This window comes from Hypanus sabinus, chromosome 10, assembly GCF_030144855.1.
Source record: "Hypanus sabinus isolate sHypSab1 chromosome 10, sHypSab1.hap1, whole genome shotgun sequence".
NCBI classification, from domain to species: Eukaryota; Metazoa; Chordata; class Chondrichthyes; order Myliobatiformes; family Dasyatidae; genus Hypanus; species Hypanus sabinus.
Window position 1 is genome coordinate 118,485,217 of NC_082715.1, and position 72,089 is coordinate 118,557,305.

Sequence of the window (72,089 nt, forward strand, 5' to 3'; positions counted from 1 at the left end):
CAACACCAAGCACATCTTTCCCTTCTCCCCACCCTTTCTGCTTTCCACAGGGATCGCTCCCTATGTGACTCCCTTATCCATTCGATCCCCCTTCCCCCCCCCCCCCCCGCCCCATCACTTCCCAGCGATCTCCTTCCCGGCACTTATCCTTCTAAGCAGAACAAGTGCTACACCTGCCTTTACAGTTCCTCCCTCACCACCATTCAGGGCCCCAGACAGTCCTTCCAAGTGAGGCGACACTTCCCCTGTGAGTCGGCTGGTGTGGTATTTTGCGTTCGGTGCTTCCGGTGCAGTCTTCTATATTTTGGTGAGACCCGACGCAGACTGGGAGACCGTTCTGATGAACACCTACGTTCTGTCCACCAGAGAAAGCAGGATCTCCCAGTGGCCACACGTTTTAATTCCACGTCCCATTCCCATTCCCTCCTCTACTGTCAATATGAAGCCACAGTCAGGTTCGAGGAACAATACATTATATTCTGTCGGGGTAGCCTCCAACCTGATGGCATGAACATTGACTTCTCTAACTTCTGTTAATGCCCCCCTCCCCTTCTTACCCCATCATTTATTTATCATTCCCCTCTCCTTTTTCTCTTTTCTCTCTGTCCCTCTCATAATTACTCCTTGCCTGCTCTCCATCTCCCTCTGGTGCTCCCCTTCCCCTTTCTTTCTCCCAAGGCCTCCTGTCCCATGATCCTTTCCATTCTCCAGCTTTGTATCACTTTTGCCAATCAACTTTCCAGCTCTTAGCTTCACCCCTCCCCCTCCTGTCTTCTCCTAACATTTCGGATCTTCCCCTCCCCCTCACAAATCTCTTACCATCTTTTCCTTCAGTTAGACCTGACAAAGGGGCTCGGCCCGAAATGTCGACTGTACTTCTTCCTACAGATGCTGCTTGTCCTGCTGTGTTCTGCCATTAATCACATAGTTTGCTGTTGCCATCTTGAAAGATGGTTAATGGCTTGAAAAATATTGTGTTCATGAGTTCAATATTCCTGTTCAATGTCCTGTCCTCTACAAGATGGAGACTGTGATAATCTGGATGCTGAAGGACAAACAATTAATTGACTATCCCTGTTCATGGGTGGCTTTTCTTGGGGATTTGGTAAACATTTGTCTTCTGGGGCTTTGTTTGTCTTTTGCTGGTAATGGATTCTCACTGTGAAATTAAAGAGGGTGATGCATCACTACACTTGGTCTCTGGGTTGATTCTTACTCAGAAATGGAACTGGTCTCTGTTCACAACAGTGGTCTCACAGTTGGCTCAGTGGACACTTGGGAAAGTACATGAGCTATTGGCCTTTCTTGCTAGATGCTTGGAATACAAAGTAGTCTGTCCATGACAACCTGTTCCATAGTCCATTCTTGCTCCATTCTAACATGCAACTGCTGAAGCAAGCAATGGGTTTCACATGGTTGCCACTTGCAGATACTTGAAATCTAAATCAAAAACATACTGACAGAAATATTCTCCATGTCAGTCCACATCTGTGAGCTAATGTGTGAAGCCAAAAACCCTTCGTCAGAACTGAAAAGGAGATTGAAGAAATCTTCCTCTTATATTTGAACTCCCATTGTGAAATACCTCAAACTTACCTGGATTAAACTTGATCTGCCCACACTGCCAGCTGGTCTATATTCCACTGAATGCCTTGACAACTTTCCTCACTAGCTAGAGCTCTGCCAATTTTTGTGTCATCTGCAAGCTACCTAAATTTTGATCCAAATTGTTTATTTCTAATGGTAACTGAGGTACCAGCATTGATTCTTTTAGAACATCATTGGTCACAGACCTCCGGCACTACCTATGGCCATTCCAATTTACCATCCAATTATACCATCTCTCTTTTAATCTTCTAGATCAGTCAAATCACAAAAAAACTCAAAGGTTTTACTGAAGTTCATGAAAGCAACAACTATTGACCCACCCACTTCAATTGTCTTTGCCATTTTCTTAGAAACTCATTTTGTAAGACATATCCTCCTCCAGACAAAATTATTCTATTTCTAAAAGTCTATGATTTTCCAAATGTGAATAGATCCGGAGTTTAAGTATCTTCTCCAATAATTTCCTTACTACTGAAATAGCTTCATTGCCCTACAATATCTTGTAGGACCATACCTCTATTGCTCTTCTTAAATAGAAGTAAAAAAATTGGCTCTCTCCAGTCCTTTGGAAATTGCCTGTCACTTAATAAGATAAAGATATCTGTCAAAACCCAAACAATTCTCCACTTTGCCTCCTTCAGTAACCTGCAATAGATGCCAATGGCTCTGAGAACACCTACCTCAATGCTCTTTTAGAGCCTCAACATCTGCTCCTTGATATCAACATACCATGAAGCATCAGCGTATCCCACTCCTCGCCGCATCATTCCTGAACATGGATGTGAATTACTCATTCAATACTTTGCCAACTTTCTTTGGCTCTAGGCATAAACTTACACTTGTGGTCCTTGAATGGTGTTTTTTTTTCCTCTCCCTCTCCCTCTCCCTCTCCCCCGTTGCTCAGTGTTTTTAATGAAGTGGTTCTTTTTCCCCTGATACTGTGCCCTCGTGATCAAGAGAAAATACAGTACTTTGCAAAAGTCTTAAAACACCCAGCTGTTTAATGTATGGTTTGATGTAGATGCTTTTGTCTTTTGCATTAGTGTGTCAGTAGAAAAGTGCAAATTTTAGATTTCCAAACATTCATTTATCAAAAATTAAATGTTAGAGAAATTTTTGTTCTCCACTAAAGAAAATAATATTAAGTGATAGACTACTTTTGAATTAGAAACGTAATTGCTTTGCAGGTATACAGCCCAGTGTATGATTAAACAAAGATAACAAATAGGTGCTAATGATCAATGAGATAATGAGGAGAATTAATTAAAATGATTAACTTAAACAAAAATGGATGTAGAAGAACTCCCAGGTTATGCTATCTGTGCTCCACTACCAGTCTGCAAGTGCTTCTCTCTTAGGACTGAAGGCAACAGGGTTAATTTCACATTGAGTTAAATGGAAAGTCAATACTTTTGTTTGCAAAATAGTGTAGAGGTTAGCACAATGCTTTTACAGTTTAGGATGTCAGAGTTCAATCCCAGCACCCATTGTAAGGAGTCAGTGTGGAATGCATGGGTTTTCTCCCACAGTCCGAAGTTGATCGGGTAGGTCATTGTAAATTTTTCTGTAGTTAGGATCGGTGTTGTCAGGGTTTGCTGGGTAGTGAGGCTCCAAGGGTGGGAAGAGGCTATTCTGTGCTGTATCTCTAAAAAAAAATCTGGATTAAAGAAAGATCTTGAAAGAGATGTCGACTGTTGGTTTCCTGCCAAAGATGCTGCCTGACCCACCAAGGTTTCTCCAGCAGCTTGTTATTCAATTTTAAGTTCCAAATTCTGCAGTCTCTTGTGTCTCCCCATAAAAAGAGTACCAGAAAAACTGAACTCGCCTCAAAGGGCTGGATCTTTTTCTTTCAAACAAATTCAAGACTGGAATTTTGTTGGACGAGGAACATTGAAGGATGACAGAACAATGGAGTTCTGGAAAATACCAATCATGCACCAGCTTCCAGAGTAGGGAGAGAATGGTGAACTTCTGTCTTGTTGTTCCTGATTCAACAACACAGCAATTCAAAACAACCATGGACATGGTTCACATTGTCACCTTGTTCTATACTAATCTTCACTGAAAGTGCATGCTGGTTAATCTCAACTGAGAAAAGTGACTGTGCACATCTCTGATGCTCGCTGTGATCAGTTCCTCACACTAATCTCAGTGTGGAGAGGCACTAGTGTGGAAAATGTCACCAACACAGGGCATTGGAGTGAGACTCTGTAAAACTAAAGCTAGCACACTTTTGCTACAATCATAAGAAAATCTGCATATGCTGGAAATCCAAAGCAAAATGCTAGAGAAACTCAATAGGTCAGGCAGCATTTATGGAAGAGTAAACAGTAGATGTTTCGGGCTGAGACCCTTCCTCAGGACTGGAAAGGAAGGTGGGGGGGGGGGGGGGTGGGGAGATGCTTGAATAATAAATTTTAGCACTTGCTATCTTCAACTGTGCTTAACAATGAGGGTGCATGGTTGTGCACGCACAGTAATTGGATTAAATTGAATTGGACTGGATGTCAATGAATGGAATCTGACAAGTGTGGCTTCTCCAGTTACACCCTCTCATAGTGCATAGGCACAAAGAATTGAACTGAGACACGCAGATCTAGAATCCAGAACAAAGCTCAACAGGTAGAGCAGCATTTGTAGTGGAGATGGGAGTGGGAGTTATTCTTCTAGGTTGAAGCCAATAATCCACTGGCCTGTGTCAACTAGTAATATTGTCTATCTTTCCTCTCTACCGTTGGACCTTGTATAGAGTTTTGACCCAAAATGCTGACAATTCCTTTCCCTGCATAGGTGCTGCTCAACTTGCTGAGTTCCTCCAGCAAATTGTTACAATGAATTGAATTTCCAGCTTCGGTATCATTAAATGGTTCCTTATAGTAGAAACAAATTAATAGATGCTGCCAGAGGAAGTGTTTGAGGCAGATACAGCAAAAACTTAAGACAGATAGACATTTTCCTGGATAGGAAAGGTTCAGAAGGTTACGGGCCAAATGCTGGCTAATGGAACGAACTTGGATGAGACAGCTGTCTGAGCATGGGCCAGTTGGAATTAAGGGCTAGCTACCATGCTGTGTAATGCCAGAACTGCTGGGTGGCTCCAACAGTTACTGTCTTACCACAGATTTCCAACATCTGTGGTTATTTTGAATTCCATAATAATCAACTGTTGTACCTGACCACAAGGAGCTTGTACCTCTTGTTCAGACATGGCTCCTCAAGGCTCTACTGTCCCCCCAAACTTTTACTCCGACCTTGTCAGAGGTACAGCATGGAAAACAGCCATACAGCCCACAACGCCCACACTGACTGCGTATCCCTCATTAATTTCCATTTTCCTTCTCCTCACAATCCTATCAAAACCCTCCAATTTCTACCAGCTACCTACACACTCATGGTAATTTAAGGTGCCTGATTAACCATAGCACCTGCAGATAGCCCACATTGTCACAGGAAGTACTTACAAACTCCACAGAGACAGCACCTGCCGTCAGGATTGAACTCACATCTCTGGTTGTGTAAGACAGCGTACAATGTGCAGCCCTAGTTTCTGCCTTCATAGGCCTATCCAGGCACCTCCTGAAGAGTGCCAGTATCAAGTGATAGACATGGATAAACTTTTCAGTATAGCACAGCAATTTAATGGACTCCTTCATGAAGCTTCCTCCATTATATTCTGTGTGGTTACCAGTTCGCTTCAGATTAGAACAAGGATCTGCTCCTGTTACCATGACTGCAGGGAGGTGAAGGAGTACAAGCTGATGGGTGATAATTGAAACCAGGTAAGAAGTAAGATGGGTGGATGGGGGAGGTGTATGATGTAAGGAGCTAAGCTGGGAGCTGAAAAATGGAATGGGTAAAGAAATAAAGAAGGAATCTCTGATAGGTGAAGACATTGGACTATGAGAAGGAGGGAAGGCGGAGGGGATGGGCAGCTGAGAAGCGGCTAAGAGGGGAGTCAGAATGGGAAATATAGAAATGCAGAAAGAGAGAAGGGGGAAAATACCAGAGCTGTTGATGTTCATGCCATTGGTTTGCTGGGTACCCATAAATATGAAGTGTTACTCCTCCAATCTGAGTGTGGCCTCGTCATGACTATACTGGAGGCTATGGTCCAACAGGGGTGGCCCATTTTTTCTGGCAGGCGGAACAAAGGTCCACAAATCGACATCAGGTCTGACCAGTGCCGGGAGGCCACAGCTGGAGCACTGGATAGAGTAGACAACCCACACAGACTTTCAGGCGAAGTGTTAAAAAGGACTGTTTACACCCCTGAATGGTGGTGAGGGAGCTGCTGTGCAGGTGTTGCACGATAGGTGCCAGAAGGATAATCAGTGGGGATGAGTCATAGAGAGGGCGATCCCTGCAAAAACCAGAGAATAGGGTGGGGGTGTGGTGGAAGAAAGACGTATTTAGCTGTACGATCCCGTTGAAGATGGCGGAAGTCACAGAGATGGTGCCTTGGAGACAGAGGCCTGTGGGGTGATGGGCAAGGACAAGGGAGAAGTACCCCTATTATGGGGGCAGGAGGATGGAATGAGGGCAGATGTGCCGGAAATGGGATGCAGGTAAGGGCAGTTGGTGGTGGTGGAAGGGAAACCCCATTGTTTGAAGGAGGTTCTAAGTTGTTCTAGAACAGAGAGCCTCATCTTCCCAGAACCATTAAGTCATATCATGGAATAATGACTCAGCTGCAACATAGTATAGAGGTGGATGAATGGAAAGGACAAAGATTGTGTTGGGATTAAGCTGCTCTGTGAATTTAGTTTAATTACACTGGACAACAAAGATTTTGCTTCCTCAATACTTTTGGGTGTACCTTAAGGATTTTGGGCTGCTAATCATGAAAATCATTGTGATATTTCCCTATCATGCACCTTTTTAAAAAAAATAACTACATTTGTCATTTTAATTCATAATTCAAGTCAGAATAACTGATGTCAAGATTAAGGAAGACAATTTTGTTGGTCCACAAATCAAACAAGTCATTAATGACAGGCAATTCAAAGAACTTCTGGTGGGACTAGAGGAAAATCACTTGAAAGACATTGAAGTTGGAAAATTTCTTGGGAACTACAGAGCACCAAACTACATGCAGCTAAAAGCTGACAAAAATCATGAAGTGCAAACATGCCACTAAAGATTCATTTCTGCATTCCCATTTAGACTTCTTCCCTACAAATCCTGTGCTGTCCGTGACAAGCACGGTGAAAGTTTTCACCAGGACATTGCGATCATGGAGAAATGGTATCAGAACAACTGGAATGAATCAATGCTGGCTGATTAATGTTTGATGCTTAAGAAGCCTCAGACACTCAGTACAAATGAAAATCATCAACCAAACTTTTTTAGATTAGTTGAACACTTGTAAAACATCAGCACTGTTATGCAACTGAACGCATTATATTCAATAAAAGTTTTTTTTTCTTTCTCCAAATTCCTACATGATACAAGTAGTCTGAATTTATATGCTCAGCTTCAAGCAGTCCATGACAAACAACAAAAAAAACTGAGGAAGCAACACTTTTTAAAAAAAAATTGTCTAGTGTTATTTAACCTGGTGCTTTAGATAACCGGCGCAATCCAGCACAATAGATACTGCTGGGGAGGGGAGTGCTTAAGCCCATCATTTTGTGGATGCATTGATACATGTCAATGTAAAGAGGAAGTTACATTACAGAGCACTTTATTGCATTGAAGCACATGAAATAATGTACCATAGAATCAATCTGTTCACCCCAATCACTCTTTACCGGTCCAGATGTTCCACTCAAACCTCCACCCCACCCACAGTGATCAGCACAGCCCTCTGGATGAGGGATATTACAAGCAAATTCAACAGCACAATGTGGAGGCCAAAAAGGCCTTGTTCCCCACAGCACTTTTCAGTAGAGGGTAGAGGTGGGTTGTTTAGGAGAGGGGACTTGAGTTAGAAGATAGGTCCACCAGCTCACAGCTCAGTGGGGATGCCAGCGAGATCCAGGTCCTGATTATTGTTAAATTTGAAAGCCCTCTCTTTGTTTTCACAGTTTTATCACTAGTTTCCAGCACATCACAAAGCATTTTTTTATATATATAAAAAGCACAATCAAATGTCATCAACAAATCCAGTCTCTTACAGCCCCACATAAAAGCAATGTGATAACGTATCTTTTAGTTCAGCTGAAGGATGATTATTGGCCAAAACACTATGGGAAATAAATTGCTCTTTAATCAGGAAGTTCCATTAAGCTTCCTCTTACATCGGATGAGAGCAGTGGTTTCCTCAACTGGAAGACAGAACCTCTGACAGTGCAGTATTCACTCAGTGCTGCACCGAGCTATCAGCCCAGATGAAGTGCCTTCCTATATGTCAAGGCGGAATGTTGGTAAGAATTCAAGTGACGTCAACCTGGTATCCAGAAAATCTATCCTGCTTGCTTACTTTGGATCCAAATCCCCAGCCCTTAGGACTACTTCCGAGAAAAGGAAATAATGAAAAAAAAAACTTTTAACATTTGTGTATTCTTCCCAATTTTCTTCTTCCTATCTATTAAAATTACTACAAGGCAAACTCCTAGCGCAAAAGCTGTATGAGCGCTGGCTGTACTGCGCAGGTGAAGCATGCAGATCTCTACCTTCCACTGTGTGCTGTCTGACAACAAAGAAAGTTTTAAGATCTGTTGAGCCATCAGGTTCCTTACTGAAGGGTATCGGTATCATTGACAACGAGTCTGTGCTCATAAACACAGCACAGAAAACAGCACTCATGGTTCCAAGTCCATACCCATCAACAGCCATCCAATACGCTAATCTGGCATTAATCCCCTTTTGTTACAGTCACATAGAGTTGTACAGTACAGGAACAGGCCCTTTACTGCCCATGCCCCTTACACTAATGCCATTCACCCATAGTAGCTGTAATTGTCCCCAACTTCTCATCAGTTCCCTTCAGATTTTGCCGCTCACCTGCACAGTCAGGGTAACTTACAGTGGCCTATCAACCCACCAATCCCCACATCAAAATAAGCTGCAGAAAGTTGTAAAGTTAGTCAGCTCCATCCTGGGTTCTAGCCTCTGTAGTATCCAGGGCACCTTCAAGGAGTGATGCCTCCATCATTAAGGACGCCCATCACCCAGGTATTGCTTTGTTCTCATTGCTACCATGAAGGAGGTTCAGAAACCTGAAGGCACACTCTCAATGATTTAGGAACAGCTTCTTCCCCTCTGCCATCAGATTTCTGAATGGACATTGAACCATGAATATTACACCACTTTTTAATTTCTATTTTTGCACTACTTATTTAATATAAAGTATACATAGTCATGTATACTCACCCCCACGTATTATATTGTACTGCTGCCGTAAAGACAAAAAAAAATTCACAACATATGCCGGTGATATTCAACCCGATTCTGATCTTTGGGAAGGAGGAGGAATTTAGAGAACTTGTGGGAAACCTACGAATTCATGGAGGACATGTAAACTCCACACAGTCTGCACCAGAGGGCAGGATTGAACCCAGACCTCTGCCAAGTGGGCGATCCAGTGGGGCATCTGTGAAGCCAGCCTCTCAGTGCCAAAGATTCAGTGACTGTCATAAGTGGTTTATCACCCCAATGTGCAGGGGAAACAACCTCTTCTCGCTATGGTTAAGGAGGAGAGGGGGTGGAAGGGTGTATGGGATGGGTTGGGAGAGAGAGATTTGTCAGCATTCAGCTTACAGGGCAAGGGCAGCTTTAAACAACAACTGTACCAGCCAACCCCCAACAAAGACCTGGATGCAAGTCAGAGTTGAAGACCAGATTCCTACTTCAGAGAACCCACAACATAAAGTTACTATCAATTACACACACACACACACAAAGTACAGTCGACAGGCAGAGACCCCTCTATAAGTCACGTTTATGATCTTCAGTGATATTACTTGAAAATCAATCTCACCAGTTCATCTCACACAAACAATAGCCAGTTCAAAGAAAGCAGTGCAACACTGTTTCAGAACTGTGACCAGGTTGAACCTTGGTTTGACAAGTTCAGCATTCCGTTTCCCTGCTTTACTTTAATGTAATCATGTGTGACAATGATCTGTATGGATGGCATATAAAACAAGATTTCTCACTGTACCCCAGTGCATATGACAATAATAAACCAGGTACCAATCCAGTCACAGTTGTCCTGCCACCTAGTGGTGAAACACTAGTTAAAAAGGGTCAGCAGGCATCTCAACCAAGCTGAGAAAGATAATAAACCAAGATTGTACACAGACAGAATAGAGATGTAAATCTAATGGCAAAGTGGCAAAGGACTAACTGAACTCTAATCTCAGTAAGATATTTGCTCAGAATGGTCACGGAGAGTAAACCTCAAATAATCTAGCATACTCGAGACTTTGTTGGTGTGGACTAGCAGATTTTGAAGACCATTAGATGTTAATCCTGGTAGCACTTTTTTTTTTGCCCGTGTTATGCAGTTGGTGAGGTTAAAGAGGGTAGGAAGTTTACAAGAACTCAGGACCCTGTCTCCAGCCACAAATCTACCAACATTTTGGAATCCTGCTTGCTCAGCACTTCTGTTAGTTCCTGTCACACACCCAGCCCACAGTTCAGAGTCCAATCCTGGCTGCACCCATCCCCAGTCACAATCACAATCCAGATGAATGAATGAACCAGGAGCCGAACCATCAGGATTTCCAAATAACTGGATTATTCGAGTCTAAATAGTATTTGAGGGGTCGGTGGGGTTAAGAAATCTGTGGAATTGTTTAACAGTCAGTTGCTGAGAAGAAAATTTGATTTAGTCTGACTAGGTTAAGAAGGCCTATTGACAGTCATTCACTGGGTGGTTCTGATCAGACAGGTTGGAATCATTTCTCTCCCTCACCTTGCCGAGGGCTCTTGGAGCACATTCAACATCATACACACCCAACACCAAACTTGTGAACAAAAGGTGGAGTAGCTGTTCTCCACGTCTGACAAACTTATGGGTTCAGATTCTCAGGCACACTCACATTTTCACCTCCCCTATTATTGCCAGGTTAAGGTGATTGGGTGGCGAGTGTGGCCACTGATAAGTAAGCAAAAAGTTTCTGGAGTCCTGATGACAAACTTCATCCTCCTGTCAGCTGTGGGTCCATTACTGGGGCAGTACTAATATCAACACATATAATTACAACTTTTACTAATTACATAATTGTTACATTGGGTCTTCTTGCCATAATCAAGTCAATTAAAGGCACCAAGCTATTTCCTGTTACAGTAATCATCTTTGTAGTTCCCCCAGTACATTTTATTTGCCCATTGTCCCTCCATGCATTTGCCTCTTCTGTTGCTATTTGCTCTGTAACCTTGCTTTTTTTGTGCGTCCCAGCTTTCCCAGATTTGAAGCTCTTTGACTCAGCCGATCTTCTTCACTACGTGGATGAAATAACATGGAACACTGCCTTGGTCAAGTGGGTGAGGCTTAAAGTCACCGTACAGGGTGTGCTGGCATTTTCCATGGAAGGCATCCTTCAGGAGCTTGGTGAAGGCATCCACGCGGTGCGGGTAGTAGGAGAGCCGGAAGGTGCTGAGGAAGAGAAGCAGAACACAGTTCTGTGTGCACATGAAAAAAGCAACACTAAACGGCAGAGTTTGACTCCAAGTTCAAGTGTGAGAGATGAAGAAGGCACCTCAAAAGGAACAACACACACAAACTGCTGGAGGAACTCAGCCGGCCAGGCAGCATCTGTGGAGAAATGTACAGTTGATGCTTCAGGCTGAGACCCTTCAGCAGGACTGGAGAAAAGAAACTGAGAAGTAGATTTAAAAGGTGGGGGAAGGGAGAGAGAGAAAAAAAACAAGGTGATGGGTGAATCTAGGAGAGGGAGGAATGAAGTAAAGAGTTAGGAAGTTGTTTGGTAAAAGAGATACAAGGCTGGAGAAGGGGGATTCTGAGAGGAGAGAACAGAAGGCCATGGAAGAAAAGGTAGAAGGACCACCAGTGGGAGGCAATGGGCAGGCAAGAGATCAGGTGAGAGAGGGAAAAGGAGATGGGGAATAGTGAAGAAGGGTGGGGCATTACAGTAAGTTTGAGAAATCAATGTTCATGCCATCAGGTTGGAGACTACCCAGACTGTTGCTCCTCCAGCTCGAGTTGCAAAAGTCTCTCAAAAGGAGAGTCCAGAATGCAGAGGAACACTGGGAGTCCACATTGGTGGAATTGGAACAGGAGAACTTCTCTGTTATCAGGGAAAGATGCTCTTGACTTAACCTAGAAGACTGAGCCGAGATTAGCTAGTGTGATGGGACCACGAGGACACAGAGCAATGGACAACACTGGTACACCATATTTTAAAAAAGCGATGAATTCGTGGAATTCATTGGCACAAAGAACTGCAGAGGCCAAGTCACTAGGTGTTTTTAAGGTCAAGATTGATAGGTTCTTCATTGGTAAGGGGGTGAGAGATTACAGGGAGAAGGCAGAAGGATGGAGCAGAGAGAAAAAAAAACAACCATGATTGAATGGTGGAGAAAATTCAAAAGGGCCAAATGGGCTACTTCTATACTTCTGGTCTTGTGTTCAGAGTTCATTACTAATACAAAGACGGACGGAGTTTGGAAAACAGTGTGAGTGACATTTAATTACAGGAGGCTTCATGCAGGGCATGACTAGCAAACTAACACTTCAGGTTAGACAGCCTAGGAGCATTATAGATGAATGATAACTAATTGGAGCTGAAATAGCTGAGTGAGCAGTATGCACTGTGGAAAGTGACTGCAATGTGTATGTGATTCAGTAATTCCAGCAATCCCATGCATGATGTCACAGTACTTATCGATTTTAGCTCAGTACACTGTGGCTGAAGTGTGAGCAATGCATAGGCAAAGAATTTGTAACCTTAAAAGAGACAGCAGCGAAAAGAAATCAAACATCCATGGAAAAAACAAAATGCGAGTCAATATTCATTTCCATTTGGAGAACATTACCTAGGAGCTCCAAATAAAAAGCCGGAAGAAATGAACTGATCAGGCAGCATTCATGGAGGGAAATGGGCAGTCACCCTTTCTGATCAAGACGCTTCATCAGGACCAGAAAGAAAGGGGGGAATTTTTTTTTATATATATATATATATATTTACACCTGCTAATTACTTAGCTCACCTGATCCTTATTTAGCTCACTATATATATATATATATATATACACACACACATATATATACACATATATATATACATATATACACACACACACACACACACATATATATATAGTGGAGGGAAGGGGGTGGAGCAGGGTTGGCAGGTGATAGGAGGATCAGGTGAGGAAGTAATTAGCAGGTGAGGAGTGAAAAAGGAATGATGCAAGAAGCTAAGAGGTGATCGGTGGAAGTGACAAAGGGCTAAAGAAGATGGAATCTGATAGGCGAGGACAGTTGACAAAAGAATAAAGGGACGGAGGTGAGAAGTTAAGCCAAGTTAAGGGAGGAGTGCATAGAGGATGAAAAATCAAGAGGGCAGGAAATGAACAGAGACTGAGTGATGGGGGTTCTGGGGATAGAGAAAATAGGAAAGAGGAGAGGTTAGTGGAAGTTAGAGAAATTGATGTTCATGCTGTCGGTCTGGAGACTACCAAGGCATAATATGAAGCACTGTTGCTCTAAATCTGTGTCTAGTGTCACATTGGCAGTAGAATAAGGCATGGGTACACATGTCAGTGTGGAAATTGGAAGAGGAGTTGACCACCAGGAGATTCTGGATCATATGGCAGATGAAGCCAAGATGCTCAATGAAACAATTCTCCCAATGTACGTTGGGCCTCGCTGACATAGAGAAGGCAGCGGTGGAATGACTAGATGCAATAAATAACCCCAACGGATTCAGATGTGCAGTGCTTCCCCACCCGAAATGATTACTTACTGAATGGTGCCAAGGGAGATGGTGCAAGGGCAGGAATAACTATTGTTGCAATGCCTGGAGTGGGGGGGGGGGGGGAGAGCAGAAAGGGAAGGAAAGCTCTTGCTGGTGTGAGATGGTGAAAAAGTTGAAGAGAATGATGTGAGATATGGAGGCTATTAGGGTGGCAAATGAAGACTAGGTGAACTCCAGCCCTGTTGTGTCTGGCAAGGGTAGAATTGAGTGAACAGAAGCTATGTGAGTGAGAGCTACATTGCACAGAAGGGAATGATGGGAAGAGGTGTATCTGAGGTAACTGTGGAGTCAGTGGGTTTGTAGATTACAGTAGATAATGTGTCTCCTGAGATGGAGACAAAAACAACAAAAAAGAAAAGGAAGAGAGATGTCAGAGATACACCAAGTGAATTTGAGGGTAGGGTTGAGCTCTACAGAAGGGCATGTAGGAAATAGCACCAATGCAGTCATCAATGCAGCAGAGAACATGTAGGGGAGTGTTACTAGTGTCGGCTTGGCAGATGCATTGTTCAACATAGCCAATGAAAAGGGCAGGTTTAGCTGGGACCTTCTGAGTGCCCATGTCTGGAGAAAGTGGAAATAACCGAAAGAGAAGCTTTTGAGGACGTGCCAGTTTTGCCAGATGGAGGAGGATGGTGGTGGAGAGGAACTGGTTGAGTCTGTTATCCATAAAGAAGCAAAGAGCCCTGAGGCCTTCCTGATGGGGGATGGAGCTGTACAGAGACTGGACATCCATGATAAAAATGAGGCAGTTAGGGCTAGGGAACAGGAAGTGATGAAGAATATCTGAAGTGTCACGAATGTAGGTAAATAGAGACTAAACCAAGGGAGACAAGATGGAGTCAAGATAAGAAGATATGCATTTGGTATGGGAGGAGCAGACAGAAGCAATGTGCCTACTGGGGCAGTTAGATCTGTGAAACTCAAGTAGAAGGTGCAGTTGGGCAGTGCAGTGTTGGGAAGCAATGGCATTGGATGTGGAAGAGGGAGATCTCTGGGCTCTGTTTAAGAGGCAAGGAAGGAGAGATATCCTGGAGCTATCGTATAGACTCTGCAAGGTAGAGGTCAGTCTGCTCTCGACTGTGCTGAGGCTAGGATTGGTGCAGACAGAGTGAAGAACAGGCATTCAAAAGGGGGTGAGTTTGGAGAAGGTGAGGGGAGCAGTAGAGTCAAGAGAGTTATGTCCCATTGGCAGTTAGAGATGAAGAGATCCAGATGATAGCATGTTGGAAACAATGCATGATCATAAGTATTAAATCCAAGTTTGGGGGGCTTTCAATTAAGAAAGTATATGAACCACAATTATATATAGTCATTTTTGATAACTATAGAGCAAGATATGTGCAGTTACTTATATGAAATTTACTAGGGAGGTAACCTACTAAGATCAGTGTTAGCTGTAGATGGTGGCAGATGTTTAATTTAGTTACGCAAACACGAGGAAATCTGCAGATGCTGTTAATTCAAGCCACACACACAAAAGGCTGGAGGAACACAGCATGCCAGGTAGCATCTTATATAGTCGATATCTCAGCCCGAAACATTGACACTACTTCTTCCTATAGATGCTGCCTGACCTGCTGCATTCCACCAGCATTTTGTGTGTGTTGTTTAATTTAGTTGACAGATTGTTATTGCACAGCATGTGATTTCATACCTGTTGATTTATGAATGGTGAATATCTGAACTTGGACACAATTAGCTATTAGTATAATTTCACATGTGATACTAATAGTAATATGTAATATGAGAATAATTGTTATTGTAGGAAAACAGAATGCAATGTACAATATATACACTTAGTGGCCACTTTGTTAGTACAAGAGTGGAGCCCATTCTGTTCTTCTGCTGCTGAAGCCCATCCACATCAAGGTTTGATGCTCTGTGCACTCAGAGATACTCGTCTGCACACTATTTTTGTAACACGTGGTTACTTCAGTTAGTGTTGTCTTCCGGTCAGCTTAAAGTAGTCTGGCCATTCTTCTCTGACCTCTCTCATTAACAAAGCATTTCACTTATCAGAACTGCCACTGACTAGCTGTTTCTGTTTTCTGCACCATTTTCTGTAAACTCAAGAGACTGTTGTTCATGAAAATGCAGGAGATCAAGTTTCGGAAATACTCAAACCACCCTGTCTGGCACCATCATTACACTGTCAATGTGACTTGGATAAGATTTTTTTCCCCATTTTGATATTTGAGCTGAATAATGACTGAACTTCTTGACCATGTCTGCATGCTTTTATGCATTGAGTTGCTGCCACATGATTAGCTGATTAGGTATTTGCATTAACGAGCAGTTATAGTGTACCTAATAAAATGGCCACTGAGTGTGTATTTAAGAATTACATGTGGTGTCACCTTTGATAGAGTTTTGTTTCAAACATTATTGTCATTTGAATGCTGTTTGCCTTTGGTCACAGATATTTGTTTAATGACTCATTCCTTGTCTTGTTCACCAGCATAAAAAAGCAGCCCATGGACACCACAAAAAGCTTTGAGTTAACCAGTCACAGCAGTGAAGTTAAGGTGGAGGTCTAACTGAATTATAATCAGGTTGAAGGAGGTGCTACCACCAAAGGTATGGGATCCATCATGCATCAACAGAAAGGATGGAGAGGTGATCAGCGACTGGTTGTTCATCCATTCTCATTCAGGCTCCGGACAAGAAGCCAACTGGAGCAGTCCTGAGAACAGAGAGAGGGGTGGAGCACAAACCTTACACTGATATCCTCCGGGGTGAAATGGCGAGGTACAGGGGCGAGGAAAATTGCATCAGTGTCATTTATGGGCCAGCCAAACCACTGAATTTTGGCAGTGGATGCAGGGAGAGATAAAGAGCTCAGATCTTTCACTCAGTCTTCCCTTAGTTTCACGGAAGGATACATTATTGACTTTCTGCTAAGTTTTTGCCAGCCAATAGACATGCTTCACTCAGTGAAAATACTACATGCCAGCTAAGAATTGCCCATTGATCATTGACACAAGAACAGTAAAGAATGCTGAACTGCTGCATTACATTGGATTAATATGATGTGCATTCTCAAAACTGAATTTTAATGTTCATCGTCCGCTCCCGTTCCCCTGCACATTCCTACCTCACGTCTGCCTGCTTTTCCTGGTCCTTATTTGGGACATGAACGGTGTAATCCAACGTTATCATGTGAGGCTTGTTGTTTACATAGAGCACAGAAGTGCTAATGTCTCTGGTCAGGTCACTCTGGAAGACAAAGTTGCAGATTTTCCCACGTTAAAATGGTGATTGCATTTCAGAGGAATGGTGGTTTCCCATAGTAATGATCCTTCCTGCACACGCTAAGAGATTCAGGAATGGAGGAAGATTTGAATGGAGTGTTAAATAGTTGAGTTTATTCAAATCATTTGCCCATGTAGAAGTACAATGAAAAACTTACTTGCAGCAGCACCACAGGCAATAGCTTGAAGGGACGAACATACAAGGTAGTACGGAGCAGGTGGAGGAAGTGGGGCATCATATTGCTCTTGCATTGTTGGCAAGGACTTGGTGTGTTGAGTGGGCTTGTTCTGTATTGAAACCACTCAATAATATACTTTGTGAAGCTGACGTCAAAAGAACAATGGATATGAATTCTATTGGAGCATTGTGCCTTGTGCTTGGATTTACCTTTTCTTAGGTTGACAAGAGTTCACAAAATGGGCTGAAAAGATGCCTGGTGTGGCATTAGGGTGATTTTCTACTGAGCAGCAATATAAACAATGCCTGCACAGTCGCCGACGTGGCTCTGTGATAATGTGGCTACCAGCACCAGTCGTGGAAGATCATTGTTCCAAAGGGGGTTGCAATCAATTGATTGTAGACCAAGGCCTGAGTGAGGATGGACATGACTCAACTCACCCTACACATACTGTGGGATGGACTCCTTGTCTAAGCCCAAGGCAATTGATCACTTGAAGAATGATCCACTATTCACTTCTATCACACCTCATCTCTGCTTTAACTCCATCCATCCATTTTGACTCTTCAGCTTTGAACATTTTTCTCTGAAACATTCAGAGACAAATAAACTCTTCTTGAGTTTCAAGCTGGGTACAGGTATTGATTATAACACCTAGGTGACAAACTCTGCCATCTTCTTCAGGGATGATACCTGTACCAAGCTTGAAGCCCGAGAAGAGTTTATTCGTCATATATGCCAGGAAAGCACTCAATCCTTTTTCACTCATGAGCTTGTTTGCATTGCTCATGAGTAAACTGAAAAACAAGGCTCAACTCTTCCCTCAGAAGACACAAAAGCTTGAAAGCATGGACAGACTCCAGGATGGCTTCAATGTCACTATTACCAGATTCTTGAACAGAGCTCAACTTCTGATAAAATGAAGATGATTTCTTGATCTCCCAATGTATTGCCTAGTGCTCTTTACACTGTATGTCTTCATGCACATTCTCTGTGACTGTAACACTATATTCTAAATTCTTTTTCTAATTTCACAAATCAGAATACACTCCTCTCAGCAGGCACAGTTGCTCCATCCACATACCCTACTCCCTCTTCCACTGCGGCACCATCATTGACATTCACCCTGCAGACAGTGCAGAGCAGATAATCCTGCTGATGGAAGGTTGTGGTCCTTTTAGCAAATCAAAATAAATTTTTAAAAAATAATGAAATAGATATACACATTTTTTTGATCTTCCAAGACGACTACAACCCTGTCATCGGGTTTGGAGACTTGCGTGCCTCAAAGGCCTAGAAAGTATGTTAGCTGGAGTCAGTGCTTTATGCTTTGGCTCTTGGTAGGGTCACCCATGCCAAACAGGTCAAAGGGTAAAGGACAGACTAAGAGTGGTCCACTGGTCCTCCAGATTCAGGGGTTCAGCTCAGGGCTAACAACCCTAACCGGTGAAACAAAATTGTTACATAAACAGCAATAAAGAACCTTTTCACATTTGAGTGTGACGGTACACCTGAGTCTCCACCAGGGACTTGCATGACAGCAGTGAAAGCTGAAAGGAAGCTTGTGACATGAAGGAAGCCCTGATAACTGCCACAGATAGAGGACCTTCATTGCTGCCCTAAGTACCAGTGGCATAACAGGCAATAAGTATACGCACTTTGATAATAAATTTACTTAGAAGCATGTGAAAGAGAATAGCTTGCTGCAAGGAGATCAAGGGATAACGAGACTACTGGGATTGCTCTAAAAGCCAGCATTTAATTGACAGACCCAATGTCTTCTTTCTATGGTATACAAAAAAAAAGGGTTCAAAGTAAAAAGGTTCGAGGTAAATTTATTATCAAAGTACATATATGCCACTATATACAACACTGAGGTTCATTTTCTTGAAGGGCAAAGAAGTATTGTACGTAGTCCACAAAACATCAGTGTTTCACTGGCGCTATCTTCCATCAACACAGCCACCAGCACCACTCAACCCCCACTCCCGTCCCACCCTTCAAGCATTAAATCTCTAAAGTCGGGTAATGGATTGTAACAAATTTAACCTTTATCCACCCACTGAGAGAAAGAAATCTGAGGAGGCTGGCCATTTGCAAGGGACTGGAGCTTGATAAGTACAGCACCTCAGGTGGATGAGACCATCACGCAACGGTGGACAAAGTGGCCACCCACCCCAAAGTCACTCTACCACAACTGTAGTCTGGAATCTTCCAGCTATACCTACTAATACAATTCCTTTGTCATCACTACATGTCAGTTGACTTGATCAACTGCAGTCACCAGTTGAGCCATTCCACCACCATTATGACACCTTAGCCTGCAGCTTTCAAACAAAAGAAACCAAATTTGTCTTTGCAAGGTAGCTAAAGAGATCACCTACTCCCCAGTCCCTTAAGTATTGTTATCTTGAGCAGGAGGTGGTGGTGGTGTGAGAGCAGATTGGAGAGAATAATAACGTTGATGCTGATGATGGTCCTGATAATGGTGTAGATTATTTTGATAATGGCCTTGATAATGATGATGATATTATTTTGATAATGGCCTTGATAATGATGATGATCCTGCTGATGTGGATTATGGACCTAGAGACACCCTGCAGCATCAGAGACTGCTACTGTGAGCAATGAAGTTAAAGGGCTGTGAGAAAGTCTAGTCACCAACAGGCTGAAGTCTGGCACTGGACCAAGGCGAACTGTTGCAGGGCTCAATGGAAGGGAAGTTTGGGCACCTGTAATGCCCCAGAATGATCAGTTGAAAATTATCTTTTGGTGACAATGATACAGTTACAAGGAGAGAGATGTGTTTTCTCCCTTGGAGCATAGGAGGCTGAAAGGAGACCTTAGAGGTATATAAAATCACAAGGGGCTTACACAAGTTGTGTTCACAAGTCTCTTTTACTAGGGGTAGGGAAACTTACAGCTGGAAGGCATCGATTTCAGGAGAGAGAGGAAAAGTACAAAAGTATCTTCGGATCCTCTCACATTTAATGGTACATCCAATAGGCTGACAGAGGTAGGTAATATTGTAAAACACAAACCATTTTTGGAGATACTGATCTCAGAAAGTTTTAGAGAGATACGAACAAAATGCAGGTATATGGGGCTAACTCAGACAGACAGCTTGGTTAGCAAGGACTGTATAAATCTATGACTATGACTCTGTTCTCCCAATATGCAATTTGTAGATGAATAGAAAGCTTTTGGGGTGTTGCTAGATGAGTCACTCTCTACAGAATACCCAGCCTCTCACTTGCTCTTACAGCCGCACGATTGATGCAGTTGGTCCAGGCGAGTTTCGGGTGAATGACCACTGCCAGGATGTTGGTAGAGTTCTTGGTGATAGTAATGCCACTGAATATCAAGGGCAAGTGGTTAGTCTCTCTGCTCTTGAGGAACATCACTGAGTAATTTAAACATTACCTTCTGCCCATCCACCTGGCTGAATGTCATTTCTGTAACAATTTTATCATAAGGCCAGACCAATAAGGCCAAGTCCTCCCAATGTGACATTGTCTGACTCACGGATCTCAAAGTCCACACTGAAATGTGAGGGCTTTGTCATAGGAATCAGAATACTACCTTTCTGCTATCTGTCCTGTAGCTGACTTGGAAGTGTACTATCTTTACCATGGGCACTTCCATTGAGAATGCATTCTTATTTTTGGCTTCAAGACTTCAAATTCCGATGAGAAAGATCCTAACCCACCCCCCTCCCCCCAGTACACTCCTGAATTGAATCTGATAGTCCAGTGATCCAAAGGGATAAAATCCAACAATGCAAAGAAGAGAGAGAGGAATGTCACAGAGACGTGGTGTAACTAGTAGAGCTGCTGCCTCCATGCTGGAGCCCATCTCAGCTGCTGTGTAAAACCTGTGGGTTCTCCTTGTGTCTAGGGGGTTGTTCTGGGTTTTCCTCCCACATCCAAACCATGGAAGGGTTGTTCAAGTTAAATCGATCACTATAGATTGTAGAGTAATAGCAGAATCAGGGGAGAATGCATGAAGAGCTGTGGTTCTGGCTCACCTCATAACATTTGTTACACTGCTCTTCCATTCAATGGGACCCCTTTTCTTTCACTGGGTCCCCACTTTCCACATTCCCTCTAACACCACAGGATCCCACTTACTATGCTTTCAGTTTGTGCAGAACCTAGTCCCCATGCCCCTGCCCATTCTTGACTCATTATGGCTAGGGTTCCCAGCCATTTTTAAAATGCCATGGAACCCTACCATTTACCGAGGAATCAATAAACCCCAGGTTGGGAACCCCTGCACTACAGCTTCCAATCCAGCACTCTCGTTACCTGGTTTACTGGAAAATCTATCATACTTTTTTAAAAAACAGTAGTGAAGTAAAGATATTCATGGAAGTAACATGTAGGGTTTTACTACGTTGCTTGAATTTTAACTCCCCATTTTCCGTGATGGGATTTCTCCAACTATATCTCTGATTATTAACCCAGCACCTTAACCACTACATTGCCAAATCTACTGCGTATTACAGTATGTTCAAGAAGTGCCCACAGAATGAAATTGGATAACTCGAGGTCATGCAGCCTTTGGTCAAGATGATTTGGAATATCTAATTAACAATAGTTAATTAACAGCTGATTAGTTTTAAGGACAAGTGAATGAGTTCATTGAACTCTGAGGAAAATAAAAAAGATCACAGAAGGATTAGAGTAAAAATAGGTGCTTAATGGTCAGTCTGGGCTCAGTGGGCTGAAGGGCCTGTTTCTGTGTTGAACCCTAGTGATTTTAGTTCTAAAATAGTGGTGGCTTCACCTATGCTCACTCTTAGAGGGGGCATGGAGCCACCATTGCATTATACAGATACAATTGCCAAATGTTACCAGAAATGTTAAAAAAAAATCCAAAACAATTTTGGATTGAACACACTCAGAAAAAGTCAATTGTTACATGCTCCAATTCTACTGATGTACCTTGTAGTAAATATTTTTGCCCTTCGGAGCCTGGCCGGTTTCCAGGATGGCATCGTAGTTCCGATGGTCAATGATTAATATTCCACCAGGTTTCACCATGCTGGCAATATTACTTAGAGCCAACTTCTGATCACTCTGGTCACCTGCAGCAGTTCAAGAAAATAACAACGGTTCCAACTCGACATTTGCAGGTTAGCAAGGGAGCAATGGGATGGGATGTGCTGGGAGGCAAGATCCCAGACAGCACCCACACCATCCATTTCCGCTTTTAAATTCAATGGGATTAGTTGACTTTTCAGCCACTTTGGCACAAAGGCTTGTTTCCTCACATAAAAAGAGACACGTGTAAAACCCACACCAAGCATCACCAGTGAAGGACTTGCCACGTTTAGCCCATCATCCTAGCTATGTACTTTTCAAAATGATTTTAAAAGTTGTTAACCTATTCCTAATGCACCTTTCTTCATCTCTTTCCAAATCACTCTCTGATCCATTGGTGATACTTCATCAATCCTCACTAAAAGCTTCCTGACCCATCCCTCTCCAATGCTGTTCAATTTCTCCTCCGACTTCATTTTGACTGCAACTACCTCCTGACTCCTCCAAGTGGCATATCCTGTTCCAAAGTTCTCACATTTCTAGTCTCACATTAGAACCTGCCACCAAATCTTTGGCCACACAAGAATCAAAGAAGTCACATTAAATTTTACCTTTGAAGTCTGGCAAATGTGCAAATGAATTCCCCAAACAAATCACGGCATCAAACCCATCACCTGGTTTTGGGATGTCCGAGGGCAAGGTCAGCCAATTGGCTTCTTCGATTACTGTGAAGCAAAGCATGCTGGTTAATGGGCTGAAGGAGTGGGGACCATCAGAACTAAGTCATACGAGGGCAAGACCCAAAAGTGGTCAATGTGTCGTCTTTTCAAAGAAACATGAAAAGAGAAGAATGATCAATTAACTTGCAAAAATGAAACTGGATTGCTTTTGCAGAGGGGGAAAAAAAAAACTCAAAGTGAAGATAATTCAAATAAAGAAAGGAGAATGCTGGAAGTGCTCAGCAATATCCACAGAACAAGAAGCAGAGTTAATACTTCAAGTCAACACTCTTTCATCGGAATTGAGAAAAGTTAGAAATCAAACTGGTTTCAAATTGCTGAGAACGGGAAGTGGCTGGAGAGAGCAAAGTAAATGGCTGCATTAGGATGCAGAGCTAGGGGAACTGACACAAGAGTCCACTTCTGAACAATGGCCATCAACTTGAAATACTAACTCAGTTTCTCTCATCACTGATGCTACAGAACTTGCTAATTATTTCAGCTTTTCTCTCAGATTTTGTTTTTGTTTTGCTTTTCAAACTGATAATTTGGTTTACTTTGCATTGTTGCTACAGTGATAACTATGACCAGGATACCATATTACAGTCATATTGGAAGAACCTACCACAAAAGTCCAACAAATGTCTTCGAATAGTCATGGTAAATGGGAGGGCAGACTACATTACATTCATGTAAAATTACCAAGAACAAATAAAGTAAAGCACATTTGTAATAGCACACATTTAAGATAACTGGCAAACCCAATAACATAACTTAAGTATTTAGTGCTATTAATATTTGGGATATATGGAGAAAGGAGTTTCAGTCAAACACCAATTGGATAAAATTTTCAAGGGAGAAAACATTTGCAGGGACATAGGGAAGGAGCAGGGCTGTGAGGCTGAATTAATTTCTGAAAAACCAGTGGATAAAGCCAGCTCTACTTTGTGCTATATGCTCCTGTATATACCATAATGGCATAGTTGGTGCTATTCAGAGCAAGCAATTGTTCATTATTCTATTAGAGACTATCCAAACCTTTGATTAGATCCCCATTTACAATCACTCCCAGGAACCTATTATTCTATGTATAAACCATCTGAACTCCTCAAATAGATTCCAGTTTGTAATCACTCCCAGGAGTTCATTACTCCAAGTATGAACCCCTCCCCTGAACTCCGCAATTAGATCTTAATCTGTGTCACTCATGTATCCATTATTCCATACATAAACCATCTGAATCCCTGCACTAGATCCCAGTCTCCAATTACATTCAGACTTGCAGTTTTTGACTAATTTGTGGACATCACTGGATAGGCCAGCATTTATTGCCCCTCCATATGTGCCCCACAGAAGGTGGTAAGGAGTTGCTTCTTTATTATGCACTGCCAGTGCTCCTACAATGCTTTGGGTAGAGTTCACTAACATTACTTTTCCACGTGATAACAGAGTGCAGCGTTAACATGTAGGAGAGCCTAAATATCAGATTAGGCAATGAGTAATGAGTGCTTGGGAAGGACCACCTCCAACACGAGTGAGCATCTAAACACTTAATCTTAATACTCAGTGCTATTACCATTGCGGAGTCCTCAACCTCCAATCATCTGGGAACCAGAAACTCAGCTGGATCAGACACATTAATATCGAAGCTACTAAAGATGGGCCTCTTGTAGTAACTTACCTCCAGGCGTGAGGCTGGAGTGTGATGGAATAATTTAACTTGTTTCAGATGAGTGCAGCTCCAGCAACTTTCAGCACATTCAAAACCATCCAGTCCACTTGACTGACACCCCATCCACCACCCCAAATATTCGTTTCCCTCACCGCTGGTGCATGGTGCTGGCAGGGTGTATGATCTACAAAACTGCACTGCATTCATTCATCCAGGCTACTGTGACAACACCTCCCGAACCTGTGACCTTTGCCACCAAGAAAGATGAGGACAACTGATGCATCGGAACACCGCTAACTGCAGGTTCTTTCCAGGCTGCTGATTTGGGATATACATCATTGGGCTGCGAGCTGGAACTCCTCCTCCCATGCAGACTAAGAAGCCCATCAAGCTGGTCACATTTGACCTATATCCCTCTATACCTTTCCTATTATATATTTGGCCAAATGTCTTTAAAATACTGTTATTGTACTTGCCGCAACCATTTTCTCAGAAGTTTATTCTATATATGCACTACACTCCGCATGACGAAAGAGTTCCCCAAGTCCTTTTTTAAAAACTTTCTTCTCTCAACATAAACCTATGCTTTCTGGTTTTATATTCCCTTTGCCTAGAGCAAAAAAGTATGAAGGTTCATCCCACTTTCGTCCCTTATGATGTTATACACTTTTATAACATCACTCTTCAGACTCCTAAATTCCAGGGAATTAACTGCCCAAACGCTCCCCATCCTTCCTGTGATAGGGCATCTTTGCAAAATATTTACCCCAATTATCAAATGCTGCTTCTTTCCGTCGGTTCCATCGCTCTTTCAAGGCGTATTTCAGCATCTTGTCACTGGCATCTGTACTCACGAGGGTGAAGCCCTCCTCCAGTAGCATGATGGAATCCACTCTGTCAAGGTGAAGAACAAAGAGATTAGAGGGCCCACTCTCTGTGGCAAAAGGCCAAGAACAAGCCTGGCAAGGACGAATAGGCTTCTTAGAAAGACAAACACTAGACTCTGACTTTTTGAGAGCAGGTACACATCCTTAACCCAACGAGGCACACTAGAGGGTTTAAACAGAGTCCTTCATAAACTTCAGGACATCCCATGAGACTGAAAAACTGGAATGAAGTGCTAGTGTTTTCAGAAAAGTAGGCCACAGCAGGATTCCACCCAGTGCAGATTATACATTTCTATAAACTAATACAAAGCTAGGAGGAGCAGCAGCAGGTACTATTGAGGAAGCAGGAAGTCTGTACAAGAACTAGAACAGATTATGGGAATTTGCAAAGAAGTGGCATAAGCTCAGACACTTTAGTAGAAGAAATAAATACATAGATTATTTTCTAAATGAGGAGAGAATTCAGAAATCAGAGGTGCAAAGGGACTTCTGCAGTATTCCCTAAAAGGTGAAGCTGCGGAGTGATTTGGTAGTAAGGAAGGCAAATGCAATGTTAGTGTTCATTTCATGAGGACTAGAGTATAAAAGCAAAGATGAATAATTGATACAAATTTTCTCCAGTTTTATATCAGTGTTTGGGCAATACATACAACTCCTGCTCTTTATATAGACAAAGATATCGTGTTTGGCATCAATGATCCTTAATCTTCAGAATAACGTGCATTAAATGTGGCCTCTCGGGACAGGTCATAAATGGGGAAATACGACATCAGGTAGGTTTGAGAAGTGTGAGGTCATTTACTTTGGTAAGAATAGTCAAAAGGTGGATGAGAGCCAGAGTCAGTGGCAGAGATAGAGACAGATCAATATATAGTGCCAAGGATGGGGGAGTCATTGCTTTTAAATAGATTCATAGATTACACTTCCTCCCCTTTAGATTAATACAACACAAACTGTATATGTACAAAACATTCAATTCCCCTTTCATAAACCCAAATTCCAAATAAATATGCATTCACATTAACAGTCCATAACTAACTTCACAGTTCTAAAGTTTCAGTCTTTGGGTGGTGTCCTGTTTCATTCGGCATCAGGTTTGGTAGGTGCCTTGGCATCGAATACGTTCTCATTGTGCCTCTGGTGGAGTGGCATCAGGCTTGGTAGGTGTCTTTTCTAAGATAATGTTCTTGATTTCCCACATCATGTTGACATGATCACCGCTGCGGGGCGAGTCCGATGACTGTAATGTGTCAGTCTTGTTCAATGCAATTGACTCAGGTGTTTTCTTCAGTATTGCATCCAGTAACTAGTCCACATCACGTCTCCACGTCTGATCTCCAAAGTCCACTGTGTACATCAGTTGTCCAGTTCTTGTAGCTATCCTACCAGGTATCCAGTTGTCTTCTTGTTAATCACACACTAGGACTTCCTGTCCAATCTTGAAGCTCCTCGCTGAGTCACTTGGCAACTGGCTGAACCGTTTATTCTGCACTTCCCTCCATAGATCTGGTTTCAATGTGAGATCTCAGATTGGTGTTCACAAACAACATTGCAGGTGTCTGATTTGTTAACACATGAACAGAGTCCTGATACACAAAAAGGAATCTACCTTATGCTGTAGAGAAACGTACTCCATGTCCACCACTTTAATGGACTTCTTGAAGGTTTGGATAAACCTTGCAGCTAGCCCATTCATTACTGGGCGGTGAGGAGCTGACTGGAAATGCCTGATGCTATTTTTCTTCATGAACAGTTGGAATTTTTCTGATGCGTCTTTATGGTCTGTTGTCACTCACTATTTGTCCTGGTAAACTATCTCTCATGAAGCTAGTCCTTCAAACAGAGACAGTCTTTGCTGATGTGGTTGGCTTCATTGGTATAACCTCTGGCCACTTCAAATGAGCATCCACGGTAATCAGAAACATGGAGTCCATGAATGGTCCAGCAAAGTCAACATGTACTGTTTGCTATTGTGATGACGGCAACTGCTTTGGGTTTTACAGTGCCCTTGGGGGTGCATCTTGAAGTTTTTGGCATCCCAAACAGCTTTTGACCCATTAGCAGCCACTATACTTAGCTCCAACCAAGACTCTTCCTGTTGACTGTACCAGGTGTCCTTCATGCAGATATCTTAACACTCAGGTGTGCAGTTTGGAAGATCCACGTCAGCATTCTTTGACATCCAGACAGTTGGTTTTGTCTCACTGAGAACTCTGGAAACAGGGTTTTCATGAGTTAGCCATCCTTGCATAGCGATTTCATAGACTTTGGCAATTCCTTGCTTCCCTTTATATTTCAGAATTTGTTACTGGTAACTGGTCCACCAAAGCTGTGTGGAACACTTCTGCTGGGTCACAGTATGAGGACCTTCCTACTTCAGTTGCCAGTTGTGGAAGTCGTGACAAGCCATCGGCATTGTTATGTCGTTTAGAAGCCTTGAACTCCATAACAATAGGCTCCTAGGAATAGTGCACAGCGTTGTAGCCGGGTAGCAGTCATCATTGGGATTAAAAATGGACACAAGGGGATGGTGAGTTGTCTCTAGCGTAAACTTTCGTCCACAGAGGTAGTGGCAGAACTTCTTTATTCCCCATACTAGGCTAAGGGCTTCTGTGCATAGTTACATTCTGCACACATTAGTGATCTTGAAGCAAGTGCAATCAGGGGTTCAGGTCTATCCTTCATGATGTGTGACAAAATGACTCCAGTGCCATAAGGGGATGCATCACACACCAGTCTGATGGGCAGAGATAGGTCATAATGGGCGAGCAGTTCATTGGATGTTTTTAGTCAGTTTCCTTGAATGTTTTCTCACACCTTTCTGACCATTCCCTCTTTGCTCCTGTCTGTAACATCGTGTTCAATGGGTGCAGCGCTGTCGCGATATTTGGGAGAAACCGGTGGCCATAGATTACCAAGCCCAAGTATGGCCTGAGTTGTGACACATTTTCCAGTTTGGGTGAAACAATCTTCTCTTGTGACTTATGAAAGCCATACTTGTCAATGACGTGTCCACAATACGAGATTTCATTCTTGAAAAACTCACATTTCTCTCTTTGCACGCAGACCCTACTCACTCAGCCCGGTAAGCACTTAACCAAGGCCCTTCATCATTTTTGCCAATCACAATGATGTCATCAAGGTAACATTGTGTTCCTGGGATATCTTGGAGCATCTGGTCCATTGCTCTTTGCAAAATTTCCAGAACTGATGCGATGCCAAAGACAAGACAATTATACTGGAACAGTCCCTTGTGAGTGTTGATTGTGAGGAACTTCCTGTTTGACACCACAATCTCCATTTGCAAACAGGCTTGTGCCAAGACAATCCTTGAAAACCACTCTCTGCTTGTCAAAAGTGCAAAAATGTCTTCTATTCGTGGCAGGGGATACTGTTCAGTACGCAGCACTGGGTTGATTCTCACCTTGAAATCCCCACATATGCAAACTGCTCCTGCCTTCCCTTTCTTGATCATCAGGATAATGGGTGCGACCATTTAGCCAGTACAGCATCCACTTTAGAATGCAAGTGCATAATGGAGTCTTGGTGCTGCTGCTTCATTCAGTTCAATTCTGGCCTTCGTGCCTTTGAGTTTCCCCAATCACCTTCTCAAACAATTAGCATTAAGCAGTGTGCCAGTCTCTAGTTACTTCTGCCACTTGGGCTGCTGTTGCCTGTTGAAGCCACACACAGCTTTGAATGAATGCCAGTCTAATTGGATTTTTCTCAACCATTCACAATCAAAAAGTCTTTGCCCTCCACATGTCAATACATAAAACTTTAACTGCTGTGTTTGGCCTCCATGCGTTCACTTTGGGTGTGTCTTTGGGTGATCTGCTTCAGCTATACTATGCAGTTCTAGGCATAGCAGTTCACCTTTGTCATACTCCGTGTTGCTTGATTTTGTTTTACATTCAGTAACTTTAAGCTCTTGCTTAATTTTGTGTTTGAGACTTTTCACTGAGTTGTGCTTTTTGTCTGCCTTGCACACTCACTCAGTGACTTTATCTGCAGCCTTCTCTTGGAACCAACAGTCATTTGCATCGTGGAAGGATTTGACACATTGCTAACATCTTTGGCTTTTTGCACCATTCAGGGGCATTTTGTGCATTTCACATTCTAACCTCAATTTCTGTAGTTCCACTGCATCCTTTGGTGTAGTCTCTAATGATACTGCAATGGTCAATACCCATTCTAATGTTAGGTCTCTTTTGGACAGTGGCCAAATTTGATTGTATTGACTACACATGCCACGTACAAGCCTGTCCCTTAATGCATCAGAAAGTGCTTCTCTAAAGTCACAGTACTGGAAAAGTTTGTGCAGTTCTACAATATATTCAGAAATGCTTTCATCTTTTGACTGGTTCTTTTTGTAAAAAAAAATCATCAAAATCTCAGTTATTGCTAGCAGTTTAAGGCTCAAGTGATTTTGTAAAATTGTAACAATTTCATTGAACGTCTTGTTTGCTGACTTTTCAGGGGTTACTAGGTTATGTAAGGGACTGTATGTCCTTGCTAAAAAGTGTGGGTAATTTTTTTTTTGCTCCTCCACATCATTCGCATTACAATACAGTTCAACCGTCTCAATATACAACTCTCAGCTTTAATTAGCACTATCAAGTTCATCAGCTTTCCCGACTAAAGCCACTGCCACGATATTTTCACTTTAACTTAAACAGCTGTGATGTTTCTGCTGTTGGACCATCGAGTCATCAGCCGGGTCCATCTGTTTCCAGACGTTTCATCCGCTAACCTAGAACATCCTCGGGATATCCTTGGGACAGCAGAAGGCGATCAGTCTTCTACCCCTGACGGTCAAACTTCCAGCTACTATCGTCCCCTTGCAGCCAAAGCCAACTGGACGCTCCCACTGCTGCTTGAGCCATGGTGTTAACGTCTCTTCCTGGTTCTCCCTTGTAATCCTAAAGCTGCATCATCTTCCAGCATGACATGGCGGGAAATCCTCTCGCCCCCCACTTCAACAGGGAAGTTCCACGTCTGCCAGCCTTGCCGTCTGCAGTCCGCCACCAGGTCTTCATACCTCGCCAGCTTCCTCTCGTGAGCCTCTTGGCATTGGGTCTCCCATGGTACTGTTAGCTCTATCACCACGAGCTTCTTTGCACTCTCTGACAATAATAGAACGTCTGGTTGAAGTGTGGTCTCTACTATTGGTGGGAACACCAGCTTCTTTCCAAGATCGACCTTCATCTCCCAGTCCTTTGCCGTGCTCAGGATATTGGCTCTGTGCTTGTTTGTTGTTGCAGCATGTTCCCCGGTCCTGATGAAGTTGATGAAGTTTGGTTGGCTGTCCTCTTTGTGGTCCTTCTTCCACTCTGTCTCCAAAGTGTGGGCGAGTGCTCTCAAAACCTGGTCGTGTCTCCATCTGTACCGTCCCTGGGAAAGGGCAACCTGGCATGAGGAAAGAATATGCTCTAGGTTGGCTAGTTTCTGGCACAGATGGCACGTTGGGTCTTCTGTTATTCCCCAGTTCTGCAGGTTTACTGGAGTTGGTAGTATATCGTACACAGCCCTCAGTACGAACTGGAGTTGGAAAGATGTATATTCCATATGTCATCCCATGTCAACACTCTCTGTTCTGTTTCCCACTTTGTCCAGGTCCCTTGACTCCCCATCTCCACTGCTCACACATATCTAGCCCCCTCCTCTTACTTCCTTATCTCCTGCTGGACCAAGTGCCGTCTGTCCTTAGGGTTGACCTCCCTCCACCTAGTTGCTGACTCACATCCCAGGCCTTGTCTGCCCTTACACACTCTTCCAACAACATCTTCGTGGCAAAGTCGGGTCTCTGCTTCTTCTACCGCTCTCCATTTGCTCCCTGTCTGTATCTGGACTCCTGCTTCACTAACCTTGTCATTCTTGGAGTCTTTGAGAGTCATAATGAGGCATGCTTTCCTCTTAAATTCCTTCACAACTGAGGAGAGGGGCAAGTGGAGCTTGGCTGACTTGCTGTGTAGCCCTGTTGAAGAGAAGCACTGCGGTACTCCAAACCACCTTCTCAGATACTGGTTAATTTTCCTCTCCATGCCCTCGACTGTCAACAGGGTGATGTCATACAGCATCATTGGCCACATTAGTCTGGGTAGAAGGCCATGTTGGAAGATCCATGCCTTGAACTTTCCTGGTAAACCTGATTTTTTCGATCTTTATCAGCCTTTCTATTGTTTCAGGTGTCTTTCACGTTTATTCACAGGTCCTTCGGCTCTCTCATGCTGTTTAATTCTCACTGTTTCATCCCGTAATTGTCTGTGCAGTTTGCGATATCTTCTGACATTCAGGTTCGTACTTATTGCCAATTTGTTGTGACTATGCAATGCTTTTCAAATGCTTCTTTCATCTTCTGAATAATACAATTAGTAGCCTTTTCAGGGTGCCTTTTACGGAAGTGTTCCTGCAATCTTGATGGTTCCATGGCTTCATTAAACAGTATTACAAATAAGACCTGTGTTTGACTGATCTGATGGGTACGGAATAAAACCATACTCCAGTTATGTAACATTGTATTGATGCACTTTCTGTAGTTTTTTTTTAAAGCAGGATTAGAATTCAAGGCTTCACTGCCTTCAGACTCAGATCAGACCATATGTATTTATCCCTCATTAATAAGGCTTAATTAAAATACAAAATTAACACAAACTGGGAATGCCTACTGGAGGTTGACAGCAGTAGTAAGTTGATGATGATAGTAGCATGCAAAAGGAACAGCGAGGTGAAGACGATCACAACGGTGAAAGTTACATTGACAAGGATTCAGATTGGAATCTGAGTGTTAGTCGGGGTAGAGCAGGTGTGTGGCAAGCTACCTTTATACCATTCCAATTAGCACAATTAACCAATTATGTTGGGTCTCATAATCCCGAAAGATGGTTCTTGACTGCACATACGAAGCAAAGGCTGCTTTGAAGACCTCAAGAGGAAACCTCAGGGTCAGCGGGTTCACTGATTGGCTTTATTTCACTTTTTGGTTCCGGCCAGCACTGTATCATAGCATGGCCTGTTTTCCATAGAACTGTACAGAAAGTTGACAAGGTGTACTTGACTTACCAACCGTTAAATTGCATGAACTTGTTCAGTGCTGTGAGTCAAGTGGAGCTGTTTGGCACTCTGGTTGCTAACTTATGCATCGCCAATAACGTCTGTTTGGTTGGGAAGGTCGGATGAGATTGCCGAGTTGCAGACGCGTTGTGAGACGAGTGCTCACTGCCTGCAGAGCTGTGCTTCTTCCTGTGTTCCAGTGCCTCATCCTTGTATTTGCTCTACCAATAGTCAGTCAGGTCTTGTGCCTCATGTTAGGGTGCTGCTTACCACATCCCCCCCAACAACAACTTCTATTTCCCCCAATACACTCTTGGGACACATAACCACCCCCATTGGGAATCACTGCTCTAGGGTCAAGGCTTATAGGTGAATAGCAATTTTATAATTGGTACAATCTGATTAGGCCAAATTCTCTGAATTAATATTATGAAAACTGGACCAAATAGGTCTTTTGCTGGTGGTTACCCAAATGAGATCATCTGTCATGATATCCACTCCAAGCCCTCTAATTTGGAGTGCAGTGCAATAATACTGACTCCAAACAAAGATTGTTAATTTAAGGCCATCACACTGGAGCTGCTCTCTGAGACCCAAAGATGCTTTCAGAAATTGCAGAGCTAGTCAGTGAAGATTCTATGTGTAAACTCCACACAACTTGTTTGACTTTCTGTGCTTCAAGTTTATCAGTTTGCAGACACCAATAGATTCTGTTAAAGATAAGATCATAAGATACAGGAGCAAGATTAGGCCACTCAGCCCATCGAGTGTGCTCTGCCATTCCATCATGGCTGATCCTGGATTCCACTCAACCCCATAACACCTGCCTTCTTGCCATATCCTTTAATGCCCTGACTGACGAGGAAACTATCAACTTACACCTTAAATATATCCTCGGACTTGGTCTCCATCGTGGTCTGTGGCAGAGCATTCCACAGATTCACCCTCTCTAACTAAAAACCTCCCCACTTCTATTCTCAAAGGTCACTCCTCAGTTTTGAGGCTGTGTCTTCCTGTTTCTGATACCCCCACCACAGGAAGTATTCTCTCCACATCCACCATATCTAGTCCTTCTAACGTTTCAATGAGATTTCAATGAAATTCCAGTGAGTACAGACCCAAAGCCACCAAACGCAGCTCATGTTAACCCCTTCATTCCTGGAATCATCCTCTGGACTCTCTCCTGTGCTCCAATATCAACTGTCACCTCCCTTTTACTCGTTACATATCTGAAAAAACTTTTAGTATCCCATTTTATATTATTGGCTAGTTTGCCCTCAGATTTCTTTTCCTTCTTATAGCTTTTTTAGTTGCCGTTTGTTGGGTTTTCTCACTTTTACTACCTTATATGTCCTTTCCTTGGCTTTTATGCAGTCCTTAATTTCCCTTGTCAGCCATGGTGCCGACCCCTGCCATTTGAGAACGTCTTCTGTGGGACATGTCTATCCTGTGCTTTGTGAACTATTCCCAGAAATGTCAACCATCTCTGCTCTGCAGTAAGTCCTGACACTTCCAAGCATGGGAAAGAAGCTTTGAGCAGCCAGTTAATAGACAGTGACTTGGAGATTTCTCATGCGCAAGTAAAACCACCATGGTACCTCACAGTTCTGGAGACACAGGTTAGATCTGACCTCAGGTTGCTGCCCTTGTGGAGTTTGCACATTCTCCCTGTGGCCACTTGGGGTTTCACCATGTGCTGTTAGTTTCCTCCCAAACCCCAAAGACACATGAGTTTGTCGGTTAATTGTGATGTGATTAACACAATTAGTATAAATGCATGGTTGATGGTCATGCTGCTTAATAGCAGGAAAATGACACAGTGGTTAACAGCATGAGAAGCCTCCATATACATGCAAGAATGAGAATTTGTCCCATCTGCATTTAAGCCTCATGAAATCCATTGTAGTATGCAAGGGTTAAGCATGTTCAGATCACACGCTGGCCGCACAATCTACCAACATAGATGATATCTGACACCAACAGCTGGGCTCATGGCCCAGGGCTTTTTATAGTTTCTTTGGGGCCAACTTTCAATTTCATCCCACCTCCTCCACCTACGTCATTTTCTTAATACCTGACAAATATGTTTACACACAGTTCAGAGGGCGTGGCCTGATCGAGTTCTAGCACTTCCCCAATTAGCCATTTGCATGAATTCACTTATAGTAACAGCAGGACAAATTACAGGGCTAGAAAACTCAGCCCTAAGAAAGAATCTCATTCTGTTTTGGGCCGTGATTATTCTCCCAATCCAAGCGAAGTAACACAAATTCTCTGGCATATGAACTTACTCCTGATTTACCTCAAACAAACGTATCACAGCAAACACATATAATACTTGCATTTATGAGGTCACCATCGTAGAATCATACAGACTCTTCAGCCCACCATGTTTATGTTGACCTTCTTTTCTAACAAGACCAGTTCCATTTGCTTTGCCCATTTAAGTGAATGTCTTAGTCCCTCTTAAATATAGTAATTACATCCAATTCCATCACCATATCTGGCCATGTGTTCTGGATGTCAACCACTGTGTATGAAAAACCTTGTTCTTTAATCCTCTGTAAAACTCCCTCCCCTCAAACATGTGTCCTCTTGTTTATGATGCTCCTACCAGGGCAGAAAGATTTTAACTATTCACCCGATCTATGCCCCTCACAAGCTTGTATATTATCAGATCACTCCTCAGCCCCTTTTGCACCGGGGGCAAAAGCCCAAGCCTATCTAATCGCCCCAGCATCCCTAATGGAGCGAACATCCTGGTGATTCTTCTCTGCGCTCTCCAGCTCTCACAATGTCAAAGAACCTTTGAAGCATAATCAATCGCTAACATTTTCAGAATACATCTAATGGTTTATTGAAAAACACTGAAATAGATAGAAGCCTATGGCACACGGGCACTCAAAAATATTGCAATTCCTTCATCCTCACTGGCTCCAAATCCTGGAACGCCTGGCCCAACCATTTACCTCCACCACTATCAAGGGTGATTGAGGATGGGCAGTAAAATTGGCTACAATGAAAACATTTTAAAATTCATTCTGTTTTTTTCTTGATTCAGCAAGGGGTACTTGTGTATTATTCACAAATGAGTCATTGTATGCAGTAAACAACAAAAATCACTTTATTAGAGCTGTATAAAATAAGTAATACAAAAAGGAAAAGAAATGGTTAATGAAGTAGCTGTACAAAAGACAAAGTGTACATAACATCTACTGAATGAGCCGATCTGCAGAATGCCAAAGGAAACCACAGATCCAAAACCTTCCATGCAGCATTCTAATCTTTCCTTCTATCTTCTCACCCTCTCAATGCACTTCTCCCTAATCTTCTCCAACTCTTAGCTCTGGCACTGGGCAAGTTTAAGAGGAAGCTCTCTTCTTGCAGACAGAAAGTGCCCCTTTTTATACCCTTGAAGACCTCTTCAAAACATGAAAATAACTCAGTACTTTCCCATAATAAGGCACCATTTGATACCTGCAGCTGTACAATGACATCACCTTCTCTCGACAAACAAGTATTCATCATTATCTACTCTCAAGGCTGTAGACTTGAACTCCCTTAACTTTCTCAAAACAATCGCTCGTCAAGCTAACACCATTCTGTCTCAAGAAGCAGTGTAGAAAACCACACAAATAGTTCCAGGAATGAGGAACTCCAGCACCAAGATTAATCTGGAGAAGCTGGGGTTGTTGTTCTTGGTGCTGGAAAAGAGCCATATACTACAAAACCAAGACCTTTATCTCACCATGTTCATGTTGATCACCAAGTAACCATCTATACTCATGCCATTGGACAGATAAGATATAGAACAGATTTGAGTGTGGAACATCATGTTCAGCATGTTTGCTGAAGATTTTTGAAGAGGCAATTCAGATAACGAAAAGATTAAAAAGAATGAGAAATTTGTTTGATGAAGAAACAAAGTCTTTTAGTCAAATAGTACAGAAATTTGACATAACAAGGATCTTCTTCGTTTCTTTCAGATAAGAGCTTATTTACAGAAAAAAATCATTGTTAACTGAATTCTATAGATCTAACATAAAAGAGGGTGTTTTGTTCTAAGGGTGAAGTCTCCATTAGTACTTTTTACAGCATCCTGAGGGAATGTTCTTGTGGAGAGGCTGAGCAGCTGGGAAGGGTCTGGGAGGAAGAGCTGTGTGCAGAAATTACATTTGAAACAGGGGAAGACATCTGTAATAATGCAAAGACAATTTCAGTTTGTAATAGAACTAAAGCATTGCAACTCAAAATTCTGCATAGAGCCCATCTGACTTCAGATCATCTCTTGAAATTTAAGACGGGGGTTTCTCCAATATGTTCTAAATGTAAGGTGAATGCTGGAACTTTCACCCACTGTTTTTAGACTTGTCCCAAACTTCAGGGACAAGTTTAGGAAGTGATAACTGGAGTGATATTTTGAGTGAAATGGAAAAGATTCTGAAGATGGAACTTGATCTGGACCCAGCGTCTTTGCTCTTAGGCTTACCCAGCAGATGTATTATTAATGCACATCTGAATAATCTTTTTAACATCCTAACTTTGTGCGAGGAAGAACATTTTACTTTGTTAGTTATCCGATAAGGCCCCTGGACTTTTTGGGTGGCATAAATTAATCACGGAATACATTCCTTTGGACTTTTTGACATGCATGGTACAATCAAAAACAAAGTTTTCATAGATCATGGCAACCTTTTTGCAGTTATGTAGATGTAAACCTAATAAGGGCTTTTGTATAGGATGTGGTGATGATGTCAATATTTTGATGGAAGTGTTCTGATAACTGATACCTGTGAGGGCAAGAAATGTAAATGTATCGGGAAATTGGAAGTTTTGTTATGCTGAGCAAAGACAAAAAAGAATGAGTGGTAAACATTGTCTACAATGTTACGAATGAGGAGCAACTCTGATGGGCAAAAGGGTGCAAAGTCGCCCCCCCCCCCTTTTGAGAATCGCAAAATCGCTACTATTTCGGGTCTGATACCAAGGAAATGAGAGAGAGACAATGCAGGGATACACAAAAGTGGAATGTCTCCTCCTAACAAAAGCGGAACGGAACCACCGATTACTGCTATTGTCTCTTGGAGAAGGAATTGTGTATTGAGTACTGTTCTATTCATTGAAACCCCTCAGGGAGCAACCAGAGTGGTCTGGTTGATGGGTTGCATCATCCCAACCTGATTGACATCTGAGACCCGTGAGTGGGGATAAAAGTAGGGTCTGGGGAAACACCCCTCAGATGCACCAGGAGAGACGCTACAAGACCAGTGGGGGCTTGTGTGTGTGTCTACCCTTGCCTGGGTGACGTGTCCACCACGGAAGAACGGTCTAGCTAAAGGATGGAGGGGTCATACGTGAATGGCCACAACAACAACACATCGATGGATCAAGATCGTAAAAGGAAAGTCTGTTACAGCTTTCTCTCTCTCTCTCTCTCTCTCTCTCCAACAATTGCAACACAGTGACGAACAACTACTGCAGCCTGCATGAACTGAACTGAACTTTATATTTCCATCGGACAATTCATTATTGATTATTATTATACCCGCACTTTTAGGTTTAGTATTGATGTCGTATATTATCTGTATATTTGCATTGATATTATTTTTGTGTGTTTTTACTAATAAATACTGTTAAAAATAGTATCACCAGACTCCAACGGATATTCCTATCTTTGCTGGTAAGCTACCCAGTTACAAGGTTCGTAACAACAAGGACAATAAGGCTTTTGACAAGGTTGTCCATGGTAAGATAGCCTGAAAGGTCAGATTATATGGATCCACAATAAGCTAGCCAACTGGATACAAAATTGGTTCTGACGGAGCCAGAGAAACATAGTAGGGGGCTATTTTTCAGACTGGAGGTCTGTGACCAGTGGTGTGCTGCAGAGATCAGTGCTGGGTTCACTGTTGTTTGCCATTGAGATTAATAATCCAGTTCGAGATTAATCATCATGCAACCATACATGAATATGGCCAGATGAAACAGTGTTCCTCTGGGATGAGGGTGCAGAACCCAATACCAAGAGTCATTCACAATACAAGACATATACAGCACAAACAAGATAGCAGTAAAGATGTCCTGAAAACTGACATCCAAGACAATCAGTCACTGTTAGACTGTACACTACTGCCATGCATTGACTCTGACAGTTTTCTGTAGCAAGTAACAACACTATCCACGCCACGTCCAGTTCCTCCTCTTAAAGATCAACTCGCTGATAGGATAGACCTGCTGCACTTTAAATTCTTAAAGTCCAGTATTATCTTGCGTTCATAAAAAAGACATTTTAAAAAAAGACAAAAGTACCTTTAATTCAAAGGACACAGCCTGGAAGACGAGTGCACTTTCAGAGCGCCAGATTTCCATGACTCTGGAGACAGGCTGATTCTAGGCCAGTGTCCCTGACTGAGGCGTCACAGGAGAACGTGGAACATCGGAGGCAGCAGGTTAGCTGACATGGCTGTGTGTCCAGAGACCGGAGCCTTTTTTGGTGCCGACTCTCCGGCTGCCGAGTGCGAAGAAGCAATGCAACAGACTTTCAACATTGTAAATCAGCAAGTTCATTGTTATGTGTCCCCTCTCAGAGAAACAGGAACACCTCTTTTTCCCTTACTAGGGAGAGAGAGAGCGTGAGCCTGTGGCATGTCAAATCACTGGGCGAACAAATAGTCGTTGGGGTCGTTGCAAGTCTGTGTCTTTATTGATGCTTTGCTGCACGCTTGAGTGCTCGGTGGGGGGGGTGCTTTTTGCTGGTGGGGGGGTGCTGTTTCCTTGCTGCTTGTGCAGAGGGGGGAGCTGGGGGAGGGCTTTGGGGTTCCAACATCTTAACTTTCATTCATTCTTTGGGTCAGTCCTCTGTTTTTCTGGATGTTTGTGAAGAAAAAGAATTTCAGTATGTATATTGTATACGTTTCTCTGACATTAAATGTACCTATTGAACCCATTGATTGGCCCTGGTGAGGCCACTGCTTCTGAGTGCGTTGCCAGCTTACCAGGTTTGGATGACATTCTTGTTAATGTGGTCAGTGAGTACTGGTGTAGTGGATGGTGAAGAAAGTTATGCAAGATCACAGCATAATCAAGATGAGCTGGGGAAGTGGGTCAAGGAACACCAGACTGAAATTCAACCAGACATTTGTGAGGTGTAAATGGTCAGACTCTGGAGAGACCTGTAGCATACAGGGAACTAGGGTTATAAGATAAGACGACGACTTCTTCCCCCCCCCCCCCCCCCACCCCCCGCCCAAAATCGATTTTGATGTTGACTGAGGCCCGGGCAAGGTGGTATGGAAAACCAGCAGTTGCCCATGCTGCAAGTCTCCCCTCCCAATGCCACCAATGTTGTCCAAGGGAAGGGCAAGGGCCAACACAGCTTAGCACTAGTATCATCGCTGAGCAATGTGTGGTTAAGTGCCTTGCTCAAGGACACAACATTGCTAAGGCTTGAACCAGCGACCATCAAATCACCAGACCAATGCCTTAGCCATGCGCCAACGCACAAGATATAAATCGGGTGGTGATGACAACATTTGGCATGCTTGCCTTCATCATTCAGGGCAATTAGGACATCATGTTTAAACGTAAAACTCATTAGTGAATCCCGACTTGATGGGCTGTGCGCTGTTCTGGTCACCTGGCTATAGGAAGGATGTCAAAACTGGAAAGGGTGTAGAGAGAGAAAAAAAAATAATCACAGGGATATTATTGGGAAGGAGTTACAAGGTGAGCCTGCTTAGGCTGGAACTGTATTTACCTGGTGCGTAGGAGGCTGAAGAATGATCTGACCGAGGCTTACTACATCTGAAGGCTGCAGATAAAGTGAATGGTTGTATTTTTTTCTCTTGGGTGCACAATTCTCAAACTAGAGGACATAGATTTAAGGTGAGAGAAGATATAAAAGGATCCGAACTTTTCAGAGAGTGGTGGGTTTATCAGATGAGCTACCAGAGGAAACTGCAGTGGAAGGTACAGTTACACTTCCACTTGGACAGATACATGATAGGAAAAAGTTAGAAGGATATGGGTCAAATGCACACAAATGGGACTAGCTCGGATAAGGCATCTTGGTTGGCATGGGACATTAACCCAAATGCCTATGCCCAGGCTGCATGACTACGATTCTCCAGGTGTTGCATGCTAGGGAAGCTGGGCGATGTAATGGCGTTATGGAGAGAGAGCTACTGTTGAAGGCTGTGCCTAATTGAATTTGAAAAGCTTCCCCCCCCCACCCCCCAAGAACATCCCTGGAGCCAAAAAGCTCCAGTTCCAAGATGTTCATGCTTGACCAACACTCTGCAAAATACATTTTGCAAAATATCAAACAGCCTTTGCAATGTTAGCATACCACAGTCTATAAATAAGTCAATTACTTAATCACTTCAACACTTACAAACTCTTAAATGCATTAGGAGGAAAATAGCTTGATAAAGAACCATCCTAATCCTTTCTCAGAATGGCATTGATTTTTTTTTTTCCCTGAAATTATTCCAGGTAAACGTTCAAAGGCTGGTAATTGCGTCTCCGTGTGTTTGTTTACAAGGTAAGGTGGGATCAAGGAAAACTTCTGTAAACACTGCTTAGAAGCACAGTGCCAATCACATTCAGCCTTTACTGGGGCTCATATTTCATGCTCTCCAGTCTTGGCGAATGTCACTATCAGACTTTTGATGACTTCAGACATCTCCTGATGATTCACGTCCCACAGTAGAAATCATTTGCAATGGTCTATAGCAGGGGTTCTCGACGTGGGGTCCATGGACCCCTCGGTTTATAGTAGGGGTCCGTAGCATAAACGAGGTTGCAAACCGCTGGTCTACAGTCTCAATCAAGAGGCCCTGAAACATACTCGTTTAGCTTGTGCCCAATAGTAGCTGTTAGAGTAATCTGAAATGATCAGAGGTTTGAGCCCTTAAATAATTATGATCTCAAATTCACTGTCTAAAAACTATGATGGAAACATGTTATCAAGGGCATATTAAAAAAAATTTAGGAAATGCTTGGAAAAAACTCAGGATGACAGGCAAAAGGTGCAGAAAGAGAAACATTTGTAAGATCACCAGACCCAAAATGTTGATTCTATTTCCTTCCGCAGGTGCAGCCTGACCTTTCCAAGATTTTTTTTTCCAGCATTTTCTGTTTTTGCTTCAGATTTCCAGCATCTGCAACTGTTGTGGGGCACAGAGGTTAGAGGGGATTTGATTTGTATTCTTTTTCAAGGGATGGTCATCATCTGGAACATTTTGCCCATTAGGATGGTCAAGGCATTTATATCATTTGTCTAGAGGAGCACTTAAAACAAAAGTATGGAGTTATAGAAGTACAGCAAATGGAATTAGTGTTGATGGGTACTTGATAGTGAGCATCAACATGGCATGGTTCTGTGCTGTATGACTACAATTTTGCAGAAACGTTCAAAAGGCAAGTAGATCTATAAACTGAGCAGGCAGATAAAGGACAGACTTGAATTATCAAGAGTTTGGTTTTTGTTTTATAGGAGAAAATGAGGCTGATAGGTGTCAATATAGAGGTATATAAAGATAGGACAGGCATAGATGCTGTCAATAGCAAGAGTCTACTTTCTATGCTGGGGTGTCTAAAACTAGACAGCAGTTTTAACTTGAGAGATAAGGTTTGAAGAGAGTATGAGTAGTAAATATTTCACTCAAAGGATAGTTGGTATCTGGAATGAGCTGCCAGAGGAGGTGGAGGCAGAAACAGTAACAATTTTTTGAAGACACATCTAGAATGGACGATTCAATGGAGGGATAAGGAAATAATGAAGTCATCTGGGATTAGTATCATGGGCATGGTGGTTAGCACAGATGTGGTGTGCCAAAGGGCCTTATTTCTAAGCTGTTCAAATCCATGGCTCTGTAAGGTACATGCATTTTAAACCACTTTCAAAAAATTAATTACAGGCAGCGTAGACCAAATGGGCAGCTCTGTGGTGCATGGAACATATGACATCGTTGCCTGTGGTCAGATTTGCCCCATCAGTTCTGTAAATATAGGCCCAATACCTGCCAAAAATATGATCCAATTCAGTACAGTAGAAGAAATGGGCATCTGCAACCAAAGAGACACAATATTTGTTAAGAAGGCAAACGGTGCACTGACCTTCATCAACCGTGGGATTGAGTTTAAGAGCCGGCAGGTAATTTACAGCTATATAGGACCTTGGTCAGAACCCATTTGGAGTACTGTGCTCAGTTCTGGTCACCTCACTATAGGAAAAATGTGGAAACTATAGAAAGAATGCAGAGGAGATTTACAAGGATGTTGCCTGGATTGGGGAGCATGCCTTAAGAGAATAGGTTGAGTGAACTCGACCTTTTCTCCTTGGAGCGGCAGAGGATGAGAGGTGACCTGATAAGAGGTGTATCAGATGACGAGAGGCAGTTATCGTCATGGATGGCCAGAGGCTTTTCCCAGGGCTGAAATGGCTAACACGAGAGGGCACAGTTTTAAGGTGCTTGGAAGTAGGTGGTAGTGGCATCCGTCGGTCTCGAGAGACCATGGATCTGCGCCTGGAGTTTCCAGGGCGCAGGTCTGGGCAGGGTTGTATGGGAGACTGGTAGTTGCCCAAGCTGCAGGCCTTCCCCTCTCTAGGGCACTAGGATCCATGCAGCTTGGCACCGGTGACATCACAGAGCAATGTGTTGTTAAGTGCCTTGCTCAAGGACACAAACACGCTGCCTCAGCTGAGGCTCGAACCAGTGACCTTCAGGTTACTAGTCTGATGCCTTGCCCACTAGGCCACGCACCAACACAAGGAAGTAGGTACAGAGGAGATATCAGGGGTAAGTTGGTTTTTTTAAAAAAAACAGAGGTGAGTGCATGGAATGGGCTGTTGGCGATGGTGATGGAGGCGGATATGAAAGGGTCTTTTAAGAGACTCCTGGATAGGTGCACGGAGCTTAGAAAAAGAGAGGACTATGGGTAACCCTAGGTAATTTCTAAAGTACGTACATGTTCGGTAAGGCATCGTGGGCTGAAGGGTGTGTATTGTGCTATAGGTTTTCTATGTTTCTATGTACCTAAAACCTTGGAATGGTTCAAGACAGCGGGAACTCAACACAGAATGATTTATGGTAAAAGAGTTCAGATGCAGAAATCTGAAAGTGAAGGCTGAAATTAGGGAGAAAAACAAAGAGGCAAGAAACAAAGAAAATGGATACAATTTGGTACATGGATAGAAAAGGTTTAGATCAGGGGTTCCCAACCTTTTTCACGCCATGGATCAATACCATTAAGCAAGGGATAGGCCAAATGCAGGAAAAAGAAGCCAGCTTAGATAGGAATTTTGATCAGCATGGACCAATTGAAATACACCTTATAGCATTTTCAGTCTTATGTGCTAAGTGTGTGAACCAGGTTTCAAAAACAACGTTTAATACAGACACAGAGTTCAAGAGGTGGGACAGCAGGTGGAGCTGCTGCTTCCCTGCTCTGGTAGCCCGGGTTCCATCCTGACCCCGGGTGCTTCGTGTGCAAGTTGGCATGTTCTGCTTGTGATCACGTGGGTTATCCAGGTGCACTGGTTTCCACCCATGTCCCAAAGATGTGTGGGCTGGATGTTGATCGGCCAATAGCATGTACATGAATAGTAGGATCTGAATTTGATGGCATTATGGGATGAATGGAGAAACACCAACAACTTTTCATTTTGACTAACCTTGTACCTGAATTACTACATTTTGGAATATTCTGCAAATCAGACAGTAGCTACAGAGAAGAAAAAAATGGAGCCAATATTTCAGTCTCTGGCTCTACCAACATTTCTAGCTGAAACTAAATTTTCCTCAGATCCCCTCCAAAACTCTTAATCCATACCTTAAACTTACACCCTCTGGTCTTGGGCACTTCTACTGAAGGGGAAGGTTTCTGACCATCTACTTTTTAAATGCTTCCCATACTTTTACACTATTATCATATTCTCCCACCTAACTCTCCCCATGTTCTAGTCCAAGAAAAACAAAAGCAACCACTTTCTCCTCATAAATTGAACTGTTTTAAAACTGCAGGCAAATTCCTCATCTGCACCATCTCCAGCACAACCACATCCCTCCTATCATGTGGAGACCAGGACGGTATACAATATTCCAAATCTGCCCAAAATAATGGTTTGTAAATCTGCATCAGGACCTACCTACTTGCTCAGTATTTCAGATTTCAAGCACCCACGATATTTTGGTTCTGCATTTTTGCAACTAGACTCATTCCTGGGGCTGGGGGAAAGTCCCATGCAAATCAATAGAGTAGACTTCAGAATAACGGAAGATGATCCACTAAGCCCTCAGGTCTTTCCTCAGTTTGGAGGCTGTGCCCTCTAGTTCTGGATACCCTACTAGAGGCAACATACTCTCCACATCCATCTTATCTAGTCCTTTCAACATTTGGTAGGTTTCCATGTATTCTTATAAATTCCAGTGAGTACAGGCCCAAAACTGCCAAACGCTCCCCATATATCAACCCCTTCATTCCTGGAACCATCCTCATGAACCTCCTCTGGACTCTCTCCAATGACAACACATCCTTCCTGAGGTAAAGGGCCCAAAACTGTTGACAATACTCCAAGTGCAGGCCGAGTAGTGTCTTACAAATCGTCATCATTATCTTCTTGTTATATCCTATTCCCCTTGAAATAAATCCCAATGTTGACAATAGACAATAGGTGCAGAAGTAGACCATTTGGCCCTTTGAGCCTGCACCGCCATTCTGAGATCATGGCTGATCATCTATTATCAATACCCGGTTCCTGCCTTGTCCCCATATCCCTTGATTCCCATATCCATAAGATATCTATCTAGCTCCTTCTTGAAAGCATCCAGAGAATTGGCCTCCACTGCCTTCCGAGGTAGTTCATTCCAGACCCCCACAACTCTCTGGGAGAAGAAGTTTTTCCTTAACTCTGTCCTAAATGACCGACCCCTTATTCTCAAACCATGCCCTCTAGTACTGGATTCTCCCAGCATCTGGAACATATGTATATGCATATGTCTTCTTCACCACAGACTCAACCTGTGAATTAATCTTCAGGGAATCTTGCACAGGAACTTTTCCCCTCTAATGTTTGAGAATTCTTTAGATAATAGTCTGCACTATTGTTCCTTTTACCAAGCATGTATTATCATAAATTTCCCAACACTGTATTCCACCTGCCACATTTTTGCCCATTCTTCCAATCTGTCTAAGTAAGTCCTGCTACAATCGCTTTGCTTCCTTATCCCTTCACTACTTTCCTATCCAAAGGTCTGTATCCAACTGTTACTAACCGCCAGGCGGCTAACCTCAAATAACTTACCGCACAGCTGTGTGTAGCGTGTGGTGATTGCATCATGAAACGCTTGCTGGCAAATTTGCTAAGTAATCATATGCCAACTAGATGGCATCCCCCTCCCCCAGTTTTTAAACTAGCCAGGAGTTGATGGACTAGAGAAGCGCCTTGCCCGTCTGCTTTAAAACAAAAGCAAGTCCATGGATCAATTAATTTGTTTTTACAACACAAGAACCTGTATGTAGTCACTGACTGGTCACGACAATAAACTCCATATGGTGAACACCAGGCGACTTTTTTTGCGCGCTTAAAGTAATCCACATTTTATTTGTTAAAAAGCACACCAGGGGTGTCCAAGGCCACAGGGAACAATCCTATTTTAGAACTCACGCTGAAGTGTGTGAAAATTCCCCGAGCAAGCGCGGCGAAATAAGTTTCAACATTTAAACGGGCGATTTGCTTCAGTTTACCTGTAAGAAGAGACTATATGGTGCTGTTGGCAAAACACAGAGACCAGCTCTTCAAAGGAGCAACAAAGCAACTCTTTTAAAGCACCGGAGGTAAACACAATTCGCACTCGTTTGTAATTTTTGATTTGATGCAATACCCCTACCCGGTGCCGCAAGCCACGTCCAAGATTCGCTGACACTTGTGTTGGCGCAGAAGCCGGACAACCGCATTCCTGTACTCGTCAGTCCTACTCTGGGTGTCTCCAATGTACAGCTGCCAAACCTTGGCTGCTTTGCCGTCAGCGTACTGGTCTGGCAAACCAACCGCCGCCACCCCGAGCGACCGGGTCCGGTATACGCTGTCCACCATCTCGACAGGGTGGAACACGTGCAAACCTCTCCTCAAGCCAGAGCAGAACCCTTCGCTGCTCTGCGATCAATAACTTCTCCCAAACTTATTCCCGCACCACAAAACTTCAGTGGAGCTTTAACAACCAATCGCTGACTTCAGATCTGTCCACACCTCCGCCTCCTTGTTTGCGTCACAATACGGGTCACCACGCCAATTAAAGAATGCTCAAGGGAAGATCCCGCCTCCGCAGTAGTGTCGTTGGTTTCTCCCAAGTCTTTCTTTGTTACCATTGGCCATTGCACGTCAGCCTCAGCTTCCCCTACCATCTTCTCCAAAAAGCGAAAATATCCGTACAGGGGAACGTTTGTTAAAATATCCAAAGAGCTAGGACCGGTGTCTATAAAACTAATACAGTAAAACGATAATCCTGGAAATATTCAGTGAATCAAACGGTATTAACAGGGAAACGAATTGTGTTAACATTTTTAGATTGACATTGAGATGACGCGATCAAAATAAGATGCTTACAGATAAAAGGACACAAAAATGGACAAAAATATGCCCAAAGCGCAAGTGAGTGAAATGAAGAGGTTCAAATACTTTATTAAAAAAAACTCTGCAGATGCTGGAAATCGAAGCAACGTGCTCAAAATACAGAAGGAACTCAGCAAGCCAGGCAGCATCTGTGGAAAAGAGTTAAAAGTGGACGTTTTGGGTCGAAACACATCACCAGGACTGTTCTAATGAAGGGTCGCAGTCCGAAATGCTGACTTTACTCTTTTCCTTAGATGTTGCCTGGTCTGCTGAGTTCCTCCAGCATTTGTGTGTGTTGGCTGAATTGAAGAGGTTGCATTTGGTTGGGAAGCTCACTCCTTTAACATCATTATTATGTTACATTCTACCGTGAGCCAGCAATCTTTCAACTGTGCCAACTTTAGCTGCATGAGTTTATTATTTTTCAATGTACCAAATTACATTGAAAAGCTTTGATTTGCATGATATCCAGTCCTACATAAGTACACCAAGGTAGTACAATTAAAACCATAATGAAGAAGACAGTATTAGCAGTTACAGAAAAGTGCAGTGCAGGTAGACAAATAAAGTGAAAAGGTCTTCATGAAGTAGATGGGGAGATTCCTAGTGTAGGAATGATTCTGATAACAGTGGGATAGAAACTATTCTCAAGCCTGGTGGGAACTAGTCTCAAGATTTGGCATCTCTTGCCCGATGGGACAGGAAAAAAGAGATAATGACCGGGAGTTGGAGGGGTCCTTGATTATGCTGGCTGCTTTCCTGAGACAGTGGAAAGTGCTGACAATGGAGGACAAATAATGCCCTCTATTGTCTGTACCTAAATGATGGACTGGGGCTGTGTCCATAAGTATGTAATTTCTTGTAGTTTTGGGCAAAGCAGTTGCCATGCCAAGCTGTGATGCATCTAGATAGCCAGAAATGATTCCTGTTCCTACGTCTCTAACAGACTAGTATTTGCAAAGAGGCAATGGGAACTGAGAGCCACTGGAGTGGATGGGAGGTAAGGGGTAGGAAGTAGTAGGGGGAAGCTGTGAAAATCAAGAAAGGAAGCAATAAGGTTGTCCATCCAGTTCTCTGTGCAACAGTGTCCACTCTGCCAGGCCACTTACTTTCTGTCAATTTTGTCTGTTGTCCATCCTCATGGTTGCACAGAAATACTGGTTGGAAACAGGCTATTTGGCCCAATGCATTAACCATTGGCCACATAGATGCACTATTCCGACATATATGTCTCCATTTTCTTGCGGGCATTCACAGTAAATACAAAGAAGCACAATAGAGTCTCTGAAAAAATACTGCACACGACTAAGATGGACAAACAACCAATGTGCCGGACAGCAAACTGTGCAAACACAAAAAGAGAAAGAAAACAAAATAATAATAATAATAATAATAATAATAATAAATAAGCAATTAATGAAGAGAACGTGAGTTGTAGAGTCCTTGAAAGTGAGCCATAGGCTATGGAATAGGTTCAGTGTTGGGACCAGTGAAGTTATCCTCTCTGGTATAAGAGTCTCAATGTTGAGGGGAAATAACTGTCCTCAAACTGATGGTGTGGAACCTGGGGCTCCTGTACCTGCTTAGAGTTGATGGGCTGATTGGTCTTCTATGTTATATGTGAAAATATATGCTTTATTGATTAAAAATTATGATCTATTGCTGGACACTTCAATCCTCAGATAAGTACTCATCCCACTCATTTCTTTCAGTAGGCAGCATGTTCTGCTTGTATTTCATGCTTCTTTTGTGTATTACATAGCAGTTAAGTCATTTAAATCACATCTTAGGCTGTTAAACTACTGACAATTTCTAATCCCACCTTGGCAAATTTAAGCAGAGAAATACAGAATTTCTTTAAGATATCTGTTATGAATAATGGTAATCATGAAATGATGAGACTGTCTTAAAAACTCATCAAGACCAGTGATGTACTTCAAGAACACAGCATACGAAAATGGGAGCAGGAAATGGCCACCTGACCCCTCAAATCTGCCCACTCTTCAATGTGATCATGGCTGATCTACACCAGGCTAGATCATTCTTACCTGGTCTGGCATATGTATGACTCTGGACCCACAGTTTAAATGTTATGAACAATGCAAACTCATTCTCCTTTGGTTTTTCCTTTATAGAGATGCAATATTACAGAATCATATAATTGTACCATACAGACGAAGCCATTAGGTCAACTTAGCTGTGCCAGCACTTTGGAAAAAATTCCAATTAATCCCATAGTCCTCTCTAACATTCATTTGCAACCAACTCCTAACTCAAGCCCTACTCCTTTCACCTACCTGGCACAACCGGCCTGTCACCTTAGACCCCCTCCTCAGTCTCCAGTTATGACAACCTCCCTTCTCTTCACTCCCCTTCTCTTCAGCCTGGCTATCTCTTCTGCACTGTCAGTTCTGTTGCAGGACTTTGACCCCAAATTTTGACAATGCCTCTCCTTCCACACATGCTGTTCAACTTGTTGAGTGCTCCAGCAGATTGTTTATCACTCCAATAATCTTGCTTTTTACCCCAGTTCTATATTTTCTAAGTATTCTCTCCCTGATTCCCTCAATGAGAATTATGGCAATTCAAGGATCTATTCACATGTCTGTCCAGGAAGGATATTTTCCAATCCAAAATGCTCACTAAACTGAAGAGATTGCTAGTTCTTTTCATAGAGCAGTTCAAATTAAATCTCGTTATTTTGGGCTTGAAGTTGGACGGACTAGATAGAGAAGTGCCAATGGCCTGACCTCTGGTCACTCCTCAATCCAGAGGAGTCCTGAATGCAAGTGGGGTGTGCAACCAGTGATGAGGTTCTGAAATGCAACTAGGGTCTGGTTTATGGGCTGGATGTGAGCTCTAGCAAATGTTGGTGTCCAGATGACCTCTAGTCAGGAAGATAGGTAGGTTGTAGCTGGGACCAGAGTGCTTGTATGTTTCCTACTCCCGTTATCATGCTACTGTGTCATACGTATATAAAAAATGCATGTTTGGGTTTAATATGAGCAACAATCGATGATCTGGAAACATACTCTTCTGAGGATTCCAAAATATCACAGCTGGTCCAGACCAGGACCATGTGTAACCTGTTGTCAATGCTTGCTGAAGTGGAGTTGAATACAAGTGGAATACAAGGTGGTGCATGGGAACCAAAATCCATTAGCCTTGCAAATAATACATACGCAAAAAGAATGGAAAATATGGTCAATTTTGCAGTGATGATAGACGTAATGTGTCCTTGAACATCATGGGATTAGTTTAGCTCATGGGCCAAAATCAATAATTTTTCATGGAAAATATTTACCATGTTAATTATTTGTTCTGTTCGATGCCTTGACCCTTGTTTCATACCATGCTACAACGTTGGCCATTCTCCTCATCAGGTCTTTGTGGCTGTCTGTCTGAAATCAGACTATGAGTAGATTGTATCCTGGATCCATGCTCATTATATACAAAGGGGTAGGAGTTCATTCTTAATCATATGCAAAGATGTAGGATGAATTGCGCTTCCAAAGTTTGTATCCATTGAGTGTCGAAGTGATTCTTCATCACTTGCTCATCCCTCATCCATGCAATAATTGCATGTTGAATTTGGTACGATCAGACACTGGTCTATCAGGAGGTTGTTTTGTAAATGCTAATACAAACCCTATATGGCATATACTCACAACACACCCACAAAGTGCTAGAGGAACTCAGTGGGCCAGGCAGCAGCTGTGGAAAAAATGGAAGGGTCCTGTCAAAGGGTCTCGGCCCAAAACGTCGACTGTACTTTTTTCCATAGATGCTGCCTGGCCTGCTGTTTCTCCAGCATTTTGTGTGTGTTGCTTGGATTTCCAGCATCTGCCAATTTTCTCTTGTTTGTGGTTGGATGGCATATGCTCACTTTCATTTACAAGATTCGTTTCCAATGGGCTCTCATTACTTCTGTGCCCTCTTTGAACTAATTTCACTGTGGTTATTTCGTGGTTTGTTGATAACCTTTCTGAGTTTCTTTTAAAACTCCCTTGCAGTAGCTGTTATTTAGCCTGTCAGTTTCTATCTTCCAAATTCACTGGGATCCATTGACCATTTTCTTCTCCCTTTTAGGTCTCTTTTTAATTAAAAAAAATACTTCCTCCAGCATCTGAGATTTTGCTAGTCCACATGGATTTTCTTGAACTTCTACCAACGCACTATAGAAAGCAGCTTGAAGGGTTGCACCTCAGCCTGGAATGGCAACTGCTGTGCTGTGGACCTGCAGAAAGTGGTAAACATTGCCCAGTCCATCACAAGCTCACAACTTCCTTCCATTCAGTCTATCTTTACAATGTCATGGTGTCATTCATTGAATGGCCAGTGTGCTTGCCACAACTTCCATTGCCTTTTCTTTCTTCTACCTTCCGAGAGGAGATAGAGGAGCTTGAAAGTCCAGTGACAGACTTAAGAACAGCTTCATCCTACTGCTATCAGACTTCTGAACCAATCACCTCTTTTGTACCCCCTCCAGGTGATGCTACCACTTTCTCTGACCCTTAATTCAATCTCTGTTATCAATTTCTTTATTGTCACTTTAGCTTTTCTTTTTGCACCACTGCAGATTGCACCACCATCTCTGCATTGTTTTGCAAGTATTGTTGCATTTATTATGAACATGTAAACTGTAAATCCTGTGGGCTTCATGCAATCAAGAAACATCATTCCTGCCTGGTTTAAATGACACAAGCTAATTTGAATTTGCATTTGCCTCGTCACTTACCCCAAGAATTACTTTGACTTTGACCTAGAAATTTCTATATCATTTTGATTAGCTTGATTTAACTTTGACTACTGACTTTACACTAAAAATTTCCTCAATTATTTTTTAATTCTGTCGAACTGGGAAAAGCAAGTTGTTGCTCAGCTGCTGTTTTTCCCAGAAAGACTTTATTCATGAAGCTTTCAAATAATCAATGCAGTACGTTTAAATAGTGGCGTCGCAGTGCAGTCCATGTCCATCGTTCTGGGTATCATGGTGATACAAACTGGTAGAGCTGCTGTCAAAAGAGACAAACTGCTGAAGGAATTCAATAGCTCAGGCAGAATCAGTGGAGGGAAGTGGACAGTCGATATTTCAAGTCAGGGCTTCATCTGCTCTGAAAGATAGAGGGGAGATCCTAACTATGAGGAGGTGAGGCTAAAGAGTGAGCGCAAGGTAGCAAGCAAAAGGTGACAGGCAGATGGGGAAGGAAAAGGTGGAAATAGCGATAGAGGCTGGGAGGTGGCAGGTGTTAAGTGGAGTTGACAAAGTGCTGTAGATGTGACCCAGGTTTAATCCTCCGTTGTTGTCTGTGTGTGGTGTTTGCACATTTGTGACTATATGGGTTTCCTACAGGTGATTCAGCTTTCACCTGCATCGCAAATATGGGCGAGCTGGTTGGTTAATTGGCTGTATAAAGATCCCCCAAAGTGAGGTGAGTGATAGAACCTGGGGGGAGGTGATGGGAATGTCTGTTTGTCAATGAGAATTCAGTAGGCCACATGGCCTGGTTCTAGATTCAATGATATAGTAACATGATAATTACTTTTCTTTAAAATCCATTCATGGCCAAGCAGACTTGGGGTTCTTTTTAAGCCAGAGAGTAGTGAAACAAATCATTGCCATAGACAACTGCTGAGGCAAAGTCATTGAGTCTACTTAAGGCAGAGGCTGATAGATTCTTGATTGGTCATGGCATGAAGGGATACAGGGAGAAGGCAGGAGATTGGAGCTGAGAGCAGGGGCGTATCTATGGAAAATAGCACCTATGGCAAGCACTGAAATTGCGCCCCTGTCCAAACATCTGACATCCATCTTTTAGATAACTTTACCAAAATATCAGCTGAAAAATACAAATCAAGCTCATTAATCTTTTAATTAACAAATTATGGCACTACATGGAAATTATAACTGCACCTTCCTTGCTTTCACTGATGCAATTGGTCTATGATGTGATCAAAGTTAGTTTTGTCAGTTTCTTCTCTTTCTACACTCAGCAGAGCAAGATCACAGAGTCTGCCTTGACCCATGGAGGCTCTCAAATATGAAAATATTAGTTTTAACTTTTTGAATGATCTCTCACAGCTGGCAATGGAAACTGCGATGGTTAGCAATATCTGAATAGCAATGTGAAGATTGGGGAAGATGCTGTCATCTCCATACTGAACAATAAATTCAAGAAGCTCTTCAGGTCTTGATATTTTCATGTTGACCCGCCTTGATAACAACATTCTGCAATCCAAAATTTCTTCATATAGCTGCTGTCCATCAACATCAGAGCTGTACAATTTTTGCACTTCTTCTTTAGGTCATTACTGTCAGTGCCATAACACAGTCCCTCGACATCGAGAAGGAACTCAAATCTGACGTCAGTATCATGCAAACGAGCAAACCTTTTGTCCACTTCTCTGTGAAGACGGTCGAGTGTTCCCTTCTTGACTCTTTCCATTTCCTCCTTATCTGTTAACCCAGCGTCTCTCGAGTTCTCATCAGCCATTCATTTATTTCGTCTCTGACGTCTTTCAACTTCAATATTCCATTCTTGACAGAGACCGACTCATTCTTTGAGTGACTCACTGACCAACACTTCTCTTTCATCATAAAAATGGTCTTGGAGGGCTTTCAAATCCAGGGCAGCATCGTGGAAGTTCATGCTAGGATCCTGCAGCCTCTTTTGAATACGGTCAATGTGAATGAGTACCTTGTTCCAAAATCTTAGCAAAATCAGAAAATCGTAACTCAACATGCAGTTGTACAGCTGCCTTGCATCACTCACTGGTCTTGTTTTCATTGTCTATCATGTCCTGGAGAACTTGGAGTATCTCCTCAAGGTACTTGTTGAAGCTTCACTGCTTCTGGCCATGGTTTCGGACTCCAACTTAGCAATCACAGGCACGGCATTTTTGACTTTTTCCCAGCACTGTGTTGAACGAGATAAAAACACGTAGGAAGCTTCAATGATTCCAAAAAATGTGACCATCATTGTATCTGCTTGGCTGCATGTACACCCACCAAGTTGAGTGAGTGACTGTCGCAATTCACAAACACTGCCAGGTTGTTTTTCTCACTTATACTTTGATGAACACCACTTCTGTGTCCAGACATCACAGCAGCTTTGTCATAGAGCTGTGACCGACAATCTTGCAGCTCCATTTCGTCCTCCTCTAGCTGTTTCAAGATGTCATCAACCAAGCTCTCAGCATTCTTCTGGCTTATCTGGATAAAACCAAGGAAAGACTCTCTAACACGGACTGTTTTCCTCTCAAAAACAACTTCTACATACCTCACTACTTCTGACATCTGCTCACGGTGTGCCTGATCAGGAGTCGAGTCGAACATGAGACCATAGTAGTTGGCTTTACGAATGTTTCTCAGTAAACTCTGGTCCTTGGAATGCATACACTCCATGAGCAAACAACCCAAAAGTCTTGCACTTGTGTTCTATCCATCAGTGTGCAGTAATATAAGGGCAAGTAACTGTGGTCCTATCAATACCCTCTTGTCAATCTTCCATTTATAATTAATGATCGTAGAGCACAGAACTCTCTTTTAAGAAGTTGATCATATCGATTCCTTCATAAAATCTGTAAGCATACTATACAATTGTAATCTAAATCAACATTCAGAATGCAAACTTATTTATCAGATAAACATTATATTTGCTGCAAGAAGGTTCAGAAGCCTCAGGATCCATACCACCAGGTTCAGTAACAGGTATTACTTGTCAACTATCAGGCTCTTGAACCAGCGGGGATAACTTCACTCAACTTGCCCCATCACTGAACTGTTCCCACAATCCCTAGACTCACTTTCAAAGACTCTTCATCTTATGTTCTCCATATTTACTGCTTATTTATTAATTTTTATTATTTTTACTTTTGTATTTGCACAGCTTGTTGTCTTTTGCACATTGATTGGCCTGTTGGGTGCAATCTTTCATTGATTCTATAACGTTTCTTGGATTTACTGAGAATTCCTGCAAGAAAACGACTCTCGGGTTTGTATATGGTGACAGATAATAAATTTACTTTGAACTTTGAATTTTGATATTCTTCCAGCAACTGTTGATATTTGACTCTGCCTGTGTCCTTGGAACAGCCTGCAGAGCATAGAACCCTGTGTTACACAGCCTTTTGGGTTGAATCATGACAAAGTCCACTCCATAACTCTCTAGACATTCTTGGCAGATGCACATTCCAGAAGGAGATGGATCACTGTCCTGTCCTCCATAGAATAACACTCATTTTCTATGTCTGAACAAATTCCATGCTTGTAGAGGCAGGGAAAATTATTTCATTAGTGATCCCTGTATGGTTTTATACATCATTCATGGCACTTACTTTCCTCAGTGAAAAGGATGAAAACAAATGGAGAGTAACACATGGAAAATGATGGAGGAACCCATTCATCGAGACTAAAAAAAAAGTTAATGGAAATCCCTCTTCAACTGTACTGTGTAATTCATCTGCCTTGTAACAGATGACAATGACATCCTTATTGATTCATCCTTATTGACTGTAACATCAAGGCAGGTGACACCTTTGAGAATGTTTAATGCTAGGAAACAAAGCCAAATAGCTCTCCTGTGAGCATATTCAATAATCAAAACAGAAAGCAAGTTCTTATTTCCAACTTATACCCACCCATTAGAAATGAAAAGACCCAAAGTGTTGAGGGGGTACTTCTCTCTCCGCAGAACCTATGTAACCTGCAGCATTCGTTGGGGAATATGAAATTGTGATACTGAAGAAACAGAGTAGTGCTCTTCTTTGACAGTTAGTCTGGGTCAGTGAAGGTATATCTCCATTCTAGCATTTTGATGAAAGAAGGATACAGATAAATATTTTTTTAACAGAGTAGGCTGCTATCATACTTACTTGCTGCCCATTATGTTGCTGGCATTTAGGGCAACAGTGAAGATGCTCCATCTCTGGCAGTGTTCACAGCTTCCTTCGTCATGTCAGCTGCTTCCTCTCAGTTTTCACAAGTCCCAGGTGGAGACTCAGGAATACTATCACATTCAGATGTAGAAGGATCCTTCATTGCTGTTTTCATAACAACTTTGTTTCACCAGTCAGGGTTGTTGGCTCTGTGCTGAACCCCTGCAGCTGCAGGACCAGTCGACCAGTTTGATCTCTACCCTTTGACCTGCTTGGCACGGGTGAACCTACCAAGAGTCAAAGCATAAAGCCCAAACTCCCAGCCAATATAGCTCTCCAGATCATTGAGGCACGCAAGCCTCCAACCCTACAGCTAGGTGTGGACTCTTGAAGGGGCACCTACCATTGTCCTGGTAAAGCAGGGTCTTGGCTTGATGCCAAGAAAGTTCAAGCTGATGGGAGACCAGGCCTTGAACACTTGTATACCACCCGCAGATAAACACACACACACACACGTCAGAATGGCTTGATGTTGATTGTCAGTGATCCTGGTGAGAACATCCCTGCCAGGAGGTCTGTTGTCATCCAAATGAGACAGCAGACAGGTCCTAACTTGAACATCTTATCCAAGTGGATCACCTCCAAAAATTAAGCACTCTTTCAGAAATCCAACAAATAAAGAGAAGTCAGTAAGAAAACATTTCACACCTTAAAACAAAATCAGATCAATGGTTAGCTACTTCGTTCACCACAGACTGCAGGCAGTTCAGATTGTTATTAATGAGGCAGCAAACAAAGCAGGACTATGACCGGTAACTCACTGCAGAAAGGTATGTAAATCAATATTTAGTAGAAAACTTCGGAGTTTGTATCTTCTCCTTCTGACTGCATGGAATTCTTTTGTATTTCATTCCACATCAAGACTTCTGGGTGAGTTGCTTAAATTGGCCCTGTATATTACCTGAGTAATGAACTGAGATAAATGTAGGATATGTGTGAGTGAGTTATTGATAATCAGTGTGGATTTGATGTGCCGATAATCCAACATCATCGGAACTTATATCATTTAAGCAGTACATTAGTAGAATATTTGAGATGTGAGACCCTAGTATTTTCCCACAGAGCCTTTGCTGTGTATTTCACCCCAGATGTTCCTGTCCTAAGGCATTGTTACATAAATTCATAAGATATAGGAGCAGGATAGGACATTCCGACCAGCAAGTCTGCTGTGCTATTTCATCAAGGCTGATCCATCTCCCACTCCGTCACAATCTCCTGCCTTCTCCCCATAACCTTCATGTCCTGATTAATCAAGAATCTTTTTATCTCCATCTTAAATATACCCAATGACTTGTGGCAACAAATTCCACAGATTCCCCACTCTCTGACTAAAGAAATCTCTCCTCATCTCTGTTCTAAAGCTGTGCCCCCTGCTCCTAGATTTCTCCACCATAGGAAACATCCTCTCCACATTCATTCTATTGAGACCATTCCACATTCAATAGGTTTCAATGGGATCTCCCCTCATTCTCATAAGTTTCAGTGCGTACAGGCCCAGAGCCATCAATCACTCCTCATGTGATAACCCTTTCATTCCCCGAATCATTCTTGTGAATCTCCTCTAAATCCTCTCCAATGTCAAGACATCCTTTCTTAAATAAAGGACCCAGCACAATTTTCTCAATATCCAGACTTGCCTATCTCGGGGCTGACTGAAGGGTTCATGTGAGCCAAGGTGAGGCTTGAGATGACTCCCTCAGAATCTTGTGACAGTGTTGTCCAGGATAATGCACCCAGGATTATAACAGGGAGTAAGTGGTATCCAGCAAAGTCAGTAAAACAGGCAAAAGTAGAACTCAGATTTGCAGACATGCTGGGCCAGATGCAAGAGGGGGCCTTGTCACAGGTTCAAATAAGCCTATTTGGCAAAAGGCGACAACACAAAAGCAAAGGCGAGTTATGGTTGTGGAGGAAGTAAAGCGACAGAAGGAGATGATTAGGTATGCAAGAACAGTGTCTCAGGCAAAATTGGGACAGTGGACAAGGTGGGAAAACATTGAGAAAAGAAAATTCAGCCAGAAAGACTTATGAGAAAAGGAAGGAAGAAAGAGCTGTTAATGATGTTCTCCCAACTCCCAAAAATCTGAACTAATAGCTCAGTGAAGACACAGCTTGTCCACTTTGTGGAAGACAGCAAACCTCAAGCACATCCTCTCATCTTGCAAAGTAAGCCTTGCTCAATGAAAATACACATGGAGGCACAACTAGGTCCTCAGATCCTTGGCATCCATTGTAGAGAAGCAAAGGCTGAGGAACAACTCTAAGCACCATATGACTAGAAGAACCACCACCCCCTTTGTCCGGCAAGGGCAGACAGTGCCACCCTCAATGGCACGGTTGGTGTCAGGCATACTGGAGCCTGCTCGTGACTGGAACATGGTTGTCGACCTTGAAGAAAGGCTAATATTTCCCCCAAAGATAGCCACTACAACCCTCAGAGCAGACTTGGTCTTGTGGTCCAGCAGTCTGAAGGCTGTAGTAATCTCAGAGCTGATGGTGCCCTGTGAGGATGCAGTCTGCGAGATGTATGAGCAAAAACACGTAAGAAACGCTGAGCTGGCCACAGATACTAAGCAGTGTGGACGGAAGGTGCAGATTTTCCCAGTAGAGGCCAGCTGCAGAGGACTTGTGGCTACTTGTGGATAAGAGGTGACCTGGCTGCGGTGTATAAGATGATGAGAGGCATTGATTGTGTGGATAGTCAGAGGCTTTTTCCCAGGGCTGAAATGGCTAGCATGAGAGGGCACATTTTTAAGATGCTTGGAAGCAGGTACAGAGGAAATATCAGGGGTAAGTTTTTTTACGCAGAGGGTGGTGAGTGCGTGGAATGGGCTGCCACAGACAGTGGTGGAGGCAGATACAATAGGGTCTTTTAAGAGGCCTTTAGATAGGTACACGGAGCTTAGAAAAGTAGAGGGCTATGGGTAACCCTAGGTAATTCCTCAGGTAAGGACATGTTCAGCACAGCTTTGTGGGCTGAAGGGCGGGTATTATCCTGTAGGTTTTCTATGTCTCTATGATTCTATGTGATTCCATGGTCAGATTGCTGAAGGCAGTCCGAGGCCAGGGTTAGCGGCAAGCTGGAAAAGAACTCTCGGAGGCAGACGAGCGAAGCAGCCACGAGTAACGGATGAAGAGGAGTGATGGCACCTGGGCTTTAAAAATACCCATGGGTGGCCAGATGTGAACGGGGTGCATCTGGGACACCGGGTTGCACTGTTGAGCCCTTTGGAGATGTAGTGGGCTTAAATTGGCAGAACATCTAAGAAGAGTTTGCCTACCTGATGACCATGGGGAAGCATCTGCCACGAACCATGCCCCATCTCTACATTATGACCTGAATAATGATCTGCTTATCAAAGGGATTGAAACATCTAGTCCTATGAGCTCAAAGTACCTGCATATTGAAATCCGACCCCTCCATGGCTATCGTGACAGTGCCCTTTCGACATGCCTTTTCTACCTCCTATTGTAATTTGTAGTCCATGTGTGCAATGAAAAACTCCGAACTGATTCTACAACCTGTGAACTCACTTTGAACCTCATGCAGTTTTACAAGATAAAACCTAATAAGCTGAAGCTCATCCAGAGCAGAACCTGGACAACGGTTGGAATTATGATTATTGATGTCCTCTTTCCTATTCAATTCCAATGGGAGTGCTGAGGGCACATTGTAGTGAGGTGCTTTCACCCACGGGGAATGTGCCATGGTCCGATCTACTGCAGCGTCAGTCTGGGGCATGCTGCGTGCTTCAGTGTTTGACCTTGGAGGCACTCCGTGAATGAGCAGAAGGAATCCTGCAATTTCAGCAGATTCTGTTCTTTTGTAGTCGCTTTCCATCAATAGGCTCACTTAATTCCAGCCACTATTTCTGACACTTTGAACAGAAATCTGTTTCTAGCCCATCACATCGCTTCTGTGAAGGTATCAGTCAAACCGACTCATGGAAACCTTCGGAAGTGACAGGGAGTTTGAAAGAGCCGGCCTTGCGAAGACTGGAAATCCTACTACAGAGAATTAGGGGAAGGGATGCAGATGATTTGCAGGGGGAGTGAAAGGTTGTTGCAAGGGAGTATTCCGAAAATTAGAGAGAAAGGCAAGGGTAAACATGCAGAATAGTTCTAAAAGCAATGGTAAACAGTCTCACCGGTAAACAGAGAGCATGCAAATAAATCCAGACTCAGAGCCAAGACAAATGGTACAAAAACAAAACTGATGGATTTTATGTGATTGTATGCTCATAGTAAGATAGGTGAATTAATGGCATAGCTACAGTAAATATCTGATAAACTGCCCTCTGACTGTTCGGAAATCCTGAAGTTTTTAGTATTTGCCCAAGTGGCTGCCCCCTTTTCCTTTCTCTGGATTCTCATTCTCTTACTTCTTTCCACTCACTGGATTCCCAGTTCCCACACTTCTTTCCGCACACTGGACTCCCAGCTCCTCCGCTCTTTTTCACTCACTGGGATCTTAGTTCCTACCCTCCCCTTCGCCAACTCCAGTTCCTTCGGGCACTTCCCAGGTTCCCAAAACCTGTTTAAGCACACCTGGTGCACAAGGAAGTATATTGCAATATCATGTGACTTCTTGAAATGTGTAATTAAGAGTCTGTTGGCATATTATTAATAAGATCCAAGAATTTCTCAGTCCGGAGCACCGAAATCCTGAACATGCTGGACGAATGGAAAGTTGCTGTAAGTTATAGCAAACATCGTGATTACTGGACTGGAATCAGATACAGTAATTTAATATTTTGCAGCAACAGAACAGTGCAAAAAGCATAAAATTACTATTAATTAAAAATAAAAAGTGCAAAAAAAGGAATATTGAGATAGTGTTCATTGATCCACCGTTCATCTGGAAATTTGATGGCAGAGAAGAAGCTTTACTGAATCATTGGGTGTGGGTCTTCTGACTCCTGTACCACGGTGGAGCCTGCTGGGTACAGAACACCCTGCAGCCTCTTGTGACTCTGTCCACTGCCACCTCCATATCTGGCTGCAATGCAACCAGAGTTGGGGTATCAAGTACTAGAGGGCATAGGTTTAAGGTGAGAGGGGAAGGATTTAAGAGGAAGCTGAGGGACATCTTCTTACATAAATGGTGTTCTCTATGTCAGATCAGCTGCCAGAGGGAGTGGCTGAGAGAGATTCAACAACAACTTTTAAAAGACAGTCAGGCAGATACATGGATTGCAAAGCTTTAGAAGATTATGGGTCAAACATGGCGAATAGAACTAGCATCTTGATTGGCATGGGTCAAAAGCCATTTTCTATGCTGTATGACTCTGTGATTCTAAGTATCCAAGTTTCCTGATGATCCAGAGATGAGTGGCAGTGCATTGGAAGAAGAATGTGTGAGGAGGGACTAAGTAAAAAAAAGCAAGGAGCTGGCAAGTGGAATATAATGATGATGATGATGATGACGTTGACTCAGGCCTGAGAGGCCAGCGTCGGGCACTTTCATGCCTTACAAGGCGTGGAATGAAAGTCTGTGTGGCACGCTTCTCCTCACACAGACATTTCACAGTATTTTTCTTTATTTTACGAGGTAGAGTTGCTCAACCCAACATGGATGGAAAGCGTACTCGGGAATGGCTCAACTGGATTTGAACCCAGGAACCTCCGATCCGGAGTCTGGCACTGATGCCACTGCACCACCAGCGGAAAAGTGGAATATAATGTGGGGAAATATGTGGTTCTCCAGTCTGGTTGGAAAATGATGGACTGAAAGAATTTGATACCTAAGTGGCCTAGAGCACTTAGCATTGAAAGCTGATGAAAATTAAAAAAAGAAAACTAAAGATGTAGAGGTCTGGAATAAAGGCAGGGAATGCTTAAAGTACTCAGCCATTCAGGCAGATTCTGTGGAATGAGCAACACACGTAAAATGCTGGAGGAATTCAATAGGGCAGCCAGCCTCTATGGAAGAGAGTAAACAGTGGACGTTTTGGGCCGAGACTCTTCTTCCTCCTCCAGTATTTTGTGTGTGTTGCTTTGGATTTCCAGCATCTGCTGATTTTCTCATGTTTGTGGATCTGTGGAAAGAGGATTCCTGCCTCTCCTTGTCTTTCTCAATTGAGCCCTCCCCAAACACCCAAGAGTCGAGCAGCATTTCCTGGGAGTCATTTTGCAATCTTTGACCTCAGCCTGGATGAAAAATTTGTTGGGCAGGAGGATTTGAGGTTGAAGTCTGTAATATTGTGGCACAACAAAATAAAAGTCCACATCATCAGGAAATCATACAAATATTTACTGTCTACATAAAACTGCTACATCAATCAGTGTCAATAATGATTGTGTTCCAAAATGGAATGATACCCTGAGGTTCATGTGCCCTCTTATTTATTATGTGGCCTCGACATTTGGTGCTTGCTGACAAAATGTTCACATCTTTGAATGGGGCTGGCACAGTGGCGCTACGGTTAGAGCTGCTGCCTTGCATTTCTAGTGACCCAAGTTCAATCCCAACCTCAGACGCTGTCAAATTCTCACAGATTCGCCCAGGTGCTCTGGTTTCCTCCCATGTTTCAGTGGCGTGCAGGTTGGTGGTTTAGTTAGCTGCTGTAAATGACCCCAAACGTAGCTGGGAGTTCATGGGAATATGAGAAAGGGAAGGACATAAGATAAGGGACAAGGACTGACTAAGGCCAAGTGACTTTCTTCTGTACCTTGAAGAAGTTTAAGAAATAAGAAATTATGCAAGACAAAGTATGATTTGCAGAATGCACTCCCAGTTAAAATTATAGAGTCATGGAATTCTACCAGCAATTTACAACCCAATTCCTCTATGCCAAGTAAATCCTACTTTCCTGTATTTGGTTTACATCCCCTTTACCCTTTCCCATTCCTGTACTTGTCTAAGTGTCTTTTATACATACTAATTATGTAACCACCTCTACCACTTCCTCCGGAAGTTTTTTTCCCATATACCAAGCATCTTCTGTGTGAAAAACTTGTCCATCAGATCCCCTTTAATTTTTTCCCCATCCCCTTAAATGTATAAGCACATTGAAGTACTTCACTTGACAGGGGTCGCTACCTATACTATACAAGTGCTGTGGCTTTAGTGTGTTCCATCTTTTGCATATAGCACAGAGATAGACCAGCTCAGAAATTCTTAGGTGTCCTTGAAATGCTTGGAAGAGTGAGTGGTGCAGCGAAGTTGCTCCAGTTTTGAGTTTGCTAACTGGCAGATCTTAGCAAGAATCACTCGCATAGGGACAGTCTGCAGTGTTGACCTCTTCCTTCTCAGGCTCTGCCTTCCCGTGTAGTCATTGGTGGAATGTGTTGTTCTGTGATTAAACTGGAAACTGAAACTGCAGAAAAGGATTATGAGGACTAAAAAGCCTGAATTATAGGGAAAGGTTGGACAGGCTGGGTCTTTGTTAACTGAAATGCAGGAGAAAGAGGGCTGGCCTTATAGAGTTTTATAGAATCATGAGGGGCATCGAGAAGGTAGATGGAGGCACTCTTTTCCTCAGAATAGGCCAGTGCAAAACTAGGAGCCTGCATACAGGGTGAGAGGGGCAACATTTAAATTGGACCTTAGGGGCAACTTTTCATGCAGAGAGTGGTGAGTACATGGATTAAGCTGAGAGAAGAAGTGACTGAGCAGGTACAAGAGTGTCATTTAAAAAGCACTTAGATGGGTAAATAGAGGAGTGGAGCTTAGAGGGATAGGGGGCGAATGCAGAAAATTGGGACTAGACAGGTGGGAACAATGATTGGCATGGAATTATTGAAGCAAAGAGCCTATGTCTGTGCTGTTTTGCTCTATGATTCTATGACTCCATGATCCCAGAAATGTCAATAATCGTAGACCTATAGAGCATGGAAACAAGTCCATGCCAATGATTAATCTCCCATGAGATCGATGGCATAAATATGGCACCTCTTCATGAGAGAGGCGCACCATTTAGACCATAAGACCATAACACATAAGAGCAGAATTAGGCCATTTGGCCCATCAATTCTGCTCTGCCATTCAGTCATGACTATGTATGGCATCTGTTAGTCTTGCGAGACCATGGATCTGCGCCTGGAAAGCCTTCTCCAGGGCTCAGGCCTGGGTAAGGTTGTATGGAAGACCAGCTGTTGCCCATGCAGCGAGTCTCCCTCTCCACGCCACCGATGTTGTCCAGGGGAAGGGCTGATACAACTTGGCACCAGTATCATCGCAGGTGTTGCCAGAACAAGAATGAAGGCAACGTCAGACTGTCTTAGGGACTCCAGCTCCAGATTTGTCCTCAGTGTTTACTTCCAAAGACTTTCCCATGACTGGGTGTGGCCGTAAGGCAGCGGAGGTTTGAACCTGAGGTGCTTTGTGATCCAACCTGTGTCTTCCCTCTCTTAGATGAACTGCCTTCCCAGGCTGACGAGCTCCACCTACCTGAGTAGAATTAATCACGGCTAATGTCACTCCTAAATAGCTCCTGCTATGCCACATTTGCTGGCAACAATGGGACCCGGATGATTGCTCCTCACTCAGAAATAGTTCCATCCCAGCTGTATTCAGTAGCTTTGTTGCCCAATTTCTCCCCCTTCCTTTTGTCAGAAGATAAACCTGGCTGGTTCTGTAGATGAAGCGGGGGTGTGGTAAGATGAGCCTTTATGGGCGGTGAACATACTGTATAGCTCATGTTTGCTATCTGACATTAGTATTATCAATAATGTCTTCTAGTGTTATAGAATGACAGATGACACATTTCGGTGAGCTGTGGCACTAGCCACCAAAATGATTCCCTATATAGATAACTCTGCTGTAATATAATAGCTGATTTCATAAGAAACCTTGCATTATAGAAAGTTGTGTTATGACTGATCCTGTTCAAGCATAGATTTGAAGCATAGATTTAAACAGGTTTGACCAGTTGTTTCTGAGCTATCACCATGTAAAGCAAACAGTTTTCCTAATACATTCTTCACATTATAACCAGTACATTATGGAAGCGTGCATGGTAGCAGAACTATCTGGGTAAAGGTTAAAAGTTCTAAGTAACTTATTGCCAAAGTACATCTTTGAACCCTTGAGATTTGTCTTCTTGTGGGTAGCCAGAAAAGAGACACAATGGAACCCATCAAAAACATACACACACCAGAAAGTCCATCATACACCCAATGTGCAAAATATAAAGAAATAAACAAATAACGTACAAAGCATTAACCACAGGGTCCCTGATAACAAGTGCACAGCCACCGAGCCTTCACATAATGTAGGCTCACAAACTTTGTGAGCAATTTCAGAATTTTAGAGGGATATGGGTCAAATGCAAGCAAATGGGACTCACTCAAATAGAGGTCTTAATCAGCATTCATGAGCTGAACGAAAGGACCTATTCCTGTGCTGTAAAACTCCACAACACTACAATTCTATTTCAGCTATTGACCTTAGCTCTGGTTGTTAGAATGAGCATTGCAAAAGTTCAAAGGTCAAAGTAAATTTATTATCAAACTACATATATGTCACCACATACAACCCTGAGATTCATTTCCCTGTGGGCAATCTCAGCAAATCGATATAAGAGTAACGGTCACAGGATCAATGAAAGATAAACCAGAGAGCAGAAGAAAACAGACTGTGCAAATGCAAATATAAATAAATAGCAATAAATAATGAGAACATGAGATAAAGGAGTCCTTAAAGTGAAATCGCTGGGTTGTGGAAACATTTCAATGATAGGGCAAGTTGTGTCAAGAGTGTGATGGTTGAGGGGTAAATACTGTTTTTGACCCTAGTGCTGTGAGTCTTGGGGCTCTTGTATCCTTTACCTGATGGCAGCAGTGAGAAGAGAGCTTGGCCTAGTTGGTGGGGATCTCTGATGCTCTCCTATGACAATGTTTCATGTAGATGTACTCAATAACTACCTTTTGTAGTCTTCATTCTCCAAAAGTACACATGGCTTTTCTGATGTTCGTAAGCTGTTCCACACAACTTGGTAAATTCAGGGACTTGTTTCCAGATTTCCCTATGTCATACTTGGAGGCCATTTTGATTCTCAAGTCCATGCCAACTCACAGGACAATCCCCCACTGTTTTACCCTGTAGCCTATTTTCCTCACATTCACATCAACTCTCCCCCATCTTCTATCTCCTACCTACCCATTAGGAGTAATTTACAGTCACCAATTAAATTACTGGCCAGAACCTCTATAGGATGTGAAGGGGATCTGCAGCACCAGGAGGGAAGTCATGTTATTAGTTGGGTAGCTAAGCTCTGAGGCAATAGCTCTACTCAATGAGTCACTGGATGTTACCCAAGGTCACATGACAAGCACTAATTTAGGAACACAATCACAACCTATATTGGCATTGCTCAAGTAATGGTCCTGATTTCAAACAGATTTTCCATGGTGTGGATGTAGTGCTATTGGGAAAAAAAAATATTGGGAGAAAGGATTATGCTGGTTGGAAACTGCCCCAGAAAGGAAAAATTGGGTCTTACCTAACATAGGGGGCATCTAGATTATTGTTGCGGAACCTGTGGTCAACATGAGTGAGGAGTTCTCAATGGGCCATAGCCCTTGAATTCCTGTCTCTGTTCGAGCAGGATTTCTGCTTCCTCCTTTGCATTTACCTTTGCGCAGAGCTGATAGCAAGCTGTTCAACAACACTCGCTTGCACTCCTAGACCAAAGTTAGGTCTGCCCTCGCCTGCGAAATTCTATTTGCAGATGATGCAGCATTAACGTTGAGAAAGAGGATGTGCTGGAGCTTTTTAAAGGTATTAAGTTAGATAAGTCACCGGAACCAGACAAGATATACCCCAGGCTACTGTGGGAAGTGAGGGAGGAGCCTCTGATAATGATCTTTGCGTCATCAATAGGTACAGGAGAAATACCAGAGGATTGGAAGGTTGCAAACTTTGTTCCCTTGTTCAAGAAAGTGAGTAGAGATAACCCAGGAAATTATAAACCAGTGAGTCTTACTTTAGTGATGGGCAAGCTGTAGGAGAAGATCCAGAGAGGCAGGATTTATGAGCATTTGGAGTATCATAATCTAATTAAAGGTAGTCAACATGGCTTTGTCAAGGACAGGTTGTACCTTACGAGCCTGATCGAATTCTTTGAGGAAGTAACAAAACACATTGATGAAGGTAGAGCAATGGATGTAGTGTATATGGATTTCAGCAAGGCATTTGATAAGGTTCCCCATGCAAGGCTTATTCAGAAAGTAAGGAAGCATAGGATCCAAGAAGACCTTGCTTCGTTGATCCAGAATTGACTTGCCCATAGAAGGGAACGGTGGTTATAGATGGTTCATATTCTCCATGGAGGCCAATGACCAGTGGTATTCCGTAGGGATCTGTTTTGGGAGCCTGCCTCTTTGTGACTTTTATAATTGATCTGGATGAGGAAGTAGAAGGGTGGATTATTAAGTTTGCTGATGACACAAAAGTTGGGGTGTTGTGGATAGTGTTGAGGGCTGTCACAGGTTATAGTGGGGCATCTATATGTCACAGGTTGTATAAGGGCTGTCACAGGTTATAGTGGGACACAGAACTAGGCTGAAAAGTGTCAGATGGAGTTCAACCCAGATAAATGTGAAGCGGTTCATTTTGATAGGTCAAATTTGAAGACAGAATATAATATTAATAGTAAGACTCTTGGCAATGTGGATGATCAGCGAGATCTTGGTGTCCATGTCCTTGGGATACTCAAATCTGTTGCGCAGGTTGACAGTTTTGTTAAGAAAGCATATGGTGTGATGGCCTTCATCAATCTTGAGATTGAGTTCAAGATCCGTGAGGTAATGTTACAGCTTTATAAGATCTTAGTTAGACCCCACTTGGAGTACTGTGTTCAGTTTTGGTCACCTCACTACAGGAAGGACATGGATACTATAAAGAGAGTGCAGAGGAGATTTACAAGGATGTGGCCTGGATTGGAGAGCATGCCTTATAAGAATAGGTTGAGTGAGCTTAGTCTTTTCTCTTTGGAAGTTCGGAGGATGAGAGGTGACCTGATAGAGGTGTTTTAAGATGATGAGAGGCATTGATTGTGTGGATAGACAGAGGCTTTTCCAGAGTTGAAATGGCTAGCATGAGGGGATATAGTTTTAAGGTGCTTGGAAGTAGGTACAAGGGAAATGTCAGAGTTAAGTTTTTCACACAGAGAGTGGTGGGTGCGTGGAATGCACTGCCAGCGACGATGGTAGAAACAGATACAATAGGAATAGGATCTCTTAGATCGGTACATGGAGTTAGAAAAGTAGAGTTATGCAGTCGGGATACTCTAAGCAGTTTCTAGAGTAGGATACCTGGTCAGCACAACATTGTGGGCTGAAGGACCTGTAATGTGCTGTAGATTTCTATGTTCTATGTTTATGCTAAGAGAAATGACTAAACTCATTCCACCTACATTGCCTCAGGCGCAACTTGTGCATCTCCTGGTGGGACAGAAGCACTAACAAAGAGGTTCTCCTGCAGACTGACACCTCCAGCATCCATGCACTATTCAGCCACAAAAGCCTCAGAAGGTTGGGCCATGTCCAATGGTTGGACCGGGAATCCATCCCAAAGGACATGCAGCATGGCGAGCTGAGTGAGGGTTATTGCCCCCGAGGAAGACCATGCCTCCAATACAGGGATGTCTTGCAAGCGTGACATTCAACCCCAAAACATGGGAGGACCCCCAGACAGCATGGAGGGATGCAGTCAAAAGCGATGCAGAACGTGCTGAGATAGCAAGGACCAACATTTTCATCAGCAAGAGAGCCAGAAGGAAAGCCAGAGTTGTTTCACCCTTCCTCCTTCATCTGCAGCCACTCTGAAAGAGACTGTCACTCCAGAGTGGGGTTGTACAGCCCCTCTAGAGAGTGCAAATAACCCCAAGGCTACAACCTCAAAAACCGTTAGAAAAAGTGTCACACCATCGACTCTCAATACATACGGCTACCAAAGATGACGATGCTGTAAGTATTGATTTATTTATTACTGTAACCTAATTATTTTTAATGTCGTGCCCTGTACTGAAGCAATAAGATGACAAATTTGACAATGTAGGTCAGAATTAAGGATCCCCCTCAGTACTCTGAAGAATAGAGTTAGCAGAGGTTTACCATCTCCTGCAAGAGGAAGCTGGGCAGTACCTTCAGTTGAACTCGGTCTTTTTGTGTGTTTCCCCCTAGCTGTTAGTCTGTGATTTTGTCTTGCCATGTGCTCCTGTTCCTGCTCCAGAAAAGTACTCAGGTGAGCCCGATACCTGCCGCTCTTTTCTTTCCCGGTGCACTCTCATTTTTGAATTACAACCAACATTTCTGATTGATCGAGCCAAGGTAGCCTATGTCATCACCCAACTGTCCGATCAGGCAGGAGAATGGGAACAGCTGTCTGGGAGGCAGCTTTCTGCATTAGTTTTCAGTTATTTTCTGAGGAGATGAGGAAAGTGTTTAAGCACTCCAAACATGGGAGAGAGGCTGCCTGTGAAATACTGCACTTGCACCAGGGGTACAGATCTGTATCAGATTATGCCATGAAGTTCCAGACCCTAGTCACCTCCAGCAGCTGGAACTCGGAGGCACAGTACGACACCTTCCTGAATGGCCTCCCTGAAGACATCAAAGATGAGCTGGTCACTCAGGACCTTCTCACCACCTTTGAAACTGCCACCTGGTGGATTTGGCCATCCGTATTGATGTTTGCCTTCTGCAGCGCTGCAGAGGGAGGGGGTCCAGAGGGTCCCTGGGGGCACAGGGTGATTTCCAATCTCCTCGTCAATCTATATTGCCCTGCCATTTGCCCCCATCTACTATTCCCGTTCCAGAGCCTAAGGCAATGCATGTTGACCATACCTGCCTGATGCTGACTGAAAGACAATCAGCACCCATTCCTCTCTGTATTGTGGCCAAACAGGCCTCTTCATCTCCATCTGCCCAGTAAAAGCCAAGCGCCCACTAGTAGGACGAGGAGTACTGGTGAGCGTGACCCCTCTCCAGCCCTCCTCGACGCCACTCACTCTCATGCCTGCTTCTCTGGAGTGGGGCATCCAATGGCGAGCAGTCTCCGCCTTGGTCGATTCTGGTGCGGAGGGGTGTTTTATCAATTTCTGCTTGGCTGCCCAGTGGGGGTTACCCACGTCTGCTCTCCAGTCACCATTGATGGCCAATGCCTTGAACGGACAGAGACTGGCTAACATCACTCATGCCATATCACCAGTGGCTCTCAGTTTATCCGGCAACTGCCATGAACAGTTAACCCTTTATGTTATTGACTCTCTTCAAGCTCCCATTGTCCTGGGCCATCCCTGGTTAGTTAAACACAACCCCCCACTTTGACTGGCTCAGTTGCAAGATTGTAGGCTGGAGCCCATTCTTGTCACTCCCACTGCCTCTGCCATGCTCAAATCCCCTTGTCTCCAAGCCCAGATTCCCCGGAAGAATTTACGGACCTTAGTGCCATCCCTCCTGAGAACATGGACCTTGAGGCTGTGTTCAGCAAGTCCCGGGCCACTTCCCTGTCACCTCATCGTCCATATAATTGCACCATTGACCTCTTGCCTGGCACATCTCCCCCAAGGGGCCATCTGTATTCCCTGTCAGTACTTGAAACAGAAGACATGAATAAGTACATTCAAGAGTCCCTGGCTGCAGGCATCATCCGGCCATCTTCCTCCCCTGCTGGTGCCGGTTTTTGCTTTGAAAAGAAGGATGGCTCCTTATGTCCATGCATTGATTACCGGGGACTGAATGAAGTCACTGCTAACAACCATTACCCTCTTCTGCTCATGACCTTGGCACATGAACTACTGCAAGGAGCCTCAGTTTTCACCAAGCTTGATCTCCATAATGCCTACCATCTTGTCCACATCCACGAAGTGGAAGATGGCCTTCAACATCACCTCAGGCCATTACGAGTATCCAGTCATGCCATTTGGTCTCACCAATACCCCCGCTGTCTTCTAAGCCCTGATAGATGACATTCTCAGAGACATGCTGAACCAATTTGTTTTTGTGTATCTCGATGACATTTCTCTTTTTTTTCTGTCCCTTGCTGAACACGCAGGTCATATCCGCAGAATTCTCCAGCGCCTTCTGGAGAACCAGCTCTTTGTGAAGGCTGAGAGATGTGAGTTTCTTTGCAATACAGTTTCCCTCCTGGGGTATGTAATTTCAGGCAGCTCCATTCAGATGGACCAACAGAAGGTCAAGGCAGTGGCCAAATGGCCCCAACCTTTGACTCATTGGGAATTGCAACGCTTCTTGGGCATTGCTAACTTCTATTGCCGCTTCATCAGAAATTAGAGTACACTGGCTGCACCACTCATCGGCTGTCAGATTCTCCTGGTCCCCTGCTTCTGAGAAAACATTCTCTGACCTGAAGGAACATCTCACCTCTGACCCCATCCTGATTCATCCCAACACCAACAGGCAGTTCATTGTGGAGGTGGATGCATCTGATATTGGCGTAAGAGCTGTTCTCTCACAACGCTCACCCCTCAGAAGGTACACCCCTGTGCCTTTTCCTCTCACAGCCTCACTCCCACAGAGCAGAATTACGATGTCGGAAACTGGGAGTTGCTGGCTGTGAAGCTCGCTCTGGAGGAATGGAAGCATTGGCCGGAGGGAGCCAAGGTACCATTCTTAGTCTGGACTGATCACAAGAATCTGGGATATATCCGTGCTGCCAAACATCTTAACTCGCGTCAAGCTCGTTGGTTCCTATTTTTCTCAAAATTCAATTTTACTAGCACTGCATTTTCTTTAATTACATGATTTACCTGTAGGTGTAGTCAGACAGGGGCTCTCAATTCACATCCAACTTCTGGAGGGCATTCTGTAATCTTCTGGGTGCTTCTGTGAGTCTGTCTTCAGGACTCCACGCACAGACCAATGGCCAGACCGAGCGGGCCATCCAACAGCTAGAGACTGTATTGCAGTGTCTGGTCTCCCAGAACCCCTCCGCGTGCAGTCAGCAGCTACCCTGGGCTGAGTACGCCATAAACTCTCATCCGTCCTCATCCACCGGTCTGCCCCCTTTTGAGTGCTGCCTTGGCTACCAACCTCCACTGTTTCCTGCCCAGGAGGAGGAGGTTGGCATTCCACCTGCCAGGGCATACATCCGCCATTGTCAGCATACATGGAGGCACACTCGCTCTGCCCTTCTCCGTGCCTCTGCTAGGATCAAGCATCAAGCCAAGGCCCCGCGTTATTGCCAGGGACAGTGTGTGTGGCCTTTAACCCCTCAGGGTGGATTTTTGCAAGCTCGCCCCTCGCTTCATCAACCCCTTTCCCTTT

General features: G+C 43.3%; 1 protein-coding gene across 1 annotated transcript; it reads right to left on the bottom strand.

Moving 5' to 3' along the window:
* Nucleotides 1–7,153: 7,153 nt before the first annotated feature.
* gnmt (glycine N-methyltransferase) lies at nt 7,154–46,542 on the bottom strand. Its single transcript, XM_059982789.1, has 6 exons — nt 46,198–46,542; nt 25,132–25,259; nt 22,586–22,699; nt 21,876–22,018; nt 16,594–16,715; nt 7,154–11,152 (listed from the first exon to the last, which is right to left on the bottom strand). Exons 1-6 carry the CDS (start codon nt 46,401–46,403, stop codon nt 10,981–10,983), a joined length of 885 nt encoding a protein of 294 aa, XP_059838772.1. The 5' UTR covers nt 46,404–46,542; the 3' UTR covers nt 7,154–10,980.
* Nucleotides 46,543–72,089: the final 25,547 nt, after the last annotated feature.

Coding starts and splice junctions, on each gene's coding strand:
- gnmt (XM_059982789.1), bottom strand. CDS start 46,403: ATGGTGGACAGCGTATACCGGACCCGGTCGCTCGGGGTGGCGGCGGTT. Junction 25,260..46,197: donor GACGTGGCTTGCGGCACCGG/GTAGGGGTATTG, acceptor TCACCTTGACAG/AGTGGATTCCATCATGCTAC. Junction 16,716..21,875: donor GCAAAAATATTTACTACAAG/GTACATCAGTAG, acceptor TTTGTCTTCCAG/AGTGACCTGACCAGAGACAT.